Source organism: Panthera leo, chromosome A3, assembly GCF_018350215.1.
Source record: "Panthera leo isolate Ple1 chromosome A3, P.leo_Ple1_pat1.1, whole genome shotgun sequence".
In the NCBI taxonomy this organism is placed as follows: Eukaryota; Metazoa; Chordata; class Mammalia; order Carnivora; family Felidae; genus Panthera; species Panthera leo.
The window spans coordinates 53226774-53298862 of NC_056681.1; the positions used below are offsets into that span (position 1 = coordinate 53226774).

Consider the following 72089-nt stretch of genomic DNA (forward strand, 5'->3'; position numbering starts at 1 on the left):
TAATTTTATCTATTCTGACAGGTGTGAGGTGATATCTCATTGTGGTTTTGAATTGTATCTCTCTGATGATCAGTGATGTTAAGCATCCTTTCATGTCTCTGTTGGCCATCTGTATGTCTTCTTTGGAAAAATATTTACATTATCTGCCCATTTTTTAACTGGATTATTTGGTTGTTGGGTGTTGAGTTTTGTGATTTCTTTATAGATTTTGAATACTAACCCTTTATCAGATATGTCATTTGCAAATATCTTCTCCCATTCCATAAGTTGCTATGATCCAGCAATTGCACTACTAGGTATTTACCCAAAGGATATGAAAATACTGATTCAAAGGCATACATGCACCTCAGTGTTTATAGCAACATTATCAACAAGAGTCAAATTATGGAAAAAGCTCAAATATCTATTGACTGATGAATGGATAAAGAAGATGTGGAATATTGCTCAGCCTAAAAAAGAATGAAATCTCGCCATTTTCAACAATGTGGATTGAGCAAGAGAGTTTTATGCTAAGGGAAATAAATCAGTCAGTGAAAGACAAATACCATATGATTTCTCTTATATGTGCAATTTAAGAAACAAAACAGATGAACATAGGGGAGAATAAAAGAGAGGAAACCTAAGAACAGACTCTTAACCATAGAGAACAAACTGAGGGCTGATGTAGGGAGGTGGGTGGGGGGTGGGTTAAATGGGTGAGGGGTATTAAGGAGGGCACTTGTGGTGATGAACACTGGGTGTTCAAGTGATAAGTCACTAAATTCTATACCTGAAACTAATATTACACTGTATGTTATCTAACTAGAATTTAAATAAAAACTTGAAAAAAAAAAGACAAGTATTTGTGAGATTTTCTAAAGAAACTACAGAAAGGTCAAATAATGATAATTCTCTGAAAATGGGGCTTTGAGAGAGCTCCCACTTATACTGAGATTTCCAGTGGTCACTAGGCTGCTGGTCTGCTGTATGAGCAATGTTGATTTTCAAGGATACCAAGGAGCTGGAGAGAGTGGTTGAGTATAGGACAAGTTAAACTGCCATAAAACTCACTGTTCTTACTGAGATGTAGCTATTTTTTAAATAAATGCTCCAAACATTATTTTAAATTGTTGGCTAATTATCAGAGTTCTTAAAAAGTTGATTTTGACAATTTTTGCCAGGATTCTCTCTTCTTTTCTGAAGAAAAGGCTTTTTGGAAATTCATAATCTGTATCATATACATTTTTTTCTAAAATTTTGAGTAGGCTAAGATTAATTAAACTGGACACAGGAAATATTACACATCAAAGAAAAAAACTGACAGAGTAAACATGACTAATATTTACAAGTTTTGCTCATTCAAACCCATACCTAAGAAAATAATATTCATGTCACAGGTTTGGAGATTAGATTGATAAATAATTATAATGACTTATCACCTATCATATAATAAGCAAAACAAAGGATGATATAACAAAAAATGAAGAACAATAAGCTCTTCCTCACAGTGAGTGTCAATCAAAATAAAAGGAATGGTGGAGGGAAAAAAAATATCAATGTGTCTTAAACTAATAGCTAAAAATTTAATGTGTAATTGGATATTTCCTTTTTGAAAATTATCTCTGCAAATTATCACCAGACAAACATTACCCAAAAGGAAAAATAAGTCACTTTACCATAAAGAAACCTGGCAAACACCATCTTAACTGACACCACATGTCTCCTAATGTGGTGCTCTGAAAGAATGTAATATCACTTTGATGCTATTTCCTGCCAAAAGTGCAGAATCTAATCACGAAGAAACATCAGACAAATTCAAATTTCAGTACAGTCTAAAAAATAATTGGTCTCTATTCTTACAAAATATCAAGGTCAGGGAAGATATGGAAAGGCTGAGAAGCTACTCCAAATTAAAAAGGTCTAAAGAGGCATCACAAGTAATTGCAATGTATAATCCTGCGTTTGATTTTAGACTAAAAAATAATAACTATAAAAGACATTTTGGGGACAATTGAAAAAAATGCAAATGGAAGCAATGGATTAGATCATTACATATTCATATTTCTTAAGTTTGTTGACTTAGCCACCTATATCATCATTAGATAAAAGAATATAGTCATTCTTAGGAAATAATTACTAAACTATAGGAGTAAAGGGACATAATGTTTCCAAAAAATAAATTACAAAATCATATCTATATATTCATATATGTAGATATATACATATAACTCAGCAGATAGGTAGATGATAGAAAGACAGAAGATAGATAGATAATTATATTACAAGTGGGGCAAAATGTAAACACTTGGCAAATATGGACAAAGAGATCAGCAGATTCTTTATTTTATTCTAGCAACTCTCCTATATTTGAAGTTATATCAATAGAAAATGTTGCCAAAAATAAAGGAATAAAATTAAAAGCTAAAACAAAAATACAATGGTTTACAGTTTGGTCTTTTCTCACTTCATTTATGCTTAGCATTTGACATGGTTGACCATTCTCATCCTTGAAACTTTCTCCACTTGGCTTTCATGAATTCATTCAGTTTTCTTATTTCTTTGGGTGCTGCTTTGTCTATTTCATCAGTTTTTTTTTTAAATCATTCTAGCCTCTAAAATTGAATATTCCCCTGACCTCTGCTCTTTCCTATCAATGCTCATTCCCTAATGATCACATCTAGTCTCATGGATCTATGTTATGATAGCTTTCAAATTTACATCTCTGGGCCCCTCTTCCAAACTCCATACCCATGTATCCAACTGACCACTCAACATCCCATGTGAATGCTCAAAATGCATCTCAAACTAACATGTGCTCAGCTGAGCTTCTGATATTTCACCTTCCCTGTACCACCCTGAACTTTAAAATGCTCTTCTCTATCCTGATTAATGGCAAATCCTCCCAGTTGCTTAGGACTAAACCCTAAGTTCATACTTGATTCTTTTTTTTTTTTTTTTACTTTCATATCACATCACAAAATCCTGTTGATTATGACTTCAAATAGATCCAGAACCTTATTACTTTCTATCATTTCCACTACTACTGCTGCCATTCAAGCTACCACCACCATGCTTGTCTGAAATATTTTAACAGTTTTTTTTAAATTTAGTATCCTTGCTTCTGACCTTATTCTCATCATAGCAGCTAGAGTGATCTTGGTAAAATATGGCATGTATGTCACTGCTCTGCTTAATGTCACCCCATCTCACTCTTATTAAGCAAATGAAACCCCCTACTATGACCTGTAAAGTTCTACATGAACTCTCTGTGACCTTACCTCCTATTTACCTCCACATTCATTCTGCTGTAGTCAGATTGTCCAGCTATTTCTAGAACATATGATCATACTGCTATTCATAGCCTGTGCACCAAAACAATCTTCCCTCAGATACATACACGGCTCACTTCCACACTGCCCTAGTGCTTACTCAGAGATACCGTGAGTGAGGCTTCCCCTCATCACTGCACCTAAAATGTCAATGCTTCACACCCCTCTCAGTACTTTTTAGCCCTCTTCCCTGCTTTATTTGTTTTCCTTAGAAACATGTAAAGTATGTGTGTTTGTGTATGTCTCTTGTCTGTTGTCTGACTCTCCCACTATAACTATTCAAGGTAGGGATCTTTATGTGTTTTTTCATGGCTGTTTCTCTAACACATAATAAACATAATAAACATTAAATATTTGTTGAAGAAATGAATAAAATATTCAAATTCATATTTACCTTTAAATTTCATGAACCTGGACTGTTGTAACAGACTTGACCTCAAGATTCTTATCTCCTCCAGTTATCTGATTAATAAGTGAAGTAAGACCTATATTCTTCATGAACCTTTCAACAGTGACATTCCAAAACAATCCAACAGCTAGTTTATATGTGTCTCTCAGGTTTAGACACTTGCCAGATTTTAGAAATAAAATATAGCCAAGACTCAAGTCTTTGTCCCTGTGGACTTTATAGTTTGGCGGGCAGATGAAACTGACAATATACAGCAAACTGACAATATACAGCAAAATCAAACAAACCAAAACTCATAGAATGGAAGAATAGGATGCTGTGTTCTTCAGCACCAGTGTCTACCGCCTCCATGTTCTTGTCACTTAGGTTGCCACTGTAATTAATGATGCGAAAAGTAGCTTTAGATTTCAGTTTATATCCTTATTTTCCAGTATGATGAAGGTGTTGAGTGTGAGATGATCAAAGGAGAGTCAGGAAGCAGTGGTTCACTCAGCTGAAAGTAAACATATTGTTTACAAAAGAAGGAGATGCACAAAAGAGGGTAGGAGATGACTGAATCTGCTCAAAATCCAGCCAAAAGCTTTTGCATAAATGAATGGGAAATACTGAAACAGGGGTACACATATAAATCCTTCTCAGTCTTTAAAATAGCAGCTACCTACAAGAGTGCTCAAAAACAAATTAGCAAGGTCTCTTGCTCTCTGATCTGCCTTTCCAGGTTTTCTTGGCATAAATTGCCCCTTTAAGGTTACAGGCAACTCAACTCTGTAGTGGCAGGTGGAGATCGTGCTACATAAATCATAACTTTGATTTCTCTTCTTTTCACTTTGTTCTATTAGCTTTCCAAGCAGAGAAGAGTTGAAGTGATCAAACCAGTGCATTGTATAATGTAGCTGTTGTTATGAGAAATAAACACATGAATATATATAAGTGAGCTCAGTTTATTTAAAAGGCTTCCAGCACTACTCATGGGAATTGCTGTAGTAGCAGCATGGAACTGTTTGTATAGAAATCCCAAGATAAGCTCAATGTCTCACGCTATAAGCACAACCATGTGCCACACCTCCCAGTTGACCCAATAAAAGCTACACTAACAAAAGGAAATACAGGCAAGCTAAAAGTGCATAAACAAGGAGGAATGCTGAAGAGAAGGTCAGAAAAACAGAGCACTTTAGTAATTAGTGTTAAATTACCTGCAGCGAATTTGCATGTAGTATTTTCATGCTGATAGCCAGCACTACACTAATTTAACACTAAATTATTCTCTGATCATGATTTTTCCCCTTCCTGAGTTTTTTGTAACTTGTGTGTGCTGTTTTGCTAACGTACACAAACCTTCCTCATCTTAGGGAGAGCTGCTTTCCCAGGGTGTGCATGTCAAATTATTTTGGAGTCGGGAATTGTTTGTATTTTTGTTTCAGGCCATTGTGCTCTCCAGCATCCTGTTCTAGAATGGGCTTGACTTCATATGTCAAATAAAGCAAGTTTATGCAAGCAAGATCATTGAAACTGCACAGTGGGCTCCAGGGCAAAAAAAAAGAAATATAGTCTCATCCTGTAATATGTCTCATGTCTCATCGATTATCTCCTTCTTTTATGACCTTCTACTTCCTGATTCCTGGGGCACTCTGAGCTCCTGCTGAAGGGACAATTGGTGCATATCCATTAACTCCGATAGTGTATTGAACCAATGGGCCATCCATGTTCATTGTCTTCTATCTACCTGATGTTGTGTTTTGTTTGGACTGCCGAGAAATACTCTTTTCTGCTCACTTGGATAGGAGGAATGTGCACTTCCAGAACACTAACATTGCCCTTGAAAGCAGCCTCTTGGAGGGACAAATGGTCCCTTTGTTTTAGGTTTGGGAATTCTCAGCAGAGCAGATTTAGTGAAGTATCTACTGTTGTTTAGCAATTAAAAAAAAGTTTGAAAGTGAAACTACACTTGAAAAATGATAAATGAGTGTACCTTAAATCAGACAAATAGTTATTTGCAGGCAAATTAGGTCACTGGTTTGCATCCTGGTTTGCAGACTGGTTTGGTGGAGACTTCCAGCTCATCTCACATGTATGATCAGAGCTAAGGGAATCCAGAATTTTGTGTACACAGGTCTCTTTGGGCTGGAGTCAAGAGAATAAAAAAGCAGAAGAATAAGAGCAAGGAACTTCAACATCATAAATTACATATTTATGATGTGCCCACCTCAACTGTCCAAATCCCACTGAGAATGTCTTACTTGGGTCTTTCTTTCCATTCTTCTCCCTTTCCTTGGTCTCTTAGAACTTCCATTGTTTGTTCCCCCTTGAAGGCCCCATCCCATCCACTTTTCTCAGGGCACTATCCTTCCCTAAGCCGTTAGCAGGTATCAAAGCTCTTCTTACATTTTTAAACTTTTCCTTGCCTTTGGTGTTGTGGAATGTTCTAACCATTGTCTCCTCTCTCTGGTCCAGCTACTGCATACAGATGAAAAACTATCTTTAAGCTTTGAAGTTAGAGGAAGAAGCAAGGAGTGTGGGTGCTTTCCACTTTGAATTGTGTGTGTGTGTGTGTGTGTGTGTGTGTGTGTGTGAGATATCTGCATGCATCACTAAGTTTGTGGTTATAAACACACATAAGCACACATGGACAATTAACTATATGAAGAAAAAATTTAAAAAATGGTGACATATTAGGAGTTAGATGGGGACAGGTAAAGCCAGGAAATTTCTATAATACCAGTAATGTTAAATTTGATCCAAGACACAAATGACTGAAGGAGCAAGATAATGTGAAGAAAGATCTGGTAGAAGAAGTGTCCACACAGAGGAAACCACTTACACCACAAGTCCTAATGCAGTAGAGAGAGAGGTGTGTTCAGGCAACAATGAGACGGCCACCAGGACTGAGCATAGTTAGTGACAGGGCTGTCAGAATGCAGGCTGAAGGAGTAGGTAGAAGCAAGATCACGGAGAGTGTTGAGACTGCTTTAGGGATTCTCATTTTTTTTAAATCCCAAGAACAGAGCCACCACTGAAACATTTAGGCAGATTAAACTTGCAATTAAAAAAATACCACTTTGGGGGTGCCTGGCTGTCTCAGTTGGTTATGCCTCCAACTTGGGCTCAAGTCATGATCTCATGCTTCATGAGTTAGAGTGCCACGTCAGGGTATCTGCTGTCAGCATAGAGCCCACTTTGGATCCTCTGTCCCACTCCTCTTTCCCTCTTTCCCCACTCATGCTCTTGCTCTCCCACTTCCAAAAATAAATAAAATAAAAATATTTTAAAAATATATCACTTCAGCAGCTATGTGAAGGAAGAAGAGTATAAAAAAGATTACTTAGGATGCTTGTCACAAAACCCCATGTTGGCTTAGACTAGGGTGGCATCTGTGAAGAAGAGAGAAGTTGTCACATTTGAGACATTTTATGGGGAGAGCCTTCCTTATGTATTCAATGAAGAGAATGAGAGAAATAGAAGGAACAACTTAGCTTCTGGACTTTTGGACTGACCAACTGGACAAATGGCAGCATTTACTGAGGGAAATAAGGCTATAGGGGAGGCAATTCTAAGGGCTCAGGTGTGAAGTTAAGTGACTATTTTTGGCATGTCAAGTTAGTGGTAGGGTTAGCCATTCAGATTGAGATCTCAAATAGACAAGTTGGATGGATGAGCTGGAGATTTGTGTTAAAGATGGAAATCCAGGCAAATCTGGGCATCATCAACAAATATGTAATATATATTTGGAATGCTATGGTTGAAATTATATAAAGAAATATGATGAATAAGTAAGAGAGGGGCTTTAAGAAGATTTAACATTAACATTAACATTAACATTTAGAAATTAGAGAAATTAGTTAAGAGACACAGAAGAGGTAGTCCTGTTGCTAGAATCCAAGGGCGTGGACTGTCAGAAGTCTCAGTTGTAGTGAGAAATAGGACATGGAAGTTACTGGCTGCCCTAGCAAAACAGAAGCATGGGTGGTGGGATCAAAAAACCAGTTGTAGTGAATTGGGCAAGAATGGAAAGTGATGAGGTGGAATCAGCAATTATAGATCATTCTTTCAAGCTGTTTGGCTGTATCAGGGATGGGAAAAACCTTTTTCCTCTATCCTTTTAGGTTTGGGGATTGGGTGCTTGCAAACTGAACTGACAAAAGACAGGTTAATAGGCTAAAAAGCTTTATTTCATATGCATACGGGGGGGTGGGGGGGACTTCACTGAAAAGAAATGAAAACCCCAAAAAGGTGGTTTGACTAGAGGTTTGGATACCATTTTAACAAAGGGCAAGATATTTGTGGAGAAGTGACAAGACCGAAAAAAAAAAAAAAAAAAGGGTTGAACTTCTAGAAGTGGTGAATTGAGGGAAAGTGAAGTATGGGGAAACTAATGTTAAGATAAGGGTTATTTTAGTGAAATTTATTTACCTGTAAAGGCCCATCTCAGTGCTGAATTTCTGTCCTCTTCCTGGGTATAAACTCTCCCAAGAGAAGGGATTTATGACAGTCTTCACTGCTCAAAGGTTTCTGCTCTTAGATAAGGGAAGCTCCAAGAAGGTTTATTTCTTATATGCTGATTTCCAGTTGCCTTTAGCTCTAAATAATCTGTAGGCTAAAGTGGTGTATTGGGGGTAGCATATTGTGATTCCCTTCAGCTGTAATTAGGAACTGAGAAGTGACTGTGAAGAGTCCTTGGGCTAAGGAAGGGTTACATATTTACTTAGAGATGAGTGATACCACACCACAATGGTGTGCCACTGTGCTGTACCACAACTAACAAAGAGAAACTGAGCGTGTAAAAGACAATAATAAGAGGATGTAGTGCAGGAGCAAAATCCATGAGGAGGTGAGAGGGGATGCTTTCCACCATGTAGTGAGGAACTACAGGCACATGATACTGTGTCCCTCTTCAGAGAAGGAGACAAATACAGGAGGCTTAGTAGATTTCATGGAAGGAAGATGAAGTTCCCCTTTGGTTGCTTTTATTTTCTTGATAGAAGATAAGGTCATCATCTGAGAGGGGGGTATGTGGTGTTTGTGGTGAGAGGAAAAGTGGTGAAATAGTTTGATTAGGCCACTGAGAGGGCAACTGTACTATGGAAGTGTATAGAAGTGTACCACAAATTTGCTTAATGGTGACACGATCCAGTAGGGATTGCCCCTTCCTTTAAAAAACAACCTTTATCATGGGGCACCTGGGTGGTTCAGTCGGTTAAGGATCCGACATCAGCTCAGGTCAGGATCTCATGGTTCATGAGTTCAAGCCCCACGTTGGGCTCTGTGCTGACAGCTCAGAGCCTGGAGCCTGCTTCAGATTCTGTATCTCCCTCTCTCTTGCCCCTCCCCCACTCAAGCACACACACTCTCTCTCTCTGTCTCAAAAATAAAAGATCTTAATTATTTCAACCAACACTGCCTCTCTTCTCTCAGCCCTTACTTTGCTACCATCTGTGCCATTGTTCCAACAACACCATTGTTTCCACACAGAAGAATAGAAAAAAAGAGGAGAAATTAAGTAAAAAGTGAAATGATACATGCCAAAATCATTTGTATGATCTAAAATGCATGATACAAATATGTTTAAAAAGTTGTCAGAATAAAATCATAACTAATGTCACTCTCCTCCAATCCATACCTTGGCCTTAAATTCTGCTAAATTAGATGTTACATACACATGAAACATTTTCTAAATACCTTTGGGCAATTTGGTCAGCCCATTTCCCTTCTTGGTCAACACCACTTTTCAATAACCTGGGACCATCACAATAGGTCTATAAAATGTATCTCTCATAGATCTGTGTCAAAAAGAAGTTTATTTCATATTGAATTTACTCATTCACTAAACCATTCATTGACTGCTATATGCCATCATGCTGCTAGGCACTAGGGTCATAAAATCAGACAGTGTCTGCTTTCCAAGAGTCCTCAATGACAAGAATACAGGTAATGACAATACAGTGAGAGACTGGCTGTAACAGCAATGGATCAACAGTTGTGGGGTACAGAGCCAGGGCACAAAACCTAGCCTGAAGAGAAAGGGATAGCTCCTCAGGGGAAGGTGGGAGAATGTGACACCTGGCTTGGGTTTGAATGATGAGTGGAGAGAGTCAGCCAGGTGGAGAGGTGAAAGAAGGCTATTCCAGGCATACAGTCAAATGACTCCTGAAAAGCTCAGGAACATATGGGAGCATAGCAAGATATGGGAATGCAATAGGCTCCATATGCCTTGAGTATATGATGGTGGAGTGGAAAAGCAATGAGGCAGGAGACCAGGTATGGGACAGAAAGCAGATGCCCTTCTGGAGCTCTCCAAAGAGGTTGGAGTTGATCATCAAGACTATTGGAAGCTGTTCAAGAGTGCTAAGCATGAAATGTTTTAAAAGCATTAAGGATATTAAGAGGAAAAAGATCTTTCAGATTTGCAGTTTTAGTGTGTGGTTATAGTAATCAAGGAAGGCTGTCCATCAGAATAAAATTTTTATCTATTTACTCAGATTTTGAAAATGAGTACAGAATCTATCTACTGCAATTAGGGTTATATTCCATTTAAATCTTTCTGAGGTCATTTCGGAAGAAAAGGAATACACAAGGGGACTGCTGTGTTGAAATCATAGCCCAGATTTATCAGTTTAGGATGGCACTTAATGTGTCATACATGGATGAGCTAAGTAAGATGAAGCTAACATCATTAGAAAATATTTGCATATTTTAAAACACAGCTACAATAAAAATGTCTGAGGAAAATTGCTGGGTTTTTCCATTTCAAGTTTTCTAAGTGTGATCTAAAGCATCCCATGTAGTTTGGAGTGCTATTTCTTACACAATCACCACATTAAGAGGACTCTGCTTCATACTATAATTACCCATTAATGCTTAATGAGTGTGATGCACAACAAGCCACTTTGTGGTGTTAGTTGCTGCTACCATTAAGTATGGCTTTTTGTATTTGGCCTGAATTATTTCCTATCACTGCCCACAACCACTCCCTATATAGACACATGCAGATACACACACACACACACACACACACACACACACACACACACACACTGCTGCCATTTGTCAATTCAGGCTAACCTTTGAATCTGCCATCTGAAGGAAATGCGATCAACAGCATTAGCGAGAGGTTGTCAAGCCTTTGCCAATTTTCTGCCTAATAAAATTTACTGATCTCTCCCTCTCTCTAAATAGACCCTCTGGTTTTGTAGTAGCATTTTCACTTGAAATAAGTTTATCGCACAGATGAACTTCCTTTTGTGGAAATCAACTGTTGTAACACTGCAGCAGTTTGCTGAGGAAAAAAAAACAAAAACAAAAACAAAAAACAGAAGTTGCTTTCAAGAGAATTTGGATAATAATTTTAAAAAACAGCAACAAGCAGCTTTCATACAGTTTTTAAGAGGAGTATTTCTGTAACCCAATTTCTAAGGAAAATAGCTTGTATTGACTTGGTTGTCCAATTATTCTGAGTCTACCCTAGTCTCTGCATGTTAGTTGGGTTTCTGCAATTTTGATATTCAAACATATGATCCTGTGACTAGTCAGAAGGCCAACCTGTGATAATAATAGAGACGGAAGAAAGGAGATGGTATTGAGTTCGGGATTATGGTACAGACATGGGCACTCATCATGGCTTACCTTTTTGGTTAACCAATTCAATTTCGTAAGCCTTTCTTCTATTACCTATAAAAAGGAGTGATATTGTCCTGCCTGTCTGAACTGCTTTTACTCACTTTCTAATGCAAAATATGTGGGTTTTGAGGAGGGTATATCCCATACAAACCAATTTTCCAACTCTCCAGATACCAACGGGATGTCCTACAATTCAATTCAATTCAGTTTTCACACTAACTACTCAGAGTTAGTGCAGACCCCACAGGTTAAGGGCTTAATCCCACAAGACTATCCCATTTCAGATGTCTATTGTCTGTCACCTATGCTTCTGCTCAATCAGCTATAAATTGAAGATTTCCATGACTCTTCAGTTTTGATAATTTGCTAGAATGGCTTTTAGAAATCAGGAAAATGGTTTGCTTACTATTACCAGTTTAGTATAAGATGTAACTCAGGAACAGACAAATGAAAGTGATGCACAGGACAAGGTATGGGGGGAGGGGCATGGAAGCTCCATGCCTTCTCTGGGAGTGCCACTGGCCTTGTTCCTCAATGTGTTCACCAACTTGGAAGCTTTCCAAATTTTGTTTAAGTTTTATACAGTTCAATCCTCAGCCCTGGTCCCCTTTCTTGAAGGTTAGTATGTGGGGCTGGAAATTCCAACCCTTTAATCTAGGTCTTTCACCTAGAAGCCCCCCCAAAGTCACTTCATTAGCATAAACTCAGGTGTTATGGGAGAAGCAGGCTTAATGAATTACAAAAGACACTCCTATCACTCAGGAAATACCAAGTGTTTTTAGGAGCTCTGTGTATGGAACAAAGGACAAAGACTGCTTATATTTTTGTATTATGCCACACTTCCACACAGGACTATAGAGAACATTAAATAGGCACTTTATGGAGAGAATTTTATAATTCTTAAAATGACAGATGGTGCAAATATTTAGAATATTTTCAGTAATGAAATAATACATGCTATGTTATCAGGTTTCCTGACCCTAATGAGCAGAGGCTTTGGTTTTAATGGTTTTAATTGTTCTGATCTGGCATTTATTTCTTTACTGTCCTTTTGTCATTTGGGAGAAAAGAGTCCCAAATATTATCCTTGATACTTGAACTTATTAATGTGTAAGGTAAATTATGCTAGTCAAATTATTATTGCCAGACAAATAGTTATCAATGAATTCCATCAATCAATAGCCTGCCAAAGACCAACCACCTTAATGACCTTGATACCAATGTGAAAATTAATAAAAGGAAATCTCATTTATAATGGAGTGGGGAGGCCAGCAGGGGGAAGCTCTCATTCCCTACCATTCTTTATCAATTGCAGATCCAATAGAAAGAGACCCACCTTGCTGGTGTATAAATCCTGCTTTACTGTCCCAGCAGGAGGAAGACAGGCTTCCCTCCACCCCAGCAACAGCCCAGCCAATGAGAGACTGTCACAACTCAATGCATGAGAAGTCACTATACTTCCAACTCCCAGATTACTCCAGTGAACTGTTTATAACAGCCTTCCCAATGTCCCCCTTTCTCTATTTAAGAGCAATCTTCTTTGTTCTTTGAACTTGGCTATGGTTTTGCCCTAGCTTGCTTGTCATAGCTTGCAATTCTCTGCTTTTCCTGAATAAACTGATTTTTCATGTTTTTGTTTTTTTTTTTTTTAAGGTTAACACTAGAGATTGATGATCCAATCATGGCAGTGGTTAATATGTTTGGTTATAAAGAATTAAAAATGTGAACACTTCTGCAACTGAACCATATACCTTACCTTTCAGTTTTATGGGGGAAATTTGGCCAAATATTCAGATATTTTGTCAAATATTCAGCTATTTGAACACATTTAGGGTATTTTTATTGATACATTTTTGGTTTGTTTAGGGTGTACAACCACTTCTGGTTCTGACATAGGATATACAACATTACAGAAAGCTAGTATAAAGTCATTTCATTTCTGCCTTATTACAAAATTCCTAACACTTTTGTCTGTTTTACTTTAGGTGTCTTGTGTGTTTCTTTGTTTGGGAATCTGCACGCTCCACTAAGGATTATAAAGTTTTGTAGTGTTTCATGTAACAGCTGTTCTAACTGAGAGACATATGTTTTTTTGGCTATAGATGTAAGAAGAATTATTTTTTTTTCTTTTGGGATGACTTTTTATACCTCCATTTTCTATTAGACCTACCAAGACCCTGATATAAATGTCATGATGCAGGCACTCTTCATATTTGCCTATAATCTCCCATTGAATGGATTTCTGTCTGAGCTTATACTATTTTTCTGTCACTTAAGGTTACCCAATGACCTAAGGTAACCATAGCAGCAAAGAATCCACATTCTGTCTCTCCTGACATTCCAGTAGGCCCCAATAATCACTAACTCATTTTTCTCCCCCACTAGTGATGTTCATCTTCCTCTTTTCTTGGCCCTTTATGAGGGAAGTTTGCATTTTCTTGATACATTTATGTTCTCCATTTTAATTTTCCAGGGAAATTTAGTGTTGCACCCTGGATATCTTTGCTTGGCCTTTTCTGGTTCTGGACTTCTCTGCTGAAGGAAACCCCTAATTGGAGTTCCTGACTGAGTGGACCACCTACCAGACTGCCTCCCATGCTCTGCAGGAAGGTCTAGAAGAAATAGACATGGACTGGGAATCAGAAACACAGAAAATACAAATTCTGACCTTGTTAGTTCTACCAGCTGTGACACTATGAGTGAGTCATTTATCCTGTGTAAGCATCAGCCAACTAATGTTTAAAATGAAAGGTGGATTTTAAGGGCTTTTCAGACTCTTCTCTCAGATGGGCTAAATGCTGAGGAAAATTATATGTTCCAGAGAAGTGTTTGCTAAGGGCCTGCTGAGATTACTGGCAACTGTCTTTACTTGTCACACCAGGAATGTCTGAGTAAGAAAAGTCCACACAGTTAAGGGTCTGAGCATTAACCTTCTCATACAAGTTGGCCTCAAGCTGTGCTTGATTTCCATAGATTGACAATTGTTTAGATCAAAAACAACTGTTCTGTAATTCACAGCCTTGTCAAACTCAACCTGAATGCAATTTTATAAAAATATTTCAGCCAATTATGATTAAGTAGTAGAAGGAACTCATAAATAGATCCAGGATAGTACATACGTTTCAGATGCAAAATTAATGAAATATTTCCTTCAATGAAGAACTGGATTATAAATGTTAAACAAGAGAAGGGTAGCATTTTGAAATAATGGAATCTTTAAATAAAAAAAAGCTACATTAATAGAAAAAAGGAACAATTTATTAATCATAAAGGCAAATTATTAGTTAGGAAAATTCATTTATTCAAGGAATTTTATGTTAATATCAAAGGTTGGATATATATCTGAAAGTTTTATTCTTAAAAGTATTTTTCTAATTTGGGATTGAGAACTGCTCCCTGAACCTCTCACCCCTCCTTTCTACTTCTCATCTCCAAAGATGTCTAGATTGAATGTAAGTTCGTCAGCTACAAAGTATTTATAAACCACAAACCTACTGAGACTCTTTTTTTTTTTTTTCATCGTTTTTTATTTATTTTTGGGACAGAGAGAGACAGAGCATGAACGGGGGAGGGGCAGAGAGAGAGGGAGACACAGAATCGTTAACAGGCTCCAGGCTCCGAGCCATCAGCCCAGAGCCTGACGCGGGGCTCGAACTCACGGACCGCGAGATCGTGACCTGGCTGAAGTCGGACACTTAACCGACTGCGCCACCCAGGCGCCCCGAGACTCATTTTTAATGAAAAGAGCCATGTAGTAGAAAGTCTAAGAGGCCATATATCTCACATGTTGGTATATCTAGATAAGAAAATGGGGTTACCATGGAGCCCAGCTGGCAACATTAAATCTAAAAACATAACTACAAGTCTTTCCCTGATCAACAGCAGAGGCATTTTTCACTTAAAAACAAATAATCAAAGACAATTTTCAGATACACAGATTCCGTTAAGCCTCAATCCTTACCAGCGGTTTTCAAGCAAAAGCAAATTTGCCCTTCAGGGGACATTTGGCACTATCTGGAGATATTTTCTTTGTTACAGGTCGGGGGTAGAAGAAGCTATTGGAATCTAATGGATAGAGGTTAAACATTTTATAATTCACAGGGAATTTTCTGTCAATAGGTCAATAGTCAAAATGTTAATAGTGATGTTCTTAAGAAACCCTGATCTGTACATTGCTCATGACAGATGGTAGGCATCCAGATGTTTGGAAGGTAATTAAAAATTTGAAAGAATACCAGTGTTAGGATGTTAAAATCTGATGTCATGATGTGAACATCTACTCTGATCTCAGAGATAAATTTTTACCTTTTAGCTTTTCTTGATGAAGATCCACAATTCTTTCGGGTTCTATGCCATTAAGATTCAAAATGAAAACCTAATCAGAACACCTCTTTTCCTTTATGTCCTGAAACAATTCAGATTAAATCAGTTATATGCAAAAGTTCCATTCAAAACATTTCAGCCTGGGGCACCTGAGTGGCTCAGTGTGTTAAGTTGCCAACTTTGGCTCAGGTCATGATCCTGGTTTGTGAGTTTGAGCCCCACATCAGGCTCTGTGCTGACAGCTCAGAGCCTGGAGACTGCTCCAGATTCTGTGTCTCTCTCTCTGCCCTTCCCTCGCTTGTGTCTGTCTGTCTCTCAAAAATAAATAAATGTTAAAAATGTAAAAAAAAAAAAAACATTTGGACCAGCTATTCTGTGTCACTAATTACAGTTATTCTTATAATAACTCTCAAAATACAGATTCTGCTAGTCACCAATCCTCTACAATAATCTCACCACATTTATCTGGATTTTATACTAAGATGAAGTATCCATCTATCTTGGTTACACACAATTTTTTAAAATATTTGAAAAAATGTTTACATTTATTTTAATTTTTTCAGAGAGGGAATGAGAGAGAGAGAGAGAGAGAGAGAGAGAGAGAATGCAAGCCAGGGAGGGGCAGAGGGAAAGAAACCCAACAATATAAATCATAGACCTTAGTTAATAGTATTGCATTATTGTAGTAATTATATTATTTCAGTATTTCATTGGCTTATCAATTGCAACAAATGTGCTACTCCAGTGAAAGATGTCAGTAACATGAGGAATCTAGAGAGCTTGGAGAAGGGGATATATGGAGACTCTGTTCTATCTACTCAATTTTTCTGTAAGCCTAAAACTTCTCTGAAGTACAAAGTGTATTAATGTATTTAAAAAATGAATCTTAAACTAAGCAATTAATTAGTTAAGAATCTTGACCACTACTAGTATCATCCATATAAAAAATAATTTCCTTGTTAATTTATATTTAAAGGTGGAAACCAAAACAAAATTGATATAAAATTAGAAGATAAAACATATCTTTGCAACCTTGAGATAGGGAAAGGTTCCTGAAGTAGGACACACAAAGTACTACCATAAAAAATATCGATTAATTGGACTTAGTTAAGAACTCTTGTTCATCAAAATATAAACAAAACAGTAGCTAATTAAAATCATAGAAATATCTAGTATTTAGTGTTGGTGAGAACATAAAACACTTGCTTTGTCATATCTTGGTAGTTTGCTGTGAAAATTAGTAAAATCAATTGTAAAGCTGTTGGCAATATCAAGTAAATGAACCTATGCATTCCCTATGAACCAACAATTCTACTCCTAGAAGTTTATTCAGTAGAAATGTCTACATACCTTTGCAATAGCTCCACACTAAAAATATCCAAAATATGCATTAGCAATAGAATGAATATGTAAACTGTCATATATTATAAAATGAAATACTATACAGCAAAAAAAGTGAGGGAACTACTGTTACACACACCAACACTGATGAATCTTATGCAAGCATAATATTGAATGAAAGAATCAAGACATAAAAGAATACATACCTTATGACTTCAATTTTATAAATTACAAAAGCTAGCAAAGTTAATTCAATACAAGCAAAGCAGAGACTGAATTTACCTTTGGGAAGAGGTGGGGATGTATCCTGGGAGAGAAAATAGTGTCTCCTGAGGTGCTGGTTTGTGATTAGCTTTGTAAATGTTCATTGAGCAAACATTTAAGGATTTGTATATATGTTTGTGCATATATAATATTATATTAAACGTAACAAAAAAGTTAATATAAAATGGCATTAGCCTTTATCCACATGTTTTTGAAAAGTAGTTTATGTTGGTATTTAACTTAGTTTGGGCAATGAAATTTGAGTGATCAATTGCCTTAGATAAGATTAACATAGATGCTCTTTCAGTTTTGCTATAAAACACTTTAGAACATAATTTACTTTGGTTTTGAAATAATAAAAAAAAAACAAGAGAGTCTGTGTGGTCAATTTCTGGTAAAATGATGTATTAACTAGGATAACACAAAAGGCAAAGAGAAAGCAGAAGAAAAAAATGTATATGCAAAATGAGAGAAGAGTAGAGGAGGAAAAACAAAAAGAAAGCCAGGAAACCAGCAAAGCCTCCTCCTTTGAAAGGAGGAGGTCACTTACTTTGAAATTTATTAAAGTAAACTAAATTTATATTTTTTCTAAATATAGAAAATCGATTTTACTTGGTATATATTTAATTTTCAGAGTTGATATCTTGAATTTAGAAACCGAATATGAATGACAATCTTCTTAGAACTCGGATAACATTATCTGATGTTTTTCTCCCTCTCCCTACAGGGAATAAAAACATCTTTTGGGGGAGTTCATCTTATTGCTGGGTTATATATCTTTCTATTTTTTTTTAAATAAGCCAACTTGCAGTTGTAATAGTCAAATATGACAAATGTTTGAATAGTTCCACTGTTGAAAATTACATCATGGCCAAGTTATTTAACTCTGGTAAATGTAGCCTCTCCCAATTATTTTTCCTTAGCTACTCCCAAACAATTTAATATGCCTGATACAGAGAAGAGAGAAAAAAATCATTTCTTTCTTTTAATCTCTTTAATGTCTAAAGGTATTAAGAACATAATGGAAATTACACGGAAGGATTTTCAAAGACTAACAAAAAAGGGCTAAGTAATCCATGAGTGATCAAAGAGAAAAGTGTATTATTTCCATTAAATTGTGAAAGACAAAAGTTTCAAATCCAATCTGTAGATTTTCTAAAGGAGTCACTGTTTTATTGTTTTCTCGTTAAGGAAAGTTGATGATGGTCACATTGGTATAAAGTAGTATTTCTTGTACAACGTGGTGAAATAAATTTTCTCTCAAATTCTTAAGTCTTAAATCTAGCAATTTTCTTTTTTTAATGTTTATTTATTTATTTTGAGAGAGAGTGAGAAAGAGAGAGATTGCAAGCAGGGGAAGGGCAGAGAGAGGGAGACAGAGAATTCCAAGCAGGTTCCATGATCAGTGCTGAGCCCCACACGGGGCTCAATCTCACAACCTTGAGATCATGACTTGAACCGAAATCAAGAGTCAGATGTTTAACTGACTGAGCCCCCACAAAGGCCCCTCAAATGTAGCAATTCTTTAATATTCTAGTTAATGTTTATATTATCCAAATAAAACATAAAGGACAGAATAGCTAAAAGGTACGTAAAGGTAAAAAATATTGTGCTTCATAACACTCATTAAACTAAATAAATGGATATTTGTTCCAGTTCAATTCACAGACTGGTTAAACAGCCCACTAACTAATCAGAAATCCCCTTCCATGAAATTTGGCAGTTTCAAAGACAAACAGAACAGAAAGGATATGTGTTTTCCATCTTATTGGAGGCCAGGTATCCATCTACACACTGCTGGCAAGGCTCCACTCTTTACCCAAGCATGCACAGCTGTAGTTAGAATTTGTGTTTATTCCCTGGAAGATTCTCACAGGTTGCCAGACTCTAGCAAGAATAGCAACCTGAAGTAGGATGAAGGATGAAAAGAGCAGAGACAATGTCACTCAGTATCTGATAAGTATAGCTCTCAGGGAAGGCTAAACATATGTTGTATCAGGTGGGTCTCTCCAGGGCTACCATCTGTCATGCAAGAAGGCAGAACAAATTCCTCAACATCATACCATCATGCAACATGGATTAAGGAATGCTTTACTGAGAAAAGGGAAAAATCACTAGGCCAAGGTCAGGGAGGCAGAGATGCAAGTACTCCAAAGTCACTTCCCGCATATTCTCATTATCCCATAGAGATACACACCAGGCCAGGACATCTGCTGGGCACAGTCTGGTTTTCTTTCTGATGCAAGGACCCCTAACCATCTAGAGGTCTCTCTTCTTATTCTGCAGGCCTGAGAAACTGAACTTGGCAGTAAGGAAATAGACCTCAGGGAACCCAGCTGCCTGGATTGAAGCACCAGCTATTTCTAGGACTGACTGGAAGGACAGCTGCCCATCTCCTGGAGGCTTCAGGCTTGAGGGATACTCTAACATTTCCGCTAGGGGAAGAGAGCCACTCCTCAGCACTACAACTCTAACAGTCTGGCTCATTGCCAGCTAAATCCACGAATTCCCAGGGTTACACTGTGATGGTTCAATTCCTTTACCACAAGGTAGATTTCTACTCTCAGCCTCAATTGATCTTTTTTCTCTCTGCCAAAATCCTTTATAATTTTGGGAATTTTTCAGTCTTCAAATTAATTGTGTGTTTCCACTCACACAGTAACCTACAACTCAGTGATACTGGTGTTCCAAGACTATTAGTTCAAATCCCATTGAGATCACTAAACGTCCTATGACTTTAAAATGGTCACACTTTTGAAGTTTAGCAGAGAATATATTATTGGATATGGCCACTCTATTCTTTGCATGTATAATCCTGTTTTCCATGTTTACATTGGAATTTCAACTAATCTTGCTTTTAAGTGCATCTATTTTGGCCACACTATTCTTCATGAGTTGAAGAATCTCCCCAAATATATACTCATTTTTCTTTGTATAAACATTTATTTAGTCTGGTCCAGGCACTTTTCTAGCAGCAGAGTACTCAGGGATTGATAGAATATATTGTCTGCTCTCCAGGTAGATCTAGTCTAATGCATGAGGGAAATGTAAGAAAATAAAAACAAGTAGCTAAAGGAGGATTTCCTGTCCCAAACCCCACGTCCTTCTCTAAAGCTATTTTTGGATTATGTAGATGCAGAGAATTGATTATAATTCTTATAAAACAAAGTATCATAAAATATGTTCCCTTTTATTCAGGAAATTTTGCCAGATGTTTATAATTTTCCTCATGTCAATCTTGTATATATTTTGTTGGATTTGCGCTAAAGCATTTCAGCATTTTGCTGCTAATGTAGATGATATTGTATTTTTAATTTCAAATTCCAATTGTCCATTATGGTTCTACTGTAATTAACTTGGCATGTTAACTTTTTGTTCCTGAAAATTTCCTGTAAGCACTTCTTAGTTCCTGGAAGGTTTGTTTTGTCAATTTTGCATGTTTCTACATAGACAATCATGTCATTTATGGACACAGTTTTATTTCTTCCTTCCCAATCTATATACTCTTTTCTTCTTTCTTTCCTTCCTTTTCTTTCTTTCTTTCTTTCTTTCTTTCTTTCTTTCTTTCTCTCTCTTTCTTTCTTTCTCTTTCTTTCTTTTCTTTCTTTCTACCTTCCTTTCTTCCTTTCCTTCTTTCTTTCTTTTGTCTTATTGTATTAGGAGTTCTGGTACAATCTTGAATAAGAGTGGTGAGAGAGAACATCTGCTTTGTTCCTAATTTTAGAGGAAAAGTATTTAATTTCTAACCATTAAGTACGATGCTAAGCTATAGGGTTTTATAAACATTTTTTTTATCAAGTTGGGAAAGTTATCCTCCATTCTTAGCTTGCTGAGAGTTTTTATTATGTATGAGCAGGCATTGGTTTTAATCAATTTTTTATATTTATTAATATAATTATATGTTTTTTTCTTTAGCCTGTTGGTATGATGAATTATATTATTTTTTGTATCTTGAACCAACTGTACCATGAATAAGTAGCAGTTGATTATAATTCTTTTTATACATTGCTGGATTTGATATTCTAAAATTTTGTTTAAGAATTTTCAGGTATTCAGAATATTGGTCTGTAATGTTCCTTTCTTGGAATGCTTTTGCTTTTGTTTGTTTGTTTGTTTGTATTATTATTATTTATTTATTTATTTAGGGTAATACCCATCTCCTGGTATGAATTAGGAAAATGTTCCTTTTCTTCTATTTTCTGGGAGAAATTGTAGAAAACTACTACCATCTCTTACTTAAGTATTTGGTAGAATGCATCAATGAAAACTTTGCATGGTTTCTCTGGGGAGGAGTATTAATCATTGAGTCAATGTCTTTAATAGATATAGGCCAATTAGACTAATTCTCTTGTGAGAAAGAGTTTATGTCCTTGGCACACAAACTTCTGGTAAATCGTGTTTTATAGAAATCGGTGCATTTAATTTAAATTATCAAATTTAGGGGCATGGAGTTATTTGCAGCATTATTTTAGAATCCTTTTAATGGACACAAGATGAGTAGTGATAATTCCAATTTCCAATATTAATAATTTGTGCTCTCTCTCTTTTTCTTAGCTATCCTGACTAGCAGTTTATCAATTCTATTTTATTTCCACAGAACCAACTTTTGGTTACATTGATTTCTCTATTGATTTGCTTTGAATGTCCTTGCTGTTCTAATTTTTATTATTTCCTTTATTCTACATGTTTCAGTCTTACGTTGCTCTTCATTCTCTAGTTTCCCAAGGTGGAAGTGTGTTGTTTATTTTTTTAATGTTTATTTATTTTGAGAGAGAGAGAGAGAGAGAGAGAGAGAGAACTCGAGCAGGGAAGGGGCAAAGACAGAGGGTCACACAAAATCTGAAGCAGGCTCCAGGCTCTCAGCTGTCAGTACAGAGCCCGATGTGGGGCTCAAACTAATGAGCAGTGAGATCATGACCTGAACCTAAGTCAGACACTCAACTGACTGAGCCACCCAGGCACCCCAGAAGTGTGTTGTTTAATCTCTAAATATTTTCAGATATTTTAGCTATCTTTCTGTATAGCTTTCTACCTTAATTCACTGTGGTCTGAGAGAAAACTTGGTATGATTTCTATTTTTTAAATTTTTTGAGTTGTGCTTTATGACTCAGAATGTGGTCTATCTTAGTGAATTGTCTATATAAATTGAGAAGAATGTGTATTCTGCTGTTATTGAATGATATATTCAATAAATGTCAATTACATCTAGTTGATTGATGGTGCTATTCAGTTCAGCTGTATCATTACTGATTTTCTGCCTGCTGGATCTGTCAATTACTGACAGAGGTGTGTTGAAATCTCCAAACTGTAATAGTGGATTTGTCTATTTCTCCTTGCCGTTTTATCAGTTTTTGCCCCACTTAGTTTGATACTCTGTCATTAGGTGCATACATGTTAAGGATTGTTATGTCTTCTTGGAGAACATTATGGAATGTTCCCCCTTTTTACTGATATTTTTCTTGTTCTGGATTGTGCTTTTTCTGATATTAATATAGCTACTCTAGCTTTCTTTTGATTAATATTGGTATGTGATAGCTTTCTGTATTTGTTTACTTTTAATCTATATGTGCCTTTACATTTGAAGTGGGTTTCTTGTAGACAACATATAGTTGGGGTTGGACTTTTATATTCACTTTGCCAGTCTTTGTCTTTTAACTGGTGTATTTATCCCATTCATATTTAAAGTGATTATGAATATGATTGGATTAATGTCTTCCATGCTTGTAACTGTTTTTTGTTGAACATAGTATTTATTCCTTTAAAAAACAATTTTCCTCTTCTTTTCTGTCTTCTCTTGTTTTAATTGAGTGTTTTATATGCTTTGATTTTCTTTCCTTTCAGAGAATTATCAAAAACAGCTTTAAAAATTTATGATGGCTTACCTAAACTTTTCAATATACCATTAGAATTAGTCTCCATCTATTTTCAAATAATTCTATACAGGTTCATGGGTAGTACAGGAGCGTTATAGGAAAGTATCCCAAATTCTTCCCTCCAATCCCTTTTAACATAATTTATTTCACATATCCATGTACTGTAAACATCCAATAGTTAGTAGTAGTAATAGTTGTTATTACTACTTGAACAGGGAATCAACAAAGAACAAGAAAAACTAAAAATATTTAATTTTACCTTAATTTATTCCTTCTTTGATGCTCTTCCTTTCTTTATTTAGATAGAAGTTTATTTTACTAAACTTCCTGCAAGGCTTATCTGCTGGTGATAAATTCCCTCAGTTTTTTGTCTGAGAAAATCTCTCTTTCTCCTTTACTTTTGAAGGATAATTTCACAGGGCATAGATTTTGTTTTTTTCTCTAAACATTTTAAATGTATTTCACTCAGCTCCCCTTCTAGATGAAATGATTTCAGATGAGAAGTCCAACGTAATTCTTACTCTTTTTCCTAAATTGGAAACATGAGTGAAACGGGAGATTTTTGTTTTTCCTGCGGTCTTTACCATGAAAATTTGGTAGATTTCCTGGGGGTAAAATATATGTAAGTATGGGGACCCTCTAACACCGAGCCCCAACAGTTCTTAGCTCTCAAGCCAGTCCACACTCAGCCTTCAAAAATTCTTTAAAGTGACCATATGAGTGTCCCTAATGCCTGCTTGATCCAGTGGCTTCTAGGTTGGGTAAACTGAGCTCAGATTTATTCTTTTTATCCATTTTTTCTCCAGCTTTTGGATGGATGTTTGCCATATGATTGCAAATCTCTGATGTATCTAGGAAAAGATATTGATTTTTAGTTGTTCAATTATTTTTCTTCCTGAGAGTACAAGAATTATGACTCCCAAGTTCTTTATGTGTTGGAACTAAGCTGTGTTTTAGAATCTGTCCACCTGGGGTCAGTTTTAGTAAATTATATTTTCTTTGAAAATTATTTAAGCCACTTCGATATCCTGTATCAAACTAGATTTTGTTAAGCAAAGTAAACTATAATTTTTTAAAAGTTTCTTCTCTATTTGTACTTACTGCATCCCTATCATTTATTTTGTGCCTGTGTGTTTTACCTGATTTTTTCCTCTTATCAAGTTAGTGTTTTAATTAGTTTATTATTTCTTTGAGAAATAGTTCTTTGGTTTATTTGTGCTTTTTACTTTAGTTCATTTTTGCATCTTCCTTAAAATTGTTTTAATTATTTTTCTAAAATCTAAAATGAAATGCTAAATTCTTTTATTTTCATTACTTGGTTTTTAAACATGAGTGTTTAAGAAATGATTTTTCCTCTGAGCATTGTCTTATCTGACTTATTGTATACTTCAATGTGTAGCATTCCAATTAATTTCTTAATTGCCTTCTGTATATTATATAATTTTTATTTGTATTCCCTCTTTGGCCAAATATTTATTGAAGACATCTTTTTAAAATTTCTTTTTGTGAAGAAAAATTATCTCTCTCTTTCTTTTTCTAGTTTTATTGTACCATGGTCACATTATACTATATTATTTAAATTATTTTACTTTTGTCCTAGTTTTCTATGACAATATAAGTAAAATGTATATGTGTATGTGTATATGTGTATATAAGTAAAATGTATATATGTGTATATGTGTATAGGTTTTTTTTATGTTTTTAGTGGACATACTTTACATTATTAGGGATACCTTATAAATTATGTCATTTTTATGTTATGTAGCTTTTTACGTGAACTAGAAGAGATGAATTGTGTTTCTGCCTATTGCTTTTTTTCTTCTATGGCTGTAAATATAATAAGATAGTGTTGTTTTATGTAAGGTGAAATTTTTCATAAAAAATATTTCCCTTCTAAACAAAGAATAGATAATAAATAATAAATCATATTTCTAAGTCTAAATAGATCTCTTTTATGTAAATGACCTAGCAGTGCAAAATGACTATAACAAATATGCCAGTGTTTGTTAGCCTTATTGCCAAACCTATTGATTTCACTATCTGGTATCAACAAGACAAACAAAACCATGACACCAGTGTTATATTTGGTTCTGTACTTATATGAACTTAATGTGTTCCTACAATCAACTTTGATTAGAGCTGGAAGTGATGTTACAGCTCTCTAGTAGTCCCACTCATCTCATTTACAACTGAGAGAACCAAGGTCATATAACTAGATGGTAGTATTGTCAAACTGGTCCAGAAAAGTTCTTACTCCCTGGAGCAGTCTATTTGCATAATAGCTTGTGTTCTAGCCAAGTTGTAGCATACCAGCCCCTTTCATCCCTGTCTCAGAAAATAGGTTCTACCAGGAGCTCATTCTCTGTTGGCAACAAATCATCTAACTCTACTCATCTGATTTCATTGGTCAAATTGGTAAAATGAGCTTGGGCAAAGCAGATTGTTTCTCAAAAACTTGACATAAGAGAATCATAGGGAAGTTGAGGAAGAGCGGTGGGCACCGCAGTGGATCCAAGAGCAAGACAGACATGAAGCAGAATCTAGATTGATAGGTAGAGAGGAGTACAGGAATGATACACCATGAGAAACAGAGATGGGAAGACCCTAGCCAGAGAGGCCATGAGGTAGAGAGAGAAGAGTGGAAGAGGAATTCGCCCATAGAGCCTCAGTTCCTCACCTTTGCAAGACCTAGCTGTTCAGCTCTCCCTGGATTTTCAGAAGACTATTCTACTCTTTCCCTGTATCTTTAAATACCTTAAATCAGTTTATTTTTTTTACAGTGAAATGATCCCCCTGAGCCTTAACATACTGAACCAAAATAAAACAATAAAAGACCTGTGCCACATTTCTAAGCCTTTCTCCAGTGGGTTGAGGAAGGTACTGAATCTCAAAAATTTAATTTTGCATGTGGTGTAGGCTTTTAAAGTGACATCAAAACTTCCAGGAGAGACATATGAAAGGTAACATTCAAAGTGTCTATTATTAATTTTTAGTAACCAGTCCATTTTTATATAAGCATCTTGCCAATTCAGGCAGAATAACACTGGTGTAAAATCTTCCCTGTTCCTTCCTGGATATGCTTGACATGTCTGACAGCTTAAACTTTAAACTAGTTTTATTTCGACTCGGGTATATCTTCGAAAATAACGTTAAATTTACAGAGTCGCCATTTTCCAAGTTCCCTTGTAGTAGTTGGACATATCAAGAGGACGGCTTCATGCCAGACTCCTGGTATATTCAGTAAATAATTCTGGTATGATATGTAAAAGTTAAAGCTATACTCTGGTCTAAGGTGGTGACAAAAGAGACTCCTGAATTTCCCTCCTCCCATGGACTCACCAAACATCTGGCTACACTTGGAACAATTCCCTCCAAAAGAAATCCAGATGAGGGGCGCCTGGATGGCTCAGTCGGTTAAGCGTCCGACGGCTCAGGTCATGATCTCGTGGTTTGTGAGTTCCAGCCCGTGTTGGCCTCTGTGCTGACAGCTCAGAGCCTGAAGCCTGCTTTGAACTCTGTGTCTCCCTCTCTCTCTGCTCCTCCCCTACTCATACTCTGTCTCTCAAAGAAATAAGAAGTGTTAAAAAAAAGAGAAATCCAGATGCTAGTTGGGTCACTCCTAAACATTGGGCAACCAAATAGAATCCATACCAAAGCATGTAAGAAAGGCTGAGACACACTGTTACAATAAATTCCCTCTCTGCACAGTTCTGTAAAATCAGGAAGGAGCCCCCAACTCCCCATTGCTTCCTGAGGAGTGAAGTGCTCCAACTTTTAAAGCTGTTGCCCAAAAGAAAGACCCCTGAACCACTTAGTTCTGAAAGCCAGAGGGGCTTTTGTTTGCAAGTCCTAAGGACTATGGCAAATAAAGTAGCAGCTACTAACAGGTGCACCAATTTTACTGTACCAATGCCCCACAGGGCTCAAGTAAAAATGATCTCCTCAATTTAACCCTGGCAGGGGTTTGACAGCATATATTAAAGTTGCTGCCTGAGGTCTGGCTTCTAATTAGTATACATCTGGGTTGACTGAGATACTCCTCAGTGCCTTAAAATGCCTTCTGGGAACTTGATCCACCTTCTCCTTCTGGTTCATTCCAGCAAAACAACAACAACAAACAACAAACAAAACAAAAACAAAACAAAAACCAAAAACAAAACCACAAAGTTATGAGTATCTTTCTGGAAGAAACTTGCCCACAAGTCTAATGCCCCAACTTCTGTCATTCTTCCTATAGGGCATGTCTCCAAATCACCCAGCTCTGATGGCCCATGGGACTTGCACTCATGAACCCCATAGACTATAGACTATTCTCCAGTAAAGGAGAAGCCGCTGCTACTATATGGAGGACAGACTCAGCACAGAGAGAGAAGAGAAAAAATGCTCATCTCCCAGTTCCTCCCTGGAAGGGGTTTGAGTGCACACCGTACAGGCTGCTACCTGATGCTCTGGCTTCCATTCAGCCAGCATCTAGAGGCCGACTGTGACCCTTGCCTTTAAGACATGGATGCATCTTCAAGCTCAACTACTGGGAGACAGAATAAATACAAAGGCTTGGATGATCCCAAAGCTGGGCTAGTTGATGGGCTTTATCTCCTCTACAATACCAGTCTGTCAAGACTGGGAAAAGTGGCCATTTTATTTAATGTACAGACATCAGCCCAGAATGTCAAGAAAAATGAAGAAACAGAGTATGCTCCAATCAAAAGAGCAAGATAAATCTCCAGAAACCAACGTTAATAAAATGGAGGTAAGTTATTTTATCCAATAGAGACCTCAAATTAATGGTCGGAAAGATGCTGATTGAGATCAGGAGAACAATGCATAAGCAAAGTAAGAATTTCAAAAGAAATAGAAAATGAGAACATATTTTGGTAAATAGCTAGAAGTTCTAGTAAAAAAATTACAATGTGAAATCTAAATAAATGTATACAATTCTTATTTGTCAATCATACTTCAAAAAATCCAGAATAAAAAAACACAAAAAAAGTAATAAATATTTTTTTAAAATAAAAATGGATTACTAGCATTCCTACTGTGTCAGTTTAATTTACTGCCCTCAGCTGGAAATTCTCCCTCCAGTACCTGCTCTGATGTAATGAGTTCTTCCTTTGTGGATTGCACACAGTGAAGCTACCTCTGTGTAGATTGATGGGCATTGTGGGGGCAGGGAGGCCCTCTTCCTGGTTCTGGTACACTAAGATTTTACTCTTACATGGGCCTTCTGCACTTCTGGTCAGCACTTCAAGTCCATGGGGGACATCCTACTACACTCTGCCCCAACCATGCCCCAAGTACGCAGTTTCTCAGTCCTGGCCTTGGGAGTTGCTCCCCTCAGCTCCCAGGTCATGGACACACCATGTCCTATGTTTGTTCCTATAGTAGCATCTCAAGTCCCCCTGCACACCTCCCACTTGCCTCACTTCACCTGTGTGAAGAGGGTCCTCCCAGGTTGGACACAATGCACCACATGTCACGTGACAATGCTGCCCAACAGTGAACAGGAATCCTTCTGTGTACCTGTCCACCACCTACACTCACTTGTGTCCCGTATGGTAGCTTCCTTCTGTCCTGTGATTCTGGTCCAGCTCTGGCCTGAGCAACATAGGGAATGCTTGCACTCTTCAGTGGGCTTGTCAAATGAGGTCTTCACCCAATCCTTGAGAGAGGCATCCATTCGAAGTTTTTCCTTTTTCAGACATTCCCTTCAGCTCTAAGTTACCCTTTCACATTCTTTTATGTCTTTATCTTCCTATAATTATTTTATAATTCCTTATATTAAACTTCTTCTGTTCAAATTATTGTGTGGCTCTCTCTCCTGATGACCCAGACCAATAATTTTAATGATTCTGTGAGGATTTAATAAATTAACTCGACTTAAGCACCTATTGCAATTCTTGGCCTATAGTTTCTGATAAATATTAACATTATCATCACAATCATTATCATCAGTATCATCATTATCTTCATCATCATTACGAGTTGCAAAAGTGACACAGACTCCTTTATTCAAAGACTATTCATCATTTCTTTAAAAAGGTATTTTTTAAGAGCTACCTAAACTTGACTTTCCTGCACCAGGCCCCTACTCCAGTCCCCCAGTCACTGTTGATATTGTGAAAATATTCTCCAATCCCACTATCTGAGGAATTCACCTCTCAGGGTGACTGAGGCAAATCTAATTGCTCTGTATTTTAGTATCTTCATTAAAAAAAAAGGGTTTATAAAGCCTGCCCTTCCTAGACAGTGAATAAAATGAGTTAATTCTTTATGTAACAAAACATATATAATTCTTTATATAACAAAATTCAGAGTCTGAAGTGCTGTCCCTACACGAGACCTTATTACTATGGTAGGATAGTCCATTTAAAAAGAAATGTCCCCTGTAGCAAAAAGAGCTCCCATCCTATCTGCCTTTTGATTAAAAGTCAGTATAATGGATTTTGGATGGTTCACTTATGAATACAAATCAGCTGTACCAGGAATCTCTCTCTCTCTCTTTTTTTCCTTCTAAGTTTCACCTTGTATTTCTGTGTATGAAAAACTCACCAAATCTGAGTAAAAGGAGAGAAAATTCAGTCTGCATGTGGCCTACCTTGCTGGAATTTCTATAAGTACTGTAGGGAGATTAACAACTGAAGAAATACCCTCTTTGTCAGCATATGAAAGGCAAGGTCATATCCAACTCTTCCAGGTGAATGAAGAGAGACCAAATATCTCAAAATGAGATAGTTGCTTCTATAGTGTTCAGTAAAATAGAACATAATGTTCAAGCTGAATAGGTCCTTAACAAGCATCCTGTCATTGCCTTACTTTCTTTATATATACTGCTCATGCTACATCAAAAGGCTTTCTGCACCATTCAGCCACACCAATAAATTATGGTATATGTTTTTTGTGTTTATTAAGTGAACTAAACATAATCTACATTACTATTCTTTTAAAAATATTTGTTCATCACCTACTACTGACTAAATTTTACTTGCTTTAAAAAAAACTTATAATTTAGAATAACTCAGAGGAAAAACATAAGTGACCCTATCAAATGAGTCATATTCCATGATATAAAAATGTGCTATAGGAAATTATACGTAAGGAAGAAAAACAATGGTGCCTCATGTACAGAAATGTGAAAGTGACCATTTAACAGAAAAAGAGAATACTAAATTGATAATTGCTTCCAAAGAAGGTTAAATCTTATCATATAGAAGTCATTTTTGTTTTTATAAACATTTTTATGGGCTTAAATATGTAACAGAGAGCCTAAAGGTGAATTAGAGGATAAGATCCAGAGAGAACTGAATATTTGACCATATTGTCAAAGAAGAATCAGACGCCATTAGGGGAGATTCAGCATGGAGATAGTAGGAAGGAAATAGAAATATGAGAAGAGAGAAGTCCCAGCCAGTCTCTAATGGCAGGACACCTTAGAATAAGAAGTTGCCAGTAGGCAGTGAAAATCTCTGATGGTGACAAGTAAAAGATTTTGAGAACTCTATAGGGCTCAGGTTTCTTTGGATGCACACTTTTGGTATGAGTAAGTGCAATTTGAAGAATTCTAAATTTAATGTCAGGGTCTAGGTTCATGCAATGAGTAATAGAAACAATCCAGATTAAAGAAAATAGAAGTGTGAGAAACACAGTCAGAAAGTCCAAATGCCTTGGTTATGACAAAATATCAGTAAAAAAGGCAGAAACCATGGAGGCCAGAAGGCAGAGGTTTACTTATTAAAAGTGTGAGAGGAAAAAAAAAACCTGTCAACCTAGAATTTTGTATCCAACAAAGTTATTCTGCAAAAAATGAAAAAGAAATTAAGAAATCCTAGATAAACAAGAGTTCATTGGTAACAGATTTGTCCTAAAGGAAGCACTAAAGGTAGTCCTCGATTTTGAAAATAAAGAACACTAGACAGTAATTTGGATTCACATCAAGAAATAAAGATCACCAGCAAAGATAACAACATAGGGAAGTATAAAAGACAATATTAATATATTTTTGTTTAAAATTGTGTTTTTCTCTATTTTATTTAAAACACGAATACATAATGTAATAACTGTAAGCCCAAGTAAATGAGAACAGTGTATAAAGATATATTTTGTGACAATAAGTGGGGAAGGGAAACCACATCTATATAAAAACAAAGTTTTTGTATAAAATTGAAATGAATCTGGTAGTAATCCAAACAAGATTACAATAAATTAAAATGTTGACAATAATCCTCAAAGGAACCATTAAGAACTTAACTCAAAAATGTATAGTAAAAGGAGTACCTGGGTGGCTCATTTGGTTGAGCGTCCAACTTTGGCTCAGGTCATGATCAGTTTCATGAGTTCGAGCCCCACATTGGCCTCTGTGCTGACAGCTCAGAGCCTGGAGCCTGCTTCAGATTCTATGTCTCCTTCTCTCTCTGTTCCTCCCCCACTCACACTCTGTTTCTCTCTCAAAAATAAATAAAGATTAAAAAAATATTTTAAAAAGTATACTAAAATAAATGACAGGAGTATTAAAATGCTTCAGGAGAAAAATATCTACTTAACAACAACAAAAAAGCAATGATGGAGGAAGTAGAAAATAAAAAAAGATATATATATATATATAGATATATATACATATATATCTATATATATATATGAAACACATAGCAAAATGGCATACATATATTTGATAATGTATTAAACCCTCCACTGAAAATAGAATGTATAAAAAAAACAAAATAAATTAGATATTGTATAGAGGAAACAGAGTTCAGATTCAAAAACACAAATTGGTTGAAAATAAAAGGATGGAGAGTGACATACTGTGCAAACAGTAACCAAAAGAGAGCTGGAAGGGCCATACTTGCCATAACACGGCAAAATAGACAAAGATTATTATTAGAAACAAGGACCCATTGTTATATTTGTAATGTAATATAATGATAATTGTAAGAAAATATAACAAGTACAAACATATATGCACCAGACACCAGAGTCCCACAATACATGAAGAAAAGACAGACAGAATTGTAGGGAGAAATAGACAATTCAACAGTAATAATTGGAGACTTCAATAAACCACTTTCAATAACAGATAGAATAACTAGGCAGAAGAGCAACAAGGAAATATAAGACTCAAACAATTCTGTAAACACAGACCTAACAAACGTCCACAAGAACACCCAATAGCAACAGATGCACATTTCTGTTAAGTGAACGTGAAATGTTCTCCAGAATAGACCATACGTTATGCAATAAAACAAATCTTGATAAATTTAAAAGGTTTGAAATAATAAAAAGTATGTTCTTTGACCACAACGGAATGAAATTAGGAATCAACAGCAGTAAGAAATTTGAAAGACTTAGAAATTTGTAGAAATGAAGCAGCATATTTCAAAATAACCAATAAATCAAAGAAGAAATCACAAAGGAAATTAGAATATATTTTGAGATCATTTAAAACAAAAACACAATATATGAAAATTTACAGGACACAACAAAAGTGGTGCTGAGGGAAATTTGTAGACATAAATGCATGAATGAAGCAAGAAGAAAGATCTCAAATAAATAACCTAGAGTTCTATCTTGAGACATTAGAAAAGAAGAGAAAACTAAATCAAAAGGAAGAAGAAAAGAAAGAATGAAGACTAGAGTGGAAATAAATAAAATAGAGACTCAAAAAAAAAAAAAAAAACAAAAGAAAAATCTTGATGAAAAATCTTGTCTTGATGAGCACTGAGTAATGTATGGAACTGTTAGATCACTGTTTGTACACCTGAAACTAAATAAAGCACTGTGTGTGAACTACACTGAAATTAAAAAAAAAACAAAAAAGAACACCCTTCATTATATTATTCAATATCCCATCTATACAGATACAGTGAACAATTTTCCTGGGGTCCAGCATGTAGAACACATTAAAAACAATAGAGAAAAATCAATAAAACCAAAAGTCGGTTCTTTGAAATGAAATTTACAAACTTTTAGCTAGATTAAGAAAAAGAGGGAAAAAAAGACTTAAATTATTATCAGGCATAACAGAGGAAACTTTACTACTAATTTTCCAGAAGTAATAAAGATTATAAGGAAATACTCTCAGAACCACAATGAGATGCCACGTCACACCCAACAGGAGAGCAATAAATAAAAAGTTCGACAATAACATATACTGGCAAGGATGTGGAGAAATTGAAAAATTTCACATGTTCCTGGTGAGGATGTAAAATGGTGCCACTATTTTGGAAACACTTTGACAGTTATGAAATGAATTAAACATAGAGGTATCACATGTGTTAGTTTGCTAGGGCTGCTGTAACCAAGTAGCATAAGCTAGGTGACTGAAACAAGATTTTATTCTCTCATAGTGGAGAGAAGTCTAACATCAAGGTGTCCACAGAGTTGTTGGTTCCTTCTGAGGGCTGTGAGGAGAACTTGTTCTAGGCTTTTCTCACAGCTTCTGGTGGTTTGTGGGCAATTTTCTGTGTTTCATAGTTTGTAGTCACATCACCCCAAACTTTGTCTTCTAGTTCACTTCTTAGTATTCTCCCTGTATGCCTGTGTCTGAATTTCCCCCTTTCAAACAGACACCAGTGCCCTTGGATCAGCAGTCCCCCTGACTGGAATATGAATTCATCTTTGCCACATCTTAATTGTAACTGCAATAACCCTATTTCCAAATTACGTCACATTCTGAGATCTGGGCACTACGATTTCAACATATAAATTGAGTGGCGGGTGGGGGGAGTGACACAAATGAATCACTAACACTGTAGGATCCAGCAACTTCACCGCTAAGTGTATACCCACAAAAACATGTTTATATAAAAACCTAACCATGAATCCTTAGAGAAGTATTATTCGTAACAGCCCAAAAGTAGAAGCAATCCAAATGTCTGTCAGGGGATGAATACATAAACAAAACATGATCTAGACATATAATTGAATTATTATTCATCCATAAAAAGAAATGAAGTCTTGATACATACAACACAGATATAGTCAACATTTTCTAACCATTAGAAGCCAGACACAAAAGGTCTCCCATTGTATTACTCCATTTTTTTTGTATTACTCCATTTTTATGAAATGTCCAGAATACGAAAATCCATGAAGACAGTAAATAAATTACTCTTTGCTACAGGATGGGGGATGGGGAGTAGGGACTGACTATCGGAAGTAGAGTTTCTTTTCAGGTACTAAAAATATTCTGGAATCAGACAATGGAGATGGTTGCATAACTCTGTGAACACACTAAAAACCACTGAGCTGTATACTTAGAAATGGTGAACTTTCTGATTTTAGAAGCATATCTTGGGACACCTGGGTGGCTTAGTTGTTTAAGACTCCAATTCTTGATCTCAGCTCAGGTCTTGATCTCAGGGACAGGAGTTTAAGCCCCACGCTGAGCTCTGTGCTGGGCGTGAAGTCTACTTTAAAAAAAAATTATGTCTCAACAAAAATAATTAAATACATAAATATCTTGATTCTTTATGATCCTCCTTCCTTAGTGCAGTCCTCATCAAGACAAGCTCTACTTACTGCTCTGTGTTTCAAGGGTATACCTGTACCCTTTTAATATTCCTTTTTTGCATAAAATAGCTTATGAAAGTTATCTAGTTGCAAACCAATAATTATAATTAAGAAAGGAACCATGGGACACAAATGCATAGCAGTTTGAAATGAATGGCTGGACATTTTGATGATTGATGCAAGAGGAGTTGTGTATGCAATAGCTTCCTATTACAATGTTTTGAACAAGAGTCTAGTGTGTCCCAAACAATCTTCTAGTAAGATTAATCTGGACTAGTGTGTTTCATGAATTACAGGCACACCCTTCCTGCCCTGTAGGATCTATTTGTCTTGTCAAGGACATTATTTTCCACAAATGGCACGTGGAAGTTTTCATCTGGTATAATTTCTAGAAATCTGAATATGGATGACAGAAGATCCACTTGTTTTGATAAAACTAAATTCCTGACTTTCCACAGATGTTATTTTTGTATGATGGGAAATGCTGCCCTAGATTCATACTACCAAGTTTTAGATCAGGAAGAAAAGGTTGAACTCAATTTTCTCATTATCAGATATTTAGTTTTTCAGGGCCAGTGCTCATCACAACAAGTGCTGTTTTATTTTTCTTCATAAATTGTAATCCTTGGAGTTACACATCTTATATTGTATTCATTTATTATGTAATTCTTCACATTGTTGGAAAGATTATTATGCATGCAGTCCATTCTCCATGAAGGCCGAGTTAATGAGTGAATGGATACGATTCATGCTGTTGGATGTAATTCAAGAAGGTATAGTTTTGAATGTCCATATCCTCAATATCTTAATTTTCTGAAAGATCTCAGGATGGTCAAAGAGATTAACAGAACACTGGAGAATAGGACATGTGTTCCAGTTTACAGTCATGATAACGGGAGTTCTGAGGTGAAATATGGGTGCACAATATTTGTCTGAACAAAGTGAATTAGATTTCCTTGTGTGGCATGGCAGTTGCACAGAGTTTGATACTCACCATGCATTGTGATTCTCCAAAAGTCATGAATCTGACTCAGGTCACTTCACTCAACAACTTCTGAAAGTAGTGCTTTATGGAGCATTCTTTCGGAAATGTTTATCTTTTAACTTTTTAAATATTCATTTCCAGATTTCTGTCTCCTTTAATGATGGTGCCACCAATGTGTCTGTTTTTATCTTTTCTGATCCCCAGTGACCCTGTTCATTCATATGGAAGGAGTAGAGCTTCTAATGAAGATGTTTTGTTGTTGTTGTTGCTGTTGTTTTCTCATTATCTGAACTGTTTCCTTTAATGGTGCTGAGTGAAGTGCCAGTCCTTTAAATCAGTGATTTCTATACAGTAATAAAACCACGCAGGCTATTTTGTGATAAGGCTTTTATCTTCCAAGAAAGAACTCATAAAAGAAATCAGAAAAATACACGGTACTTCTCATAAAACTAATATCATTAAATTTAAAAAATTCTTTTTCTGAGACCATGTTCTTTTTTTTATAAATTTATAATAAGAACTCATGGAAGGGCTTTTTGTTTGTTTGGTGGGTTGATTTTGCTTGTTTGCTTTTGCTTAGTTGATAAAATAAAAAGCTAGTCATTTGGTTCAATTCCCTTGAAGGATTTGTCAGGGTGTTTCTGATCTGTGACTCCTCCAAGCTGGAAACCACTGCAGTATCTCATGATTGGGCATATACTTTTCTACTTTACCTATTTGTGTCTTCGGTCTTGTAAAAATTTCCATATTTTCAAAATAGAAGTCCTGGTATTAAAACCTCCAGAAAAAAATTCAGTGGGACCCATTAACTTTAAAAATTTTTTAAATGTTTTTCTAATGTTTATTATTTTTGAGACAGAGAATGTGTGCATGTGTGCCAGCCATGGAGGGGCAGAGAGAGAGGGAGAGAGAGAGAGAGAAAGAGAGAGAATCTCAAGCAGGCTCCATACTCAGTGCTCAGCCCTCAGCACAGAGCCCAACACAGGGCTCAATCTCACAAACCGTATTTCATGAATTGTAAGATCATGACCTGCCAAAATCAAGAGTCAGATGCTCAACCAACTGAGCACCCAGGCACATATTCAGTTGACACATTCATAGTATATTTGGTTGACATAAAGAATAAATTTGTTAAAGCATGTTCAATCGAAATAATATTTAAAAATACAGGTCCAGACTTACTTCCAAGTGTAGAAGCAGTTTCTTTTTTTTCTTTTCTTTTCTTCCTTACCCCCTCCTCTGCCATTTATTGGCAGTTCTTAAATGGCTTGAGTTAGTAAAGTTAGACCAAACAAACAAAAAATAATAAAGAATTCTTTATTTCTAAAAAAAACCCTCATCTAAGTAATTAAGTAATTTTGGTCTTTATTTAATAAAAACATAGCAATTGCATTTCAAAGCCATTTGTAAGCTCTAATACTTAACTTCACTTTCTCCTTGTGGTGAAAGAAGGCAAGACAATGTCAACTTACAAGAAGCTAAAGTTTTATGGCTTATCTATGTTTCCCTAATATATTAAGAGTGAAAACTGATGAGTGTTATTTCCCCTATCACACATCCACCCACAGGTATTGACAGGAAAGCACAGTAACCTTAAGCAATAGGTAAGAGAACACTTGGAAACAGAGTTAGGAGCCTGGACTCCCTGGAGGTAAACAGCAGTGGTGGCCATAGTCCCTGTTGTGTGACAATGTCTCAGGAAATGAAAATCCTTGGTATAGTCAAATGGATGCTGATTCCAAGGCTCCAGTAAACAATATCTCATCCTTAACAAAAAGTAGAGAAATGCAATGGAATTTAAATGATTCACAAATTATCAAGAAAAATTTTACTTAATGGTCAGCGAACAAGATGTTGAAAAAAACATAAATGACAGGACAAGATGGTGTAAGAGACATAGATGTGATGATTTCCACTATACATTTCATAATGTCCCTGATAACAGTCTTATGGAGAAAATTGAGAATACTTAAATTGCCTTTACACAATTTACTGACAAACGTTTTTGATGGCAGCCATTAGTATTTGTCTCCATGTTCACATAATCCCTGTTCCTCATCTTCCCTTTTCTGTGTTCCAAAACTTGTCATCTGGGACATTTCTACTCCTTATCTCCTGGGCTCAGATGACTAGTTTTCTGTTGTTTCCACGTCATGTGATCTGCCATATTCATTGTATGCATTAAGTTTTAAGCATGAGTTGGGGATATTTAATAACTCAACTTCCTTTGCTAAAAAAGAATCACACCTTAAAATACTTTAATTTTCACCCAACTTTACCAAATTGTTTTATATTTTGAGTCTCAGTAAGTTTCTGTCAGAAAGAAGGATACTGTCAATGATGTTTATCATGATTTTTGTCATCCTACAGCATTCTATCTTTGTAAGTCTTCAGCTATGTATTCGCCAGTGGCAGTGAGTGATGATTCCCCATGAAGAGAAATGTTTTGACATGGACAGAGTATGCTGAGAAAAAATGAACAATTGCTGAGAGGTTCAAAATATCATAGCTCTGCATTATAATATGAGACAAAATGCCAGATAGTATGCTAAAGAATTATTCAGTTTCTCACACTTCACTGTCCAGACCAAATCTCAGTACAAAGATTTAACTCTGTTAGGATATTTTAACTATTGGAATAGAACTATAAAAATTAAGCTTTCAGGATTTTGACTAATTCAGTAGTTGAGATTAGTGTCTCCCATTTTTAAACTCTACCCACCCCCACCCCACTCAAACATACACACACACACACACACACACACACACACACACACAAGTTACCAGCTAAGATTCTGAGATTTCTAGTGGTGGTTTGTTCCCCATTTAATTCACGTATCTAGCAGTTACCTCCACCAACAGGACCTAACATGACAAAATTAACATCTGCTAACATTTGTCAATTAAGTGCTATTAGGCAAATGAACAAAGGAATGGGAATTTTAATATATAAATGGAGGCAGGGCTATTTAGCAGAGAAAATGATCTGGCCCCTGCCCTCCTATAATTCAGAATGCAAATGCTTGATTGGGATTCTCTGTGTCCTGTTTCCACAACAACATTTCAATTATATTCTATCACTTTGTTCTATTAATAATTGTACTTATTGTACTCTGAAATGGAGTGGAAAACATTCTAGTATGGCAAGACACAGTCTGAAGGCAGAGGAGAATCAGCCCCTGAGCATTACAGTGGCCACCTGGAGTACCCCACTACTGTCAATCAGATACTAAGGGAGGTGAACCACACTCACCCAAGGGTCAACTCCATGTGGAAAGAGCCACATGAAAAAGTTTATTTGGGGACATAATTTTCCACTTGTTGCTTTCACTTTCTTTATTTTTAGCTTTTAAATCTTTTGTAAAGTAATATAAGCATGGAGTTAAAAGACCAACAGTACAAAAAAATGTATAATAAAAAATAAGCAGTATTTTCCCTATCTCTCCTTCTTAAACTCACTCTTCATATCACCACTTTAAGTTTTGTTCTGTTTTTTCATTTGTTTCTTCTTGTATTGAACTTCATGTTTCTAAATAATGTGCTTCTCTACCATCTTCTGATTTATGTTTTAGATTTTATCAGGTTTTGGGGAAAGACTGCATGGGTGACTCTAGGCTAGTGATTTAACCTTCCTATGTATCCATTCATCATCTATGAAAGGAATCATACCAATACCATATATTTGGTGAGATTTTATTAAATGAAATAACACATAAATAGTGCTTGGAACATGTCTGACATTAGTAAGCACTCAAAACATGTTTTTGTTAATGCTGTCATTAATCACAAATTCATTATTTTTTCCAGTCGATTCACTTGATAACAGCCAAGGATGTATTGTTCTAACACCACTCCTAGGACATGCTATCTGTTGAGCAATACAGACAACTGCTTAGGGCCTATGGGATTTTCAAGTGTTTATGGTTGAAACCTGAAAAAAATGTGTTTCAAATTATGAAAAGAAAAATGCAAAAATAAAATTCATAACTGCTCAGTTGATTGGAAAATATAATACTTATTAGTCAACTGTAAATTAATTCATACTTATCTATAAGTATGATGTGGATTAGGCCTTCCAAAAGCCACATCACATTCCTCCAACAGAGTCATGATTCTTTTTATAATTGAAGGATAAGACGTGTTCACATTATTATCACTGATAGTAATTGTGCATGATAAAAATTTTTACAAAGCATTTTTTTCTTTTCTATAGTGAGTACTGCCAACTTTTTCACTTGCTTAGTTTTCTCTGTGTCTATTCTTTCCAAATCTGCCCCTTCATAACATTTCTCACAAGCAACCACTCTTGCAGAGATGTCCCTCCCCAAGGTCTCCCCTACCCTATGTGACCTATCACCCCTAGAGCCGCTGCCCAGCTGCTGTCTCTGGATGTTCATCCCTCATGAACCTGGTTGATGGATCCAGGCTGCACCATGTCTTTCTCTCCCTTGTTTGAGACCCACATTTCTCTAAATGCACATCTTTAAGTAACTTCCTAAGAAACAGTACATAGGAGGTGAATTTAATGAAAGTGTAAATCTTAAAATGTCATAACCTCACATTTCCAAAAAGTTTAGCTACATATGTTTCTAAGATTAAAATAATTTCCCTTCAAAATTGGGGAGCTATTTCTTCATTGTGTTCAACATATAGAAATTTTGATGTAAAGTTGACTACCGGTCTATCATTTCCTTGTAGATGACGTATTTAAGTTTTTCTTGAAAGAAGGTTTTAGAATTATAACTTCATCTCTGGTGTTCTGAAATTTTGTGATAAGCTATGTTTTCATCTGAATCAATTATAAATACTTTCTTTCACAGAGAAAGAAACCCAAGCCCAGAGGAGCTTGAACAATAAAGGAAATTATATGCTCGAATAACAGAGATGTGGATTCCTTCCTGTGTCTCCACTCAGCCTTCCAGTGTCAAGTCCTTGGCCACCAGCAGTTCCCTGCTTCCTTGCTTGATCTAGCATTCCTCATTAAAACTTGTTTGTCCCAGCATTATCAGAAAAACTACACAAAGTCACTAACTGAATTTGTATGAGTAGCCTGCCCACTTTAGAACCAATCTTTGTAACCAGGGGGTGAAATATACTATGTGGTCTAGCCCTAGGGCTAGGGGTGGAGTTTACTTCCTAAAACCCACAAGGACCCCAGTCAGAAATAAGGGGCTGTTGGGAAGAAGAGAGGAAAACCTGGAGCTAGGGAGGCAATTGGCTAATATCCATGATAGGGTGGCCATCCTTCCTTCCTTCCTTCCTTCCTTCCTTCCTTCCTTCTTTCTCCCTTAACTGTAGAAACTAATTTTTTTAATTTCTTAGAAAATTTCTTCTGCTCCTTTTTTTCCCTCTTGTTACTGCTTGCAACTCTTAGCAACTATTTCTCAATGATCTTTCATCCTCACTTCTAATAATGTATCTTCTAGTCCTTTTATAACTAAAACAAAAGTGTGTCAAGAGTGCTTTGGCCTTCTCTCTGCTTCTTCATTCTTTATACCCATCTCTAAAACCTAGCCAGGTAAGATTGATCAATGGATAGGAACTAAATTACTTTTAGTCATAAGGGAAGACTTTGGAGTTGTTTCATGCAAATTGCAAAAGTACAAATGAATTTGTCCCAAGCACACAAATTGCCCCATCTTAGTAAAGATGTTAGCTGTTGTGATTCCAGGAAACATTTAGCACTCTGGGTCTTAGATTAGATCTTGCTGACTACTGAGTAATTGGTTCACATCTTGCTGTTGTTAATTAGTAGCTCAGAGGGTTCATGGTGGGGTTATGCTCCCATTTTGGCTTCTCCACATACTAAAACTATTTCCTCTTTCCGTAATCCTGTGGAAGTTAAGTTTGAAGTGGTGGGAATTCTGATACTATTCGTTTTGTCCATAACATTATCTAGATGGTAATCAGTAAAAATGTTGGTTTCCACACACTCACTCTCCAAGGGGCAGAGAGGAAGGGTGATCAGAACTGCAGATTGGAGGGTTTCTGAGAGCAAATGGTTGCATTTCCCTCTTTAAGAGTGTGAATCTAAACTTCATAAACTGATGCTTTTTTATTTTTAGACATGTCCCCAAATATAAACTTGATGAAGGGAGTCTATTCTTAACTTTTACATAGGATATGCAGGTGTGAAAGTAACGGGATAAAATTATTCTCTATGAAAAGATTGCTAGATTTTTTTCTTCCTTTCCAGTACTCTTCTTTATCTTCTTCAAACATGAATCCTGTAAAAATAGTTTACTCACTCTCTGGACAAAAAATGAATTAAAAAAACCATGGATATAGCTAAAACCTAAAGTCGATGGATGATTTGTGCTCTGAAAAATGTAAAAGAAACTTAGTAAAGTATTCTGGATGTTAGAATGACTCCTTACGTTCTCAGAGGGCTAGCTAATTTAATTTATGGTATATTATTATAAGTCTCTAAAATCCCATAAAAATTGTATTTACAAAGACTACTGATTACAGGCACTTCTGATAAACGTGTTGGTCCATGCTCTAATCTTATCCAGCTTACCGGTTCCTTCAGAGGCATTGGTGTGGTAGCGAGGACTGCAGAACCCAGTGGGGAGCCTAGCAGACTCCAGCAAAGGACACATTTCCCAGACTACATAATGAGAAAGCTCCAGGCTTGGCATCACAAAGATGGCATTCATGTCTTAGCCAGTGGGAAATTGAGCAAGTCAATTAGCTTTCCTCATGGGGTGATATAAATTTTTTGGTCATGAACTAGATGCTATCTGTATTAGAAATTATATGCATATGAAATCCAAACCACTCAAGATGAGCAGAGAAGACATTAACAATAAATATTACACAATCAAAGGATCATTTGAGGCTGAATAAGTTCATGGAGAAAGGTGATCTATGGTACTAAAATAGAGTCCACCATGAAAACAGGGACACGTGGAGTTATGGGAATGGCAAGAGGTTGTCCCTTAGGGCTCATGGGAAATTCTTGAGCCTGACTCTGGTTGGAAGGCATAGCAGCTGGAGCTGATGGTCCTAACATCTGACTGTAATGCCTCATATTATGGGTGTATGTGATTCAATGGATAAAAGCCTCAAGCCACTCAAGTCTGATCTTTTTTTGAGATTGACTACCAAGTCTGTGTCTGTGTTCTTCAGGAGTTTTTGCTGTCTCACAGACTTCTCACAGACCATCTTTACTTGCTCTGAGCAGTGCGTCCGATGCAATCTGCAGCCCCTGGGACCCCTTTTTCTCTCCCCCACAAAGTCTTACACCTTATTCCCACTCTTTGTGTCCCCCATCTTTAACTATTTGAGTAAGGTGAGGAAGAAGGACCAACAAACTTGCCTAGAGAATCACTCTTTTTACTTCTAATTCTGCTTCCTAACTGGCCTTTGAGTAAAACAATCTTTTTTGGAGGTGAGTTAAGGCTATAATTAGTGTTTTGAAATCCTATTCAAAACCAGAATAATAAGGTTCTAAATTTCCAGCTCTGCCTCTGAACTAAATCCTTGAAATGTTTTTGAGTGGTTCTTAATTTCTTTGTTCTCCACTCGTCAGCATTAATTCATTCTCTTTGTCTAAATTACTCTTATTACTACAACATGCTTTCAGAATTAAGAGTGTCTCAGAAGATGTGACTGTGCAGTTTCTAAGCAGGGAGAAGTTTAGCTGACCTCACCTTTTATTTAGCTCAGAGCATCCTCCAATGAAAAAATAAATCTGCTGTTCATTAATGTTAAAAAAATAACAGCCAATGGCTTCATGTAATGAGTCACAATTCTGTGCTCTGGTTTTCTGCAGCCCTCAAAGGAAATGTTGTCACTAGTATATTGCCACCTGCAGGTCTCCTAGAGGTAGATGGAAGAATGATTTGCCAGTGCATCATGTTGTTAAGCACACAAGTACCCTCGATGTGCAAAGTGTTATTTCAAAGCTTCTTTTCAAAGTGCAGTCCATTCAGACATGCTCTTCTTGGGTCAGAAACAATAATTTACCTAAGTCCAAGAGAATGCATGGGCATTTTCATATCATCCAGCTCCTCTTCTCTGGGACATCCTACAGAATTAGGTGCTACTAAATTTATTTTAAATAGAAACCGCATGTGTATAGGGAGTTTGTGTTTTTCCTTTATAAAAGCCCTGATGAGTCTTCAGATTTCCATGTGACTGATTGTGCTACTAATATAGATTAGGAAATACTTCCCAACCCAAGGCCTTGCTGTGATGACACAATTAGCAGGAGAACTGACAATTTCCCAGACTTTTCCTACCAGGCAGCACAGGGTAGGCACAGTCAATAATGGTCATTGGAAATAAGAAACATTTTCCATAAATTCTTAACATTGAAAGAGGAACAAAACACCTTAAACAAATTGCTTTTTAAAAATATTAATATCTGTTTCATTATTTGGGAGAAGAGAAGAATTCACTTTTATTACCTATTAATTGCAAAGATTGTTCATTAATGCAAAGAAAAATGGGACCACTGTAATGGAGATGTCTGACAGATACCACCTTAAACAAGTTATTCTACTGAGTTTCATTAAGAAAGGAACAGCTAATACCATGTTTCCAGATATGATGCATTATCACCGATGTGATATTCTTGACCAAAGTGTTTAAGATGAATCTAAACAACAAAATAACAACAACAACAAGCAATCAGGGGATATTTAAAAAAAATAACTGGTCTTGACTCCTTAAAAATTTCAATGCCATGGGGTGCCTGGATGGCTCAGTTGGTTAAACGGCCTGACTCTAGATATCAGCTCCAGTCATGATCTCATGGTTGATGGATTCGAGCCCCAAATTGGACTCTGCACTGATGGTCTCTGTCCTTTTCCCACTCATGCTCTCTCAAAATAAATAAATAAACAAAAAATGTCAATGGCATGGAAAATAAAAGGAGCAGAGAGACTGCCTTGGATTAAAAGATACTAGATACCATACAGTGATTATATGCTGGATCTAAAAAACAAAAAGCTGAAAAGTTTATCATTGGGAAAATCAAGAAAACAAGTCTAAAGGCTGCATATCGTATATTAATGTGCTACAGATACTCACTGTGGATCTCTTGCCTGTTGATGGCTCTGTGCTGATGTTTGTGCATTCACAAATTTCTCTTCTTCAGAGACATTCTGGGTCTGGAGTATTTGATGAGAAAGTATCAATATTTGTAACTTACAATCAAATGATTCAGAACACACACACACACACAAATATGATAACATGTTAATAATTGTTGAACATGGACAAAGGGTCTCTGGTGTTTATGGCACTATTCTTTCAATTTTTCTGTAGGTTTGAAATTATTATTATTATTTAGAGAAATATTGTGCAAGCAGGGGAGTGGAGGGAAAGGGAGAGAGAGAGAGAAAGGGAATCCTAAGCAGGCCCCACACTTAGTGCGGAGCCTGTAGTGGGGCTCATGACTCTGGGATCATGACCTGAGTCACAATCAAGAGTTGGACCCTCGACCAACTGAGCCACCCAAGTTCCTCGGTAGATTTAAAATTTTTAAAAATATAAAGTTGATGGGAAATCTATGATTGCTGTTGCTAATTTAATTGAGGAAATAAATGGCTATGTTTATTCAACTTTCCAAACTTTAATCTTGCTCAAGTCCTGTAGTAGACCATAACACTCCTGCAGCTTAGGACAAAAATGACATTTGTTTAATTAAAAAGAAAGTTAACAGTTTTATTGAGATATAAGTTATATACCATAACATTTATCCATATAAAATGTATGATTCACTGTTTTGTTATTTATTTTTAATATATTTACAGATTTTACAACTTTCAGTATTATATAATTTTAGAAAAATCTCTTCATTTGAGAAAGAGATCACATCAGTAATAATGTCTTATTCTCCCCTCCCCAATATTTCCAGCAACCACTAATCTACTTTCTGTCCTTACAAATTTGCTTACAGTGTGGACTTTGGTGATTGGCTTCTTTCACTTAGCATGATGTTTTCAAGGTTCATCCATGTGATAGTATATATCTGCTCTTTATCCTTTTTAATTGCCAGTTATATTTCACTATATATGTATACCATATTTTATTTATATACCCGTCAGTTGATAGATATTTGAAACATTTCAATTATTATTATTATTATTATTATTATTATTACTGCCATAAATATTTGTGTTCAAGTGTTTTAAGTGGAATATTATCCATAAAAAAGAAGCAAATCCTACCATTTATGACAATATGGACGAAATTTACAGTTACTATGCAAAGTGAAATGAGTCAAACAGAAAAATACTGTATGATCTTACTTACAAGCAGAATTTAAAGAAACTGAACTCATAGAAATTCTGGTTGCCAGGGACTGGTGGGGAGGGAAATGAGAGATACTGGTCAAAGAGTACAGACTTACAGTTACAAGATGAATAAGTTCTGAGGATCTAATACACAGCAAGGTGGCTGTAGTTAACAATACGATATTTTATACTTGAAAGTTACTAAGAGAATAGATCTTAAATGTTCTCACCACACACACACACACACACACACACACACACACACACACACAAATGGTAACTGTGTGAGGTGATGGATGTGCTAACTAACCTTACTGTGGTAATTATTTCACAATATAAATACATATCAAATCATCACATTGTCCACCTCGAACTTACACAATGTTATACATCAAATATATCTCAATAAATGTGGAAAAATTAGCAAAGGAGTTGAATAGACATCTATCCAAAGCATATATACAAATTGCCAATAAGCACATAAACTAATGCTCAAAATCATTATTCATTAGGGAAATGAAAATCAAACCCATGATGAGATACCACTTCACATCCATTTAGGATGAATAAAAAAGACAAACAATAACAAATGTTGGCAAGAACATAAAGAAAATGGAACCCTCATACATTGCTGATGGTGTTGTAAAATGGTACAGCTGCTTTGGAAAGCATTTTGGCTCTCCTTCAAAATGTTAAACACAAAGTTACTATATGACCAAGCAATTCCATTCCTAACCTCAAACTGATGAAAGCAGACTTCCACTTAAAGTATGCTTAATTTTGTACCTAAATATGTTTCCAAAGATTCTTAAAAAATCATGCAATTTATTGTCAACATTTTTAAGAGAAAAACATTTTATTTGGGGACATTTTTGTCTTCAGAATATGCTTAACTAGATATTAATATATACTTCAAACAAAGAAGACTATCATGTTTGCAAGTGCATGCAAAATAAAACACAGATGGCAGTAGTTCACAGAAGAGACAGGTCTTACAACTTGTGACTTTGTGAATGTGCATCAGGGATAGACACTGGGACTGATTTAATTGCAGGTGGTTTCAAACAGCAATTCTCTGTTCACATACTTACTACACCCAGGGTGACTTGTTTATACTAGTAATCACAACCTTGAAACTTAACAATAGGAGTCATTGATGAGGCATTTTTAGAAATAGAAATCAATAGAAAAATGAATTACCCACATAGTAACTAAAGATAAATAAGTATACCCATTACCAAAACGTCCATGTAGGAAAAGGAACAATAAAATGAAAGTATGAAATATACTACATAACACGATCAAACAATTGACCTTGAAATAATGAATTGTGGGCTACACTGGACAAAGGTAGCCACTCATCCTGTGCTGTCCTAACCCAAGAGGCCTTGACAAGAAGTGAGCACACAGCCAGATGGCCATCTGCAAACCAGGAAAAAAGCTCTCACCAAATTAAGTCGGCTGACACCTTGATCTTTGACTTTCCAGTGTCCAGAACTCTGAGAAATGAATGTCTATTTTTTAAACTGCCTGGGCTATGGTATTTTGTTATGGAAGTCTGAGCTAACTCAGATACCAGATGAGGAAGTGCTGGTGATATTTTATGACAAATGCAAATATCAGCATCTGGAAGAATTATACCAAGTGTAATGTCCTCTCTTTCTCAAGGCGCATTTGAATGTTTGTGTGTGTGTGTGTGTGTGTGTGTGCGCATGGACTGGACTTTCAAAGTTGGGTCTTCCATTTAAAAAAGACCTTCAGGGAACTTATCTAATAAAAGCTCATTAAATATAACAACAGTACCAGCAGCCATGGTAACACAAATACAAAAGAAAGCATCATAAAACAGCACACTGCACGTGGGCTTGCAATCTGAAGGCCAACTGAGAAATGAAGGGCTCTTCTTGCTCAAAACAAAACAATTGTTGGACTGTGTCAGCCCAAAACAATCAGGGGATTTTCTAGTCATAGGACACTGCATATCATAGTATACTTGTAATTGCTTATTGGCCCAGAAAACTTAATGGAGAACAGTTGTTCTGGAAGCCCAGACATTCACTGATAAGAGGCTCCATTAGTTCTCCTCCTTGTGAAGTTTCAGCTGCTGTGATAGCATCTATATCAACCTCCATTGATATTCCTAACATGAAAGCAGAGGCTAAAATGTCAGCATCTGACATGCTCCCCCCCATACATTTCATACAACAGAACATTTATATCTTCAGTGGAAAATCTATGTAGTACTTGAATTGAGAACATGGAATTTTTGACTTAAATTTTTTTTAAATGATAAAAATGATATATGTTGACTTTTAAAAATTTGGAACTTATAAGGAAAAAACTCACATAAAATTCTCTTGTAATGTCATTAAATAGAGAAAGCATTATTAAAATTTGAATTTAAAACCTTGTACTCTTTTCTAGCATTGATTACTTTATAAAGTTCAAATTTCACTGAACTTGGAAATAAATCTGCTTGCATCAAAATCAAATAATTCAGAATGATTATATTACATGAGTCATTTTCCTAGGCTCTCAAATGCCACTTTCACAAGGAAGGATCCGGGGGCATTTTTTCTCTAACTACAGAATTAAGCTTCTAAGCTCTCTCATAGGATCTTCCTGGTCACGGTTATGAGCCCTCTTGAAAATACATAACATGTATAAGCACTGGAGGTATAAGCATCATCTCTGACTGAAATGCTAAATACCAGTGGGACAGACACCATATTAATTCATTCTCATTAGATTCTGTAATACCGTTTCAGTTCTGGAGCCAGAGCCTAGTGAATATATAAGGCAAATTGAATAAATGCAGCAAGGACAAGCAATAATTTAAACATAATGTTCACTATGTCTAAAACTGGATTCCTGATATTTCACCTGCTCTGTTACCCCCCTCTCCACATCCAGTTTCTGGTCCAGTGTTTCCTGTCTCAGTGAATGTTGACACCCTCAAACAGGTGAGCAGGATAAAAACCTAAGAACACTGAAACAACTCCCTGCCCTGCCACATATTCTCTCTTGTCCAAATGCTTACCACCTCATATCATGTGTGTCTCCCAACATCACTCGTTATAGCCACTACTCCATCATCACCACCTTGAGCCAAACCTATCATGCCTCTCCTATACTGCTCTCCTGTCTGGGCCTTTTACAGCTGGCACACTCTGCCTTCCCATCTAATGTTAACACCATGGTCCGAGTGTTCTGTGCAAAATGCCCACATGATCATGTCACATCCCAACCTGTTTCCTCTGTCCATACCTTCCATGCACAACAACCCCCAGTCACACTGGCACCTTTTCACTTTATTTTCTTTCACAACCTCTCCTCCAGCAGACACTTTACACATGCCATTCTCTCTGTAATGCCCTCCCCTCCCTTTCTGACCACTGTTCAAGCTGTACACCTTCTGGGAAGCCTGCCCTGACTTCCCAGGCCAGGCCAATTCTTGCTAGTTAGTAGGCTTTCAAAAAGGAAGGAAGTTTCCTTCCAGATTGTTTATATAGTTGTCATTACTCACTCCTTTGTGTGATAAACTGATTAATGTCTAGGTTCCCCACTGGTCTATATTATTTATTGAAAGCATGGATAATTCTTGCTGTTTTTTCACTTTCCTTGAAGTTCTACATTCTGACCACAGGGCCTAGAATGTAGTAACTGCTTAATAATATTGTCTGATATTATAATCATATGAAAACTTTGATAGAAAGTCCTCAAGAAATTATGCTGAAATTATTGTTCACTGTTGAAATGTATGACTTATTTGGGCTAAATGATCAATCCTAGGTAAAGTTAATATTTCAGATTAACATTTTTATTCCTTGGCTTATCCATTGTTCCACTTATTTCAAAAACACTTATTTGCAAAAGACAGTGACAAATATTGGCAAAGGGTAGAAATAAATCCTTCAATGAACCTACAGTTAATTAGGGAAAAGAAAGGGTATCCCATGCCTATAAAAAATATCTATAATAAGAGGCAATTTGCAATCAGTTCCTAAAGATATACAGAGAGTATGCCTTAGGAATTCAGAAGAGAAAAACAGCTTCATTCTTTCTTGCTTGAGCTAATAAGTCCTCATAAAGAAAGTTGCCTTTGAAGTGGACCATGGAAAGTGAGTAGGATTTCAACAGGGAATCATAGAAGAGCAATAGTGGCATCTTGCTTTTTCAGAATATGGAATTTCATTGCCATATTTTATATATATATATATATATATATATATATATATATATATATATATGGCATATATATATATTTGGCATATATATATATATATATATATGGTACATACATATATATATAAATGGTGCAAGGAGTAAATTTTGAATATGGTTTTAATGGTCAAACACTGGAATTCTAAGACATTTGTTTAATTTTATGTGAGAAAGGAAACAATGTTTGGGAATAAAACCATTTCGGGATATCTAGAAATTATGATCAGTGGGAGGGTAGAGCATACCAGGGTGAGGCGATGACACATGGGAATAAAAAATGAAACTTAACATTGGCAAATCTGTGAAGACACTTTAGAAGATGTCTTAATAGAAAAAAATTAGCCTCATTTGGGAGGCTAAATGTCCAAACAAGATGCTCAAAGGATTATGCCTGAGATGGGAGCAATAAGAGTGAAGAGAAAGGAAGGTATCAAGGGGGGGAAAGCACAGGAACTCAGAGCACAGGAGTCGTTAAATCTGAAAGATGAGAGGATCCAATCTCCCTGTCCAAGTACCAAGAGGAAAGGTGGTAATAAGAAAAACAGAAAACCTGGGGTATATTCTTTCGGGGAAGTGAAATAGTTTTCAGTTTAGATATTTTTCTTATCTTGGCAAGTCACAGCTCACCTGCTTATTTCTGCAGCAGGCTGATGGACAAAAATAGAGTGGCAGGTATATGGGCTCCTTCTCTGCAAGAACCTGGTCACAAGCAGGTAGAAGTCCTAGCCTAGCTGTAAGATCCAATCTGAACGAGTCAACACCACTGGTTGTTACCAATGTTGTAAGAGTCTTCTGTGAGTGGATGAATGAGACCCAGTAGAGGGTGCTTGCCATGACACCACTGATGGAATTCTTCGAGAACTCCTCAACTTTCACTGCATATTAGAATCACCTGAGGATCTTTTAAAAATATTTATGCATGAGATCCATGCCTACAGATTCTTATTCGGTTGGTCAAGGGATAGGAAGAGAAGGGGGTTTTATCTTGGGTGTCCTATGAGACCTGGTGGGTTAGACAATGACAGTGTTTGCACAGAACTATCAGGCCATGAGCTGTAGGTAGATAAACCACACACCATCTCCAGGGAAGAGCTGAGCAGGCAGATAAGGACTGAATAAAGCAGCAGCTAGAGGGCTGCACCACTTCTCTGTCACTGCCCTGTTCATGTTTCCTCGTTTAACATTTTGCACAGTTTTTAATGAAATATTTATCTTTTTGTTCATTGTCTGTCTCTTCCATTGGGCTGTAATCTACATGAGAGCCAGGATCGTGGTGTTTTATTAATCATTGGGTACTTAGTAACAAGCCCAGCACCAAGCATATATATGATTCACAATAAATATTTATTGATGAATGAATTCACAAAGGCAATTAATTTCCTGACAATGGAGTAAAGAGAGAGCTCTGCATAATGCCTTCGAAAAGAACACTGCACAGGGAGGGTAAAAGAAAAAAAAGCCCCTTAAAATTCTAGCCCTTGAAGTGAATAGGTACAGATTTCATTGATTTCCTTTATATATATATATATATTTTAACTTCATTTGATATTTATTTTGAAAGAGAAATAGAGAGCAAACAGGGGAGAGCTTTTAAAGAGAGGGAGACAGAATCCCCAAGCAGGCTCTCTGTGGTCAGCTCATAGCCCAAGGTGAGACTCAAACTCATGAACCATGAGATCATGTTCTGAGCCGAAATCAAGAGTCTGATGCTTAACCTACTGAGCCACTCACGTGCCCCTCTTTGATTTCATTTATAAATCGATGGTCCACCTTCCCAGAATAGGAAAAATTGGTCAGATATTGATCCAAACACATCAGTCTTAAAATTTATGCAGGTGCAAAATGCCTAATGTCATGTTGCCTTTGAGCATAAAGCAACTATTCCTCTTTATGTTCTAGGAAGTCAGCTTTTTAGAAAAAAATATATAGCTCCATGTAATACATATCTCTTCATTAAAAAAAATTAGCATAGGAAATATTTTTAAGGAATCACATTAGGATTGCCCTTCAAGTGTTTTTGCTGTTGTTGTTTTTACAGCTACTGCTGGAGAGTTGGTTCAGAAAGGCAGACCCTGAGAGTTTTAATTTTTTTAACATTTATTCATTTTTGAGAGACAGAGAGAGACAAAGTGTGAGCAGGGGAGGGGCAGAGAGAGAGGGAGACACAGAATCCAGAGCAGGCTCCAGGCTCCAAGCTGTCAGCACAGAGCCTGACATGGGGCTCGAACCCACAAACCATGAGATCATGACCTGAGCCAAAGTCAGATGCTTAACCAACTGAGCCACTCAGGTGCCCCAAGACCCTGAGAGTTTTAAAAGCATGGGAAATAGAAAGCTAAAAATTGAGAAATGTTTATTTAAGCTTTCATTTCCTTGCAAATTTCAAAAAAAAGTATCAATCTTGGATTTGACAGCTTAACTCCTTGGCACAGCTTGTTGAACATGGCTGTTCCTTGGGACCCTGGAGGGAGAGCTGCTGATCTGCCACTGTGGGCATTGCTGACACTGGCACTGGCCTCATCCCACAGAACTTCGAAGTGCACTCTATGGAGGAGGGAGCCAGAGATGGGTTCATTCTGGCCTTCTTGTTTTAGCTGATGCCAGTTAACAGGCTTACCTATATCACAAGGCAAAAACTTAAGGCTGAGCTGGATACACATTGATAGAGGGTCCTCTGGGTGAAGGTGTAGATTTAGGATTTTAGCTGGGCTCCTCTTCATTCTTTCTGCTCTTTAAACTTCATGGTCTTAAATTTTTAGCTAATTTCATATAAAGGACATTATAAATTATACATGGTTCTAAAATACATTTGCAATCAATTTTGCTTCAGTTGTGTCCATTAGAAAACTAACCTGGGGATAAGTTATAAATACTACTTACTACTTAGTAAGTTTGAGACTTCAAAGACATTTGAAAGTCAGTGGACATCTTCAGGTTCGGAAAACCCATTAGAAGTATTTTGTGTATGCTAGAAAGATGCTTCCCAAATTATGTGTGCTGAAATAACACTTTTTAGAAAATATATAAAAATAAAGTTACTGTAGAAAAAATATAATAAAGTCCCAATTTTTAAAATTAGATTCAACAGATATCAAATTACTCTCAAAAAATTACTCTCAATTCTCAAGTGACTGTAAAAATTTCTAAGGCTCAATTTTTTTTTGCTTACAAGCCACACTATAAGTAACACTATGCTAAAACACTTTCTAGAATCAAACGAAAACACTTTTATGAAAAAATGCTTGATTCTTTTTAAGAAAAATGAATTTAATTCATAACATTGTTTAGCTGTCACAAAGAAACCTGTTTCCATGTTTAATCCCTTATCTGGTTGCTTTTATATGTTACATCCAGATTCAGATCTACAAAATGCTTAGTGACTCATCAGGAACAAAGATTTGGAGTTTAATGTGAGCCAACAGAAGATGTAACACTCATGGCAGAAAATGTTCTAAAATTTCTAATAGCTTCATAGAAATTCCTTATTCATTTTTTTCTATGATTTGGCAGTTGAGGAGAATATCAAATATTCTTAAAGGAAATAAAGGGTAAGAACATTTTGATCCAGATTTATTTTACCATACTTGCAAAAAATGATCCCAATCATCTTTTATCAAGTTTGTTGGCTCTGGCACAGATATTTCCTGCTCAATTAAGATTGATTAAGCTTTTATAACTTTATGGAACTATGTAGTCAATGCCAAGAGGAAGATTTTGAAATAGGCTGCTAAATTTTGAACAGTCTAAAATATCAAGCCAAATAGTTTAAACACATTCCTTTTTAGACTGAATAATATTTAATAACTCTTAGGGTTGAAAAATTGCTCCAGTTTCAAATTCCTTTTTTTTTCTGTTAAGCTATATAGACCTGTCCCAAACAAGAACAAGATAGCCCACATCTATACTGTTAAAAAAGATTCTTGATGATTATATCCAAGAAGGCTCTTTTGAACACTATCACATCAGATGATGACAGTGAACTTGTCTCTTTCTCTTGGTATTTCTACCAATCCATGTGGGTGACAGATGCTGTTCTATCTGATACCCTTTATGGTGGTTACTAAATTTTCAGAGTCAGCACATATCTCTATGGCAGCACATAAAATTCATTATTGCTACTCATGGCTGAGTATAGACGTCAGCAGAGAAAAGAAAAGAAAAGACACACACGCACACACACAGATTCTTAAAAGAATAGCAAATAATACCTGCCTGACATTAAGCTCTTTAAAATCTTTTTCTTGCTTTTTCTCTCACTCTCATTGAGAGGCATCTGAGAGAGGCATGTTAGGTGAGGGTTTAAAATGTAACATCTTTCTGTGATGCAAAAGACAATGTTCTTAGCCCCACCTTGCCATGTTCTCTTGTCTGATGATAAAGGTTGAAAGTAATCTTTGACCTTTAAGAATTCACTAAATGTGACTTATGACATTTAGGTGGATCATAACCCTACAATCCCACTTTTGTTAGTACCCTGAAGACAAGTTCTGAAAATTACTTTTCTTAAATTCTTCCTTCTGAAGCTCGTAAAATGCTTCTTTAAAGTAAACATTATGTATATTTCTTTTATGGTGATAACACCATTATGTGAACTTAAACTCTGGAAACATGAACCATTCCTACTAATATCATTCTAGATTTTCTATTTCTCCACCTTCTATGATTCATAGACCTCAGCACTGTTGAATTATTCAGATTTCTCTGTTCCCTGCTCCTTTTCACATTTTAGATTACTTTGGTTAACAATGGAGGCTGTGAAAAAATTTAATAAACAGGCGTGCCACCTGGGTGGCTCAGTTAACCAACTGAATGGCTGACTCTTGGATTTTTGGCTCAGGTCATGATCCCAGGGGCGTAGGATCCAGGCTGAGTGTGAAACCTGCTTGAGATTCTCTCTCTCCTTCTGCTCGTCTCCCCAACTCGTGCTTGCTCTGTCTCTCTACATTAAAAAAATGGAGAGTGATTTTATACTTGTATATATTGTAAAGGTCAACTGCACTGCCACAGTGAAGAGATCATTTTCTCCCTATTTATCAAGCTAGTGACTCAATCTGCACAATTATCACTCATTACCTTATTTTATTCATAACCTCATCCAGGCTTTTCTCCCAGAACACTCTAGTTTTCCTTATCCAAACTCCACCCACCCCCAGAGGTTGTCTGACAGTTATTCTGGTCTGTCAGCCCAGCATGTGTAGGCTATTACTTTATAATGTGTCGACAGAAATAATTTCAGCTGTGTTTGCTGTTTAAGCAGAACTTCAAGCATAATTAGATCCCTGGATCTCTTCGACCCTAAAAGATCTGCAGGTGAAGCATAAGCCCAAGACTATCAAATGTCTAAAATCACTCAGGTATACTATATGTAAATACTTTTCTGATATAGTGCGTGAATATATAATTTATAATTCAAGTGAGGAAACCTCTGGAATCAACATTAATAATTACACTGGGTCAACAGGTATAATCCAGACTGTCCTGTTTGAAGTAGGATATATGGTCAGTCTGTGAATCTATAGCATGGAAGAAGCCAGCACATTGTTCCCATAAAATTTATTATCTGCATTATTTCCCCATAGGGACTTGTTATATCTGGGAAAATCCCATTTCTTATAGAATTTAGGTAACCAGCTTATTTCAGCTGCTTTCAAGTCAACAGATAAAGACTTGTGATGTACATTAAGAACTCTGGAAGATTTGCCTGGACTAGCTGCAGTTAGATTTACCCAATACAGCTTTCAGTGTGCACACTTGTCATCTGCAGTCTTATTGTTAATTTGGCATTTTGTCATTTCCCTGAGATACTGTGGGCACTTGCCCCTTATAATGACCAACTTAGTTTTCCAAACATTTTGATTTCCATTTCAGCTGAATTGGCCCTTTGCAGAAAGCTCTCAAAAATAAGAAAAGTAGGAAAGGGAGAGAGTGAGGAAGGAAGGGAAAAGCTGTCGTGTTTTGCACAAACATCTACTGTGAAGAGCTCTCAGTGGAGTGTCAACCATCAGCAGGGAAACATAATGAAATAAAAATAAATCCTAAATCTAATTTCCCATTTTCATAAGCAAAGTACCTTTTGGAAGGCATTTGAGGAGTTCTATTTCTTTTTTTCTTTCTTTCTTTCTTTCTTTCTTTCTTTCTTTCTTTCATTATGAAACACCATTAATCAAGGTGTGACCATAAAAACAAGAGAGAGAGAGAGAGAGAGAGAGAGAGAGAGAGAGAGAGAGAGAGCGCACTGGTAAGAATTATAAGCTGCCTGTGTTAATGTAAAATATTCCAAAGTGCTTAGAGCCTGAGCTTTTCCACGAGGTCAAATAAGGCATCACTTGTGTTGGATTCAGGACTTGAGGGAGACAAGGCTTCTCTTCCCTTTCCCCCCTTCTTCAATTTTGTCCCTGTAGAGTTTGACACCACTCTGGATAAGAAAATGAGACAATGCTCTCCCCAGCACCAGATAGTGGAGGCTGTTACTGTTAAGTCTACTTTTAAATGGATTTGCCAGCTGTCTTTTGCAGTATCCTGACACGTGGAATGTCTCTCAGCCACCTTCCCCATGCTGCCTCTAAGATACCTCCACTGCATCTTCTTTCAGATGCGAATCACCTAGGGCATGCCTATGCTCTACAGAGAAGTAACAGAGCACAGAGGATGCCTCATCACAGCACAGAGGGGCACTTCTGTCCCGCCCATGGGAACCTTCAGATGCAGCCTCTCCTGCTCTCTGATGGACTCCCAGTCCTACACACACACACACACACACACACACACACACACACACAAACATACACAGAGTGGGATATACACAGATAATATGTCATAAGAAGCATTGATAAATACTGAAAAAAGCAGTGAACTAGAAACAATGAAACTTGAATGGAAGTCTTACTAACTTAATATGCCATGTGATGTGGCGACACTGCTCTGAATTCTGGTTTTCTGGTCTGTGAAATAAAGACAATTATCTCCTACTACCTTACAAATGTGTTTTAAATGGCATATCAGGTAAAATGCAGTAGCTATAAAATGCAATACAAATAAGTTTTAGTACTTGTCTTATGAAACAAATACAATAACTACAATATAATGTACATATTATAGAATTACATTATTCAGTCATACAAAGTACTATGCAAAAGTAAGCTAGTAGGATGGGTTCAAAGTCTCAAACGATAATCTGAAAGCAAGTCCACACTGAAAATTCAGCTGAACTATACAAATTACACTCTTCTTAACTTTATTAAAGAAAGAGAAAATAGGGGACCCTGGGTAGTTCAGTTGGTTAAGCTTCCAACTTTGGCTCAGGTCATGATCTTGCAGCTCGTGGGTTCGAGCCCCACATCAGGCTCTGCACTGGCAGCACGAAGATGGCTTGGGATTCTCACTCTCACCTCTCTCTCTTCCCTTCCCCACTCATGCTTTCTCTTTCTCTCTCAAAATAAATAAATAAACTTAAAATTGTTTTAAAAAGGAAAGAGAAAATAGTGTAAGACTGAAGAATCTTCTGGTCAGGCCCTGTGAATAGAAGGAGTTAGAAATTACCATAAAAGTGTGAAACTAGGAGCACCTGGGTGGCTCAGTCAGTTAAGCATCTGACTTTGGCTCAGGTCATGATCTCATGGTTCATGAGTTCAAGTGCTGCATCAGGCTCTGTGCTGACAGCTCAGAGCCTGGATCCTGCTTTGGATTCTGTATTTTCCTCTCTCTCTGCCCCTTGCTCTCTCTCTCTCTCTCTCTCTCTCTCAAATTAATAAACATTAAAAAATTTTAAATGTGAAACTATAGTTTATTTAAAGATAGGTATAATTGATACATGATAGTTTGGCCCAACCACACCATACCACAGATAGAAAAGTCTTAACTGAACTATAGATAAAAACAGTAGATATAACCAAATAGTTAAACTTTTATTTAAACATTTAGACCTCAAATACAAGTTAGTGAATGTGGGTTAATCTGATGCTATAAATATAAATCCAAGACAACAAACAGTTCTATAAGATGTAGTAGTACATAGGGTTAATAGCCAATCAATACATTCTGGCCAGTAGGCCAGATATTTTGCTAATTTTGTTTGTTAGTTCCAGTGAAGAAAGGAGCATATGGTATTTATGTGTCATGAGCACAGATATCCCAAGAGCATAGAGGTGAGATTGGAGTAGGAGTGCCTGGGTGGCTCACTTGGTTGAGCATCGGACTCTTGATTCCAGCTCAGGTCATGATCTCAGGGTCATTAGATTGAGCCCCCCCACCCCCACCCTGTTGGGCTCTGTGCTGGGCGTAGAGCCTGCCTGGGATTCTGTCACTCTCTCTCTATCCCTGCCCCACGCACACTTGTACTCTCATTCTCTCTTGTCTTAAAAAAAAGTGAGGCTGGAGTGAATGTGAAAAGAAAAAGATGTCTGAAATAACCTTTAAGCAAGGGACAATACACCCTCTTTAAATAACCTGAGGGATGCCTGGGTGGTTCAGTTAGTTAAGCATCTGATTCTTGATCTCAGCTCAGGTCTTGATCCCAGGGTCATGAGTCCAAGCCCTGTACCCAGCATGGAGCCTACTTAAATAATAAAAATAAATAATATAAAGAGAAAGAAAGAAAGAAAGAAAGAAAGAAAGAAAGAAAGAAAGAGAAATGACATGAATAACTGTGAGTTCACAATATGGGTGAAATTCAGATATCAGGGTTTCTGCACCTATTAAGGGAAGGAATCATGCTAACAAGAATCATATGTAATTTGAAGTGGTTCAGTCATTCTTATTAATCAAGTAATTATGAGAAGAACAAAATGGCAAGATGTTGATAATATTCCTGTATTGGCCCTGGCCAGTTCTGGAAAACCGATATATTAGTTTCATCAGCCATTACGGGATTGAGAGCTCAGTAGGACAAAGCAGTATCTCAATTGGCAACTTTCTTTAGTGTGGCACCTGAAGACAGTCTTACCGCCACTTCAGGCACATCCATCCACTGATTTGTTTCCAATTATACTCCTCCCATGTCAAAGTGCCTTATAAGACCTTGAAAATTCATATAGAAAGAATGCTGCTATCCCTATGATGCATACTTTCAGTAATTTATTTATTCCTATGGCAACCAGAGAGATGGTCTTTCAGATGGTGTTTCCCACACTGACACCACCTCACCCTGCACAGCCCTCACCACCTCCTGAACCTCTCTGTATATATACGCACTGACCCCATACTGACTGGCCACATCCATTTCTATAAACATTCATTTAAGTGACTGAAACAAATCTCAAAGTGATTGAAACTGGTTATTCCTTAGAGGTCCTAGAGAGTGAAGAATATGGCATCATCTCATAATACAAATTCTCTCTATATCACAAAATTAAAGATTTCAACAGTGTTTAGCAAAGATCACATATTGTAACAATTTTTAGATGAAATCCTATAAATAACCTATTATTAAAATAGACCTGGCCTCTGTGTGTGAGCAAGTGGGCGAAGAACAGAGAAAGAGAGAGAGAGAGAGAGTGAGAGAGAGAGAGAGAGAGAAAGAAAGGGAGAGAATCCCAAGCAGACTCCACACTCAGCGTGGTCCTATGTGGGGTTTGACATGAGGCTCGATCTCATAGAGAGTCAGATGCTTAACCGACTAAGCCACAGTGCCAGGAGTCCTTTTACCTTACACTTTTAAATTTAGTAATACTAAGCTGCCTGTATATTGGGTTTTCTAGCTCTTTTTCCTATGCTCCTTCTTCCTGGATTGCTTTTCTCAGTTTATCTACCTGGTTAACTCAATTGCATCACACCTTCTCTGCAAAGGCTATCCTGAACCCTCAATCAGGAGACATGAATCACCTCCAATTTTCCCTTGACCCTGGGACTAACCTCCCTACCTTTGCCACACGGGACAGAAACCACTTGGGTGATGGGCTCACCATCAAACAATGAGCTCCTTCAGGAGAAGGACTTTGGGTTCTTCACCTGTTTTTGTCCAAACACCGCTCCAACAGTGCATGACACATAGGTGGTGCTCAGTGAAAACTTGTTGACCTGAACTAAAACTAAAGTCAAGGGCAAGGTAGTTGACCCATCACCTATAGCATTTAACCAACCTCTCTCTGTCTAGCACCATCAGCCAGCACAGTGCCATCACTGTTGGAGGTGCCACCTTTGTGGGTGCTGGACTTACAGAGGCCACTCCAGGTCTCTCAGATCTGCTCCTTTCCTCTCTAAGAAAAAAAAATTTAAACATGATGCAGAGGAGAAAGTGGATCTTATAAAACTCTATCCTGCCATGCCCAAGGATCATCTTTGCTTCAGGAAAAGGAGTTCTTGGACAGATTGGATGGCATTGACCATCACAAACCATCCCCTGAGAAAAAGCTGATGTTTTACTAGAATGTAATTCTCCTGATTCATACTTCTTATTCCTCATCCCAACACTTAATCTATCTTTCAGTACAAATTCTTTCAATCCCTTATTGTGTCCTAAAATATTTCCCAAGTTTAAGTCTCAATCCAGTTAATTAAAAAAAAAAAAAAAACCTGTGTCCAATAACTTCATGAACAAAGGATAGGATGGCTGATATAGAGAGTTCTCTTGTAGTTCACAATGTGTGATAAGAGGTCTTGACCATTCTACCAGGAGAATAACCAGGTATCTAGTGAGCTGGAGTCCGTGACTCCAGTTGAAGACTCCAGTTGAACCTTTCATGTTCAGCTCTGTTGTCATTGGCTCAATTGCTCTATTATAGAATGGAAATAATGGTGCTACCTTTCTACACACTTCTATGAGGAATGTGATCATTTTAGCCCCTGGCTGGCAATAGCCATTCTAGTGACAGGCTGTCACATGGTATTGGCATTGCTCCCAAAGCAGGTAGAAAGATTGACTGCTGTTCATAATTTAAGATCATTTCACACATAAGGGCATAGTCAATACCTACTGAGATTCAAACACTAAGTGATTCACAAATAGGAGATTTTCAATAGTTGTACTGTTTTAGCTTAATATTTGAAAGTAGATAAAGTCCATGTTGTTCTAAGGCTTTTACAGAGAAAAACTAATGAATGCTAACTAAGCATTGAATAATTCACAGAACACTCCAGAGAAGAGTCAAAATCAAGAGTTTTCTACCAACTAAAAGCAGAAATATTGATTCCATGGAAAATGCAAAAGGAAATGATAGACTTTTGACTTCTCAATCTTTCTACCTATTTTCCCCTGAATTTTCTAGATTTGAAGACAAACATTAGAGTAATACAAAATACCAGCTTTTTCTTCAGTTTGACAGGATCTTTTTCTTGCCTCACAAACCTTCCCAAATTCCCTTTGAGGCATTTTTAATAGCATTTATGCTTCATAGAGTAGTTAAATAAAATTGCACAAAGGTATGAGAAAGCCATGTAATTCTTTTTTGTGTCAATCTACCATTTCCCCAGAAGTACTACATACCTCCTCTACCACATTTTAGGATCACCTGAAGCAAAATCTTCTCCCTTTTTATTTCTTTTTAAGAACTTGCACTCAGAATGTGCTCGGTCTTGTTATGCTAATGAACTGGCAGGCAGAGTCCACTGTTCTTACCCAGGCACTGAACCCAGGGCTTTAAGAACACTTTTTCCAAATGGTACATGACTATTTCACGCTCGCCTTCCTATTTGTACAGTCTGCATACATATCCTGTATTACATGGTGATTTTTCTGTTTCTTACAATTAACTTATATTGTTTTCTTAAAGAAATGATTTCAACTCCAGAGATTAAATATTTCTTAAATAAAACCAAGGTGATAATGAAGAAATAAGGCTAGCTGGAGTGTGTCACTATCTGTGAAATGATAGAAGAATAAGGTAATATTTGATAATAACTTTTATATAAGTTAGCAGAATATCCATACAGTACATAGTTTGAAATAAGATTAGTTCTTTTTTTTAATGTTTACTTATTTTTGAGAGAGAAAGAAAGCATGAGCAGGAGAGTGCAGAGAGAGAGGGAGACAGAATCCCAAGCAGTCTCCAGGCTCTGAACCGTCAACACAGAGCCTGAGGCAGGGCTTGAACTCATGCACCTTGAGATCATGACCTGAGCCAAAGTCAGACACTTAACCCACTGAACCACTCAGACATCCCAAAATGAGGCCAGTTCTAAAATTTCCAGTCAGAATTCTTGTTTGAAATTGTCCAGTTGTGAAATATCCAGGTAATTGATTCAGATAAATAATTCTAACTAACCGTATAACTGTAGAGAATTTATATCAATTAATTAGGGGATTCCCTAGAAAATGTCACCTATAAAGATTATTTAATTGCCAGTTAAAAACCAACCCATGAGTTGGCTCTATGATCACCATTCATTCTAACTTTTCTCCGTGTTCTCTATATGGAAGAAAGCTGCAAACCACATTTCCCTGAATTGCAGGAAGTCTAGTAAGCTCATTAGATGCATTCCTCAAGCTTTGGAAGATGGAAGCTGGGTACAAGGAAACTTCTTTTCTTTGTGGTAGTTGTTGCTGGCAAAGGTAGTTTTGGAGATTCTGGGATCTTCTGAGCACTTCCCCAGTGCCCCTTACTCCATTCTTATGTGTCAGTGAACAATGGTGGCAAGAAAGTTTCCTGGTCTTGGTTTCCCAGTGATGGCAGGGTGCTCTCTTCATCAGTGGTTGCTCCTCACTTCCCTCTTCCCTGGGCAGTTTACCCTCAGTCAGCCAGTGTTAGGGTATGGTCTGGAACCTGTCCTGGAGGCCAGAAGAGACCACACCCCTCTTGCTCACTTGTCAGCTCTCAATTGTCTATCTTAGAACCATGGTTCTCACTTAGATAGATTTCCATTTCTTGCAAAGAATGCCAACTGACTGACAACCAAATACAAAACTTACAGGTCTTTTTATACTTTCTTTTTTTTTTTTTAATTAAAGTATGGCTGACACAAAATGTTAGATTAGTTTCAGGTGTACAACTTAGTGATTCAACAAGTCTATATATTATGCCATGCTCACCACAAGTATAGCTACCATCTGTCATCATGGAAGGCTATTGCCACACCACTGACTATATTTCCCATACTGTGCCTTTCATCCCAATGATTTATTCATTCCATAACTGGAAGCCTGTATCTCCCAGTCCCCTTCACCCATAAAACTTACCAGTTTTAAAAATAAACACATGAAAACATACTACACCAAATGCCCGATGGAACAAACGATAGAATTCAAGGAAAAATTAACATAGAAAATATAAGATAAAATTTTAGAAATAAATTAAACATCTATTCTATTAACAAAGGCAAAAGAGATAACATATACTTAAGGAAAAAAACACACACTGAGTCCAAAAACTTGTACATAAGAAATATCAATGAAACACCATTGACTCAGGTTACAAGAAAGAAAAAGGTATAAAGACATAATATCAAGATGGTAACAAAATGAAGTTGTATCAAACAAGGCTGATTTTAAGAAATGATTCAAAAGGACAAAAAGAACAGTCACAATTTATGGTAAAGGGTATAGACACTGGGTAAAATATAAATCTTTATGAATCAAAAAGTAGGATGTTGCTTTCTGGTAGATGTTATTCATGCAACTAAGTTTCATTGTTTCCAGTTTACTGGAGTTTTATTTTATTTATTTTATTTTTATTTTTCAAATTTATTTATTTATTTATTTATTTATTTATTTATTTATTTATTTTGAGAGAGAGACAGAGACAGCAAAAGTGAAGGTGGGGCACAGAAAGAGGGAGAGAGAGACTCTCAAGCAGGCTCCACACTGTGAGTGCAGAGCACAACATGGGACTCCAACTCATAAACTGTGAGATCATGATATGAGCTGAAATTGAGAGTCAGACACTTAACCAACTGAGCCACCCAGGCAACCCTGAAGAATTTTATTTTTAAGTAATCTCTACACCCAACATGGGGATTGAATTTTCAACCCTGAGATCAAGAGTCATATGCTCTACCAACTGAGGCAGCCAGGCTCCCCCTGAAGACCTTTATGATAATTTGGGGTTGAATTTTAATCAAATGCTCTTTCTGCACCTATTAAGGTAATTGCATATTTTTTTACTTAGTTACATTGTGATCAATTATATTGATTGATTGTCTTTAAGACTGACCCAACTTTGCATTCCTGATATAAACCACACTTGGTTGTGATTATCTGTATAAAACAGATGTGTCCTTGAATTTACCATGGCAACATTTTATGGAGATTTTTATATTAAAAGGACATGCTTCATAAAGTAACTGGGTAGACATTCTTCCCCTCCCAAATTTCTGTAAGAGTTTGTATAACACTGGTACAGTTTTTTCCTTAAATATTTGGCACAATTCAGTATTCCAAAAAGCTGTTTCTGGACCTTTGGGGAGAAAAAGTTATTAATTAAAAATACAGTTTCCCTTAGAGATAAAGAAACAGATATTTTCTTATGTTGATTTTATAAAATTACTTGTCAAGTACTTTGTGCATTTTTTGTAGATTTTTCCATTTATTGGTGTGAAGCTGATTACAATATCTCCTTCTTGTCCTTTCCATAACTATAATGAAATGAACTTTTAAATTCTTGATATTTGTAATTTGTATTTTATTTCTTTTTCAGTTGCTGGAGGTTATTCTCATTAATTCTTTCAAAGAACACCCTTAGTTTTGTTTGTTTGCTATTGTATTAGTTTCAGTTTTCATCTCTATTGTAGCCTCTCTTCTACTTATTTTTCATTTAATTTGCTCTTTTTTACAGCTTTCTGGAGTAGAAACTTAGAATCATTGACTGGAAGCCTCTTTTTCATTATTAACATAGGTCTTTAAATGATATTTTTCTTACTACACAAGGCTTTGCTAATATCCCACAAATTTTGGTATGTTACATTTTTATTATCATTTTTGGGTGATTTTTTTATTGGACCCATATGTTAGCTAGAAATGCTTGGTTTAATTTCCAAGTATTTGGATGTTTACTAGATATGTTATTGCTTTCCTTTAAAAAAAATATAACTCCTGTGCAATCAAAGAATATATTCTGAAAAATTCCAGTAACTCAAATACTTGGTATTCATTTTACATCCAATATATTTTCTGTCATGATGCATCTTCCATGTACACTTGAAGGAATGCACATTCTGCCATGGTTGATTATAGTTTTCTGCAAAGGTTGATTAGACCAACGTTTGTTGCCAATGTTTAGATCTTTTATTTCCTTACAGATTTTTTTTTGGTCTAGTTTTTCTGCATAAGAAGATATCCAACTTTTATTATGGATTTCTTGATTTTCCTCTTTAAATGATTAGTTTTTGTTTTGTATATTGTGTGAAACTATTGTTAGGTGCCTACAAAATTAGTATTGCTATGTCTTCCTGTTGAATTGATCCTTTAGTCATTATTAAATGACAGTCTTTATCTTTGGTAATACTTCTTGTCTGATTGATATTATTGGTAATGTAGAAACTGACATTAATATCAGTATTGTCTAATACTAATATAACCATACTAGATTCCTATCACTCACCATATGAATTATTTGTTGTTTCCAAGTCCTTTAATTTCAACCTATCTGTGCCTTCATATTTATTGCACATCTCTTATAAATAGCCCAATTAAGTAATTCCTTTCTGATACAGTCAGATAGCAACTATCTTTTAAATGGAATGTCTAACCCATTTACATTTCATGTAATGATTGATTTAACTCTATCATCTTGCTATCTATTTTCTATTTGCCTTATCTGTTTTTATTGCTGGTGTTTTTATTTGGTCTCTGTTATCGTTTCTAGACTCCTTTATAGTTCATCAAAAGGTTTTTGACTTCCACTTTATTTTATTTCTTGGCTTATTAGCTATACTCACTTTTATTAATAATGTGTTAGATGAATAGACTCAAATATGCATTCTTAAATTAAAACTACTTAAAATTCATATTGTACACATCAAACTTTATAATGTATAATTACATTTACCTATCTCTTATGATACTGTATAGTGCACTTCTGCATAAATTATAAATTCCATCTTACTATAATAATATTTGTATTTTATTTTTCATTTGTCTTATTATTTTTAAGTTTATTTATTTATTTTGAGAGAGAGAGAGAGAGAGAGGCAGAGAGAGGAGAGAGCAAAGTAAGCTGAGCCCTGTCAGTCAGGAGCCCAGTGCAGAACTCAAACTCATGAATGTGAGATCATGACATGAGCCAAAGTCTGACACTCAACTGACTGAGCCACTCAAATACCCTTCATTTGTCTTTTTAAAGAAATTTATGTAATTTACACCCAAAGATTGATCATACCTAAGGAAACATGGTTTACTTTTTAATATTCTTGAGAAAAGTGGCACATGGAATTATATTCAGAGTGAACTACAGAAAGAGCAAAATCAGGCACTGAAATAATCTTTATAAAGAAGGTCCTAGAAGCAGGTGGGAAGAGGATTAACGCGCTTTTTTTTGCAACTATTGTTTCTTTCAAAATTTACCAGGATAGAATCTACATTTGCATTTGCTTTCTTTGTCTCATGTGTACATGAGACATATTTTAATATAAGATTTTGAGAACTACATAAGCAATATAATCAGACACTTGTGAGATAATGTATATTATAAGAAGGTTAGTTGCTCTATAAATAGAGTTAATGTTGATGAACAATATTTTTCATTTTCTGAAATGGAAATAAACATCTTGAAGAGCAAACATTTCATTGTGTTCCCTCTGAGCTCCCTATGGCTCACCCAACATGGGTGCAACCCATCTTCATTTCCTGAGAAACCTACAGGAAGAGAAGCTTTAAAACATAGCACTAATTATTACATATTGCTGCTATATACAAGCCCAGGTCATAAATTATGATTATTTAGCATTAACAGGACCTCTGGGTGTGCAGACATCAGCACTTCGTACATATTTCCCTTTAATCTAAAGGGCTGTCCGGAATAAGAATATCAGACCATTTTTCTACTAAACTAGCTCAAGAAGATATATGTGGAATTGTGGGCATCCCTGAATACCAAGAAAAAATCTCTTTATTCTTTGCTAAAAATATCTTATGTAGATAATGTTTTGATACTTTTAAAAATTAATGTAAAGGATATATTGCCTTGAGAATCCTTAGTGGGCTAGAAACAGAAAAAGTGGAAGCTTTCATAGTCAGGGATTTTCAAATTATAGCATGATCCCAGGGATTCTGTTTCTGTGTGTCTGTCTCAGCTGAGAACCAGGAATTAAAGTGTTTAAGAAGCAGCTAAGGAGTGCCTGGGTGGCTCGGTTGATTAAATTCCAGACTCTTGATTTCAGCTCAGGCCATGATCCTGGGGTCATGAGATTGAACCCTGTGTCAGGCTCTGCACTGGATATGAGCCTGCTTGAGATTCTCTCTCTTTCCTTCTGCCTTGTTCCCCCATTTGCTTTCTCTCAAATAAAAAAAATAAAAAATAATAATAAATAAATAAATAAAATTAAATAAAATAAAACATGTACCAGCAGCACACAAAGAAGGAGCATAAGCTTGTGTGGCAAACTTCTAAAAGTGGCAGCCAGGAACACAAACAAACACAATCTGAGGATGATGACAATGTCTGAGCCTTGTAAAATGATCTAAAGTACACTTAAGGAGCATAGGAAATATTATTTTCTTCATAACTTTTTTAATGTGAGTCATGATAAAAATGCCTAGAAGTAGATGAAACAAGCAACCAATGAACAGGCTGACTTGGTCACACAGAAGCAAACCTTTATGACTTACTTGATTTAGAGAATGATTCAAAGCCAATAGACATTTATATTTGAAAATAAAATACACATCCCACTTGATAAGGTGAAACCTGATGTCCTTAACACCATCTCAGAAGTGAGTATAGAGCCCAGTGTCCTAACCACGTCTACACATAGTCTGATCTGGGCTCTCCACCTTCCTACTCCCCAGCCTTCAAGCTTAGTTGTCAAAAAAATAGACGAAATAGAATATAGTCGGTCTGCAATCAGTTCTGAGGAGAATTATGAATTATCATGCATTAAGTTAGAGAAAATAAAAACTCTGAACTGGGCAGCCTGCTTTAGTGTTTGATTGCTTGACCAAGATGACAAGAAATGTCACGGCAAATGATTCACATTCTATAAAGGGAAAGAAAGAGAAGGGAAGGGAAGAGAAGGAGGGGATGAGATGGGAAGGGAAGGTAGAGGAGGGGAGGGGAGGGGAGGGAAGAGGAAGGGAGAGGAAGGGAAAGGAAGGGAAGGGACTGGAAGGGAAGGGAAGGGAAGGAAGGAAGGAAGCAAGGAAGGGAAGGGAAGGGAAGGGAAAGGAAGGGAAGGAGAGAAAAACAGTATTCAGAATGAGGATCAAGAATTTGGTCTAGAAAAAAAAATGAGAGGGAAAAAGGAAGTACTCTGTCGGTTTTATATGTTCAAGAAAATCTAATAAGATCATGACATCATGAAAATTGGAGCTCAAAGAAGTTGTAGTTAAACCACAGAATGATATTCAAGTATCACAGAGTTTTGAGGACTTACATCAATACTTTAATACCACTAGTTGCATAACTTCAAAGCAGCTGGACTGAGTAAAGATATTAGTATTCTAATCTATTAATACAGAAGAAAAATACAAAATTTATTGTGATTTCAAAAGGGAAAAAGAGCAGATTAAAGGAAATGAGAAATGCACAAGAAAACATGACATTATGTAAAAGGATGAGTTGTGTTGAGAAAACTCAATATATGAAATGGAGAAAATGTTCATATGTATAATTGAATAAAATTTTCAATAAAAATCAAAGTAAAGAATAAAATCTGAGTTGATTTTTAAAACTCTTTTCTGGGGGGGTACAGAAGAACTACCTACCATAATATTTATGTTAGTTAACATCTGAATTTCAAAAATAAAGACAAACATTTTGGGCATTTAGGAAATACAAATAAGTCAACTACATGGAGGAAACAGACTTTTCAGATCTTTGTATCATCACATGAGTAAAGAGCAACATTTAGGGTCGCCTTGGTGGCTCAGTTGGTTAAGCATCAGACTTCAGCTCAGGTCATGATCTTACAGTTTGTGGGTTCAAGCCCCACATCAGGCTCTGTGCTGACAACTCAGAGCCTGGACCCTGCTTCAGATTCTGTGTCTCCCTCTCTCCCTGCCCTTCCCCTACTCACGCTCTGTCTCTGTCTCCAGAAAATGAATAAACTTAAAAAAAAAGCCATGTTTACATTGACCCACAGGTATAGGTAGTTACGATATCCAAGAATTCTGTATGTTTCTTAGCCTCCCTTCAGTTAGGTTGAGGCCCAAGGACAAGTACTTGCTGAATGACAAGAGACAAAATAACATGTGTCACTTGAGAACCAAGACAGCTGAATTCACTTTCTCTAATACCCTGCCCTGAGGAACACAATGACCATGTATTATAGAAGAAACAAAGACAACATGTGGACCTCTGTGGTCCTGGGCAACTGAGCAGAGAGACACCTTTGCTGTGTGAAGTCACTAAGATTTTGAGTTAGCTTGTTCCTGCAATACATTCTCCTATCCATGAACATGACCCAGTGTCATAAGTAATCCAGGTGTCCAAGAACAAAGGCAACCACCACATAGCCTCCACTATGAAAAACCACAGTCAGTACAGTTCCGATGACTCCTTTTTAGCAAAATTACTACATGATGAGATGCATTTAGGGCGTGCATCAAAAGATTCCATTTTAATACAATTACTTTATCTGGGATTTGAGTGTCTTTTTCTCTTTTACATTTTCTGCATTGACTGAATTATTTATATTGAGTGTGGGCTACTTTTATTGCAAATATTACAAAGTCATTGATGAAGGAGAGACAGGGGATGCAGATTGAAGAAAAGACAGTCAATTAAATCATAATATACAAGCAGAAAAAAAATACCACAAGACTTATTACTTATTCTGAAGTAAGATAAGTTGATCACAAAGCTCATTCAGAAGGACAAACAAGCCAGAGTAGCCAGAAAAGATTTGAATGAGAAGCCAAGTACCACCAGGCATAAAATAATATAAAAACGCTGTCATGAAAAATGTTAATTTCACATGAAAGAAACTGAAATCTCAATGGAACAGAATTCAAAAGCCAAAAGAAGACCCTGCTGCTCATGGAAATTTCTCCAATATGATGATATAAAAAGGCTGCATCTCAAATTAGTGAAGGAAAGAAGGACTTTTGAACAAGAAATGTTTGGATAACTGTAAAAATGGAAAAATAAAACTGGATCAATTTCCCACGCACAAAAAATCCATGGTAAACCAAATGGCTCAAAGAATTAATGTAAAAAAAAAAGAACTAATGAAAAAACAAATACGTGACCTCAAAAAAGTGTTCTAAGACATGGATGATTCTCTTAAAAACCTGGAAATAAATATTTTGTAACTGTAATTCACAAATCAGAAGTAAGAAGAGGGAAAAGAATAACATTTACTACTCAAAACCCCTAAATATATATATCTGGAAAAGAGAGCAAAATAAACAATGGATAAAATGAGATATGGAAAAGTCTATTTGTAATCCATTTTAGAAAGTATTGCTGGTCCAAAAATATTTTCCAAAAGTAGATCAGAAAACTATAAAAGTAGAAGAAAAGAGTATAGAAATACGGACAAGAGGTAAGAACAGACAACTCACAAAAAAAGAAATGTAAATGACCTTTAAAAATTTAAAGATGTCCAATCTAGCTCCTTAAAAGAATAAGTAAATGAAAGTACTAAGAGAAATTTAAGGGCACTTCGGTGGCTCAGTTGGTTAAGCGACTCTTGATTTCGGCTCAGGTCATGATCTCGCAGTTGGGGCATGGAGCTCCATGTTGGGCTCTGTGCGGACAGTATAGAGCCTGCTTGGAATTCTTTCCTTCTCTCTCTCTCTCAAAATAAATAAATAAATAATTTAAAAAAAAAAGAAAGGAAATTTAAAACACTATGGAGGAACCTTGCTCACAATCATTTCCAAGCAGAATCCTGCTGTTAAAAAAGTCCAGAGTGTTAACAAGGCCTCTCTAGACCAGGGCTTAAACAATGGATTCTTTTTTGTAATAATGTTTCAAATGGATAAAATAAAATACATAGGTTTACATAGGAAAATATCTTTAAAAAAACACTGATTTTTTTTTCAGCATTCAGACTGAAAAAATTCTACAAGTGTGTCATACTTTCAGGCAAAGCTTTGGGGCACTGCACTCTCGAATTCAAGGACGAGGTTGCAAATTGATTCAACCACCATGGACAGCAGTGACAACAACATCTAGTAAAATTACCCAGAGAGAGTGAAAGACAGAAGGAAGTAATAATGGCATCTTAAACTGCAGCCAGTAATGAAATCTTCATAATAAAATTATACTGATGTTTTGAAACTATTATGTATGTAATAGGATAAAGAAAATAAATAATATGTAAATGATACTAGGAACCAATGTTCTCAGCATACAAGGAAGATATGAAAAAAGTACCATAATCTTAAATTTGAATTGGAAATATCAACATGAACTCATAAGATAATTTTCTTTTAAAAATATGCATTTTCTACCTCTCTCTACCGGAAAGGCCCAGAAGCGATGATTAATTCAGCTACAATGAGCCTAACTAGTTTTCAAACTGTGGTCTCTAAATAGTATTTCCCATCAAAAAGAATGTAGGCTCCTAGACAAATGACTAACATCAGGTCTGAGGTAGAAAATGTACAAGATGAGTCTGGGATATCTTGTAACTGAAAGCAAAGACTCTAACAAAGAATTCTGGGGTCATAGATACATGCAAGCCAACTTGAAAAAGCTCCAACAGGCCAGATTCAGGACAATTGGAGCATGAATCAATACTCATCAAGTATGTTAAAATCCATGAAATCCTAATGAATGTAAATAAGACCAAACTAGTTAACTGAAGGTTGTTAGGCCACCATTGTATTCTGAAAATTTGTAAATAAAGTGAAAGACTCAAGGATTTTTCTTGCTCCTCCTATAAAAATGTGCAGCAGAGTAACAAAATATATGTAAGGAAAACTCTTCATAGAAGAACTTCAACTGATAAAAATAGAAGGAAGGGCAT

General features: G+C 36.3%; 1 long non-coding RNA gene across 1 annotated transcript; it reads left to right on the forward strand.

Annotated features, from left to right (window-relative positions):
• The first annotated feature begins 13690 nt into the window (after nt 1-13690).
• Nucleotides 13691-27986, forward strand: LOC122214996. The gene is made up of 3 exons (XR_006200182.1): nt 13691-14027; nt 19543-19805; nt 27367-27986. It is a non-coding gene; the product is annotated as an uncharacterized LOC122214996 (long non-coding RNA).
• Nucleotides 27987-72089: the final 44103 nt, after the last annotated feature.